Below are 72,089 nucleotides of genomic sequence, written 5' to 3'. Positions count from 1 at the left end.
CTCACCCACACATATATATAAATTTTCCATTGGATGCAAATCACATGCTGTAAATTTCATAGCCGACTCTTTATGGAATCCAATTCCATTGGAATTCTCCTTTATGAACTTTCACATTCCTAATCCAATTCAAACTTGGATTTTAGCTTTAGAAATATTTTCCTATTATAAAATTCAAATCTCATTCCAATGAGTTGATTTGCCGAACTCTTTAGGAATTCATTTCCTAATTGAATTTCACAATCTAAGTCTTTAATAAAATTTATATATATCACATCAATATTTTAACCAAAATATATAATTTAAATTTATATTTCAAATAGAAAACTTCAACTTTGGTATATGAGTACAATAAATAACTTGTCAATTACTATGATGATATCAGGTCAAAGAAAACTCTTACATCGTATTCTTCAAGAGAATATCCTATTGATAGTTTATGGTAATTCTAACCACTAGGAGTTATCCAATGAATTAGTTCAATGATCATATCTCTATATGCATCTTCTATTTATGTGATTTAGTTAATGAGATCAACTAATCTTTATCCCATAAAGACGATCACATAAATACTGATCTAACCGGATTACTAGTGTCCAAATTAATAATCCTACGATCAAGAAGAAAATTTAGACTAAATTATAAGAGACTCTATTCTCATTATCATGATCTCCATCATGATGACAAATCTCAAAATTTAATCAAGGACCATATTAAGTTAATCAAGCAATTAATAATAACTATGATAAACGAATATCAAATGCCATATATTTTTATATCAAATAACATTCACAAAAATATATTCAAATCATTAAATATGAGATTGGATCTAGGGCATATCAAATATATACCTAATAGGGAATAGGGAAGATTGTGTCTCAATATATCAGGTCATAGAAGATACTCGGTTGAGTTGGTCGAATTTCATGTGTTATGCCAGTTCAGACAATGCACAAAGTAACAATTTCTCTGCTATGTACATTGACATATAAAGATAAGTTGAAAGACGTTCGAGTATCCCTTGATAGCGCTCAAGAATTATACTGAAATCATGTCCTTCGGGCTGACCCCATTGAAGAGGGTCACCATGGGAAGCCAGTTCTCAAATGTCTTAGCCAATGCTAGTTTTGCTACAACGAGCAACTGGGATGTGGATATGTAGTTTCGGATAAATTTCATTAACAGAAAACAAGAACGCTTAAGTGAAAAATTATTTCCTACCTAGTTACATTGCCAGAAGAGATGATATCCGTCACTATTGCTAACTTAGATTCCAACTCCACTCAAATCTCAGAACCACAAAACAATATAAGCCTAGAGAAAAGACCAGAAGATGCTCTTATGGTACAAAGGGAAAGAAATTCGTCGTTGCTATTTTTCTGTGAGCTATGGTTCCCCACAAGAGGAAAAGTTATCATACTCATAAAACTATATGAGTTTTTTCTTCCTAAAGAAGCGCTTCAAATACCATACTTGCATAGCTGTAGCCAATATGCAGACGCTAAGGGACAATATACTGAACCATGCCACTTCAGCATTAGTTTTCTCACTCACTTCTCTCATTTTTTCTTCCCTGCATGGTTAAACGATGAGAAATACATTAGTTACAATGTAGTATCCATAATTTTATAAAAACTAAACATTGTTGGATAATATGCATGTTTGAATTCATGGTTATGTGAAGTGGCAATAAACAACATGACATTCTCTGTCAAGTATTCCAAATTCATAAGCCATTATTATACCAATCAAAACATGCCATTTTCTGCCAAGTACTCCAAAACCATAAGCCATTGCTATACCATGATAAGTTACTATGGACCCTATACTTGTTCCTTAAAATTTCACCATCTTTGTTTTCAATTATGTGTAGAATCCTTCCTGGATTTATTGAACTTTTTTCCTTTACATGAAACAAGATTTAGGTAAAAACTGTAAAAACACAACAAGAAGAATGAAGAAAGTAATATCTTACAAAGAAGATATTGTTTGACAATACACGTAACCTCTTTATGTTAAAGAATAAACCTACCTCACATTGGTTGTGTAAACTAATCAAAGGAGTTTATGATACCTTGGGCTACTGCCTCCATAACCTTAAAGTTTAGGTTGAATGTGTTAGTCCCGCCAATATTGCTGTATTTGTAAATAATAATTTTGAGAAATATAAGTTATCGTAGTGAAACAGTAATTAATTCGAGCCCACTGAATTCACAGTGTTTCCTTAAGGAATTTAATCCCCTCCTAGTACCCAAGGTTATGGATTATTTCCTCCCAGGATAGAACGAATCACACACTGGTGTAGCGGTACTTCAAACCCCAGTGTTTCAGCGAACACAAAGTTCGGTAGCAAATCACACTTACAGTTGCTTTGTTTGAAGTTAAAACAATGCAGAACAAAGGAGTAAAAACTCAGAAAATCGTATGGAAATGCTGAGAGGAAGGAGTGCAATGTATAGCCAAAGTTGAGCGTTTTCAGTTTGGTGTGTCTTTCTTCAACAGCTACTGCACATATTTATAGCAGTCAGCTTTGAAGATGAACGACCCTCCATGGTGGAGCATGCACTAGCTTGTTTGGTGGGAAGAGCATTAGGCGGCTACTATTGCAGCTGGTAGTCAATACACGGATTGAAACATATCCGTTACAAATGCGGATAATCTTACGTTAATATTTACTATTAACAAATAAATTTGGTCCAAAAAATTAATCAATCAATCGATCATTTGACCAAATCCAAATCCAAATCCAAATCCAAATCCGAATCCGAATCCGAAGCCGAAGCCGAGCCGAGCAGAGTGAGCGACGACGATGACGGCGCGAGGCTTACTTTCTTCTTAACTCTTTAAGAGCTACAAGAAGAGCAATTATATATATACCCACCAAAAATCTTTTCCTCTTCCGATATGGGACAATGTCTCATTGTCAAGAGGGGGAAACTTAAAATTTTACTCAAAATTTTTATTTTTTCCTCCATTTTCCATTCACCCTCATTTTAAGACTATTTCATCTTAAATAACAAAAACCTCAACAATCCCCCACATGAATGGGGAATGACTATATCACGGAAGTATGCATGGAAAAACTGTGTGATTTGCAAGCAGGGATTAATCGCATCTGGATAAGTAGGTTTCCATTTGAACTTTTCGTAGTGAACTTATGTCGGATATACTCGGTCAATCGGTAGATTTGATATCTTTGAACCGTCGATCTTTGGTGTATACCTAGACAAACATAAGTCACACAATCAACCCTTAACCGTCTTTGGTTCTCATTATTGTGTTCGTTTCAGCTATGAACACCGCCTGGTTTCATAAGCGCGTAGAGAACCGGCCTTCAAAGTTCTCCTTGAAGCGGCTAACACTTTACACTTACATAGGTGATTCCTAAATGTGCCATCCTGTAGATACACTATTTGATATACCCCGTATCAAATTTAGAAATCATTAAAAAGCCTTAATGCTTTATCCTTGGTACTGGACATTGTCTCATCACGAGAACGGACTAAAATTTTATTTGACAATGTTGAACCGTCATTAATGACTTTGTTTGATCTCCTTGAACCTAGATCTTGGGATCTCCAGTCTTCTAGGTAGAGTTACCGCCACAATGACTTGTTCTCGACCATAGCCCCATTCCCCTTGATGATTTCTCAACTACCTCTCTAGTTAGGCCTTTTGTAAGTGGATCCGACACATTGTCACTTGACTTTACATAGTCAATCGTGATAATTCCTCTAGAGAGTAATTGCCTAACGGTTTTATGTCTTCGTCGTATATGACGAGATTTACCGTTATACATAACGCTCCCAGCCCTTCCAATTGCCGCTTGACTATCACAATGTATGCATATTGGTGCCAACGGTTTGGGCCAAAATGGAATGTCTTCCAAGAAATTCCGGAGCCATTCAGCTTCTTCACCGGCTTTATCTAAGGCTATGAATTCAGCCTCCATTGTAGAGCGGGCAATACATGTTTGTTTGGATGACTTCCAAGATACCGCTCCTCCACCAATAGTGAATACATATCCAATCGTGGACTTAGAATCAGTTGAACCGGTGATCCAATTTGCATCACAGTATCCCTCAATTACTGCAGGGAATTTACTGTAGTGCAAGTCAAAGTTCTGGGTATGTTCTAAATATCCCAAAACTCGTTTCATTGCCATCCAATGAGATTGGCCTGGATTGCTCGTATATCGGCTCACTTTACTTATAGCACAAGCTATATATGGTCGTGTACAATTCATGATATACATTAAGCATCACAACACACGAGCATAATCCAATTATGATATGCTTTGGCCTTTATTCTTTGCTAATGCAAGATTCACGTCAATTGGAGTCTTTGCAACTTTTAAAGCTCAAATGCTTGAATTTTTCAAGTACTGTCTTAATATAATGAGATTGTGACAATGCCAGACCTTGAGGAGTCTTATGGATTTTAATTCCCAGAATTAAATCAGCAACTCCCAAGTCTTTCATATCAAACTTGCTATTGAGCATACGCTTAGTAGCATTTATGTTGGCAATGTCATTACTCATTATCAGCATATCATCCACATATAGGCAAACAATGACTATGTGATTTGGAACATTTTTAATGTACACACATTTATCACATTCATTTATCTTAAAACCATTTGACAACATTGTTTGGTCAAATTTCGCATGCCATTGTTTGGGTGCTTGTTTTAGTCCGTAAAGAGACTTAACAAGTCTACATACCTTCTTTTCTTTACCTGGAACCACAAACCCTTCAGGTTGTTCCATGTAAATTTCTTCCTCCAACTCTCCATTTAAGAAGGCCGTCTTAACATCCATTTGATGAATTTCAAGACCATACACTGCAGCTAATGCTACTAACATCCGTATGGACGTAATTCTTGTAACTGGAGAGTATGTATCAAAGTAGTCTAGACCTTCTCGTTGTCTATACCCTTTGACTACGAGTCTTGCCTTGAATTTATCAATAGTGCCATCATCTTTGATTTTTCTCTTAAAAATCCATTTAGAACCCAAAGGTTTATTTCCAGGAGGAAGATCAACCAATTCCCATGTATGGTTGTTCAATATGGATTCTATTTCACTATTGACTGCCTCTTTCCAAAACAATGATTCGGAAGAAGTCATAGCTTCTTTAAATGTTTGAGGCTCATTCTCCAATAAGAAAATCACAAAATCTGGTCCAAATGAAGTAGACGTTCTTTGACGTTTACTACGTCTTGGATCCTCCTGATTACATATACTTTCTTTTATTTCTTCACGAGGTCATTTAGATCCTTCACCAAGTGACTCACATTCCTTTTTATATGGATATATATTTTCAAAGAGCTCAGCATTATCTGATTCTATAACCGTATTATTATGAATGTCGGGATTTTCTGATTTATGAACCAGAAATCGATATGATTTACTATTTGTCGCATATCCTATGAAAACACAATCAACGATTTTTGGTCCTATCTTTACCCTTTTGGGTTTAGGAACTTGCACTTTTGCCAAACACCCCCACACTTTAAAATAATTCAAGTTGGGCTTCCTTTCTTTCCATTTTTCATATGGAATGGATTGTGTTTTGCTATGGGGCACTCGATTTAATATTCGATTAGCCGTAAGAATGGCTTCCCCCACAAGTTCTGTGGCAAACCAGAACTTATCAACAATGCGTTCATCATCTCCTTTAATGTGCGATTCTTTCTTTCCGCACTCCTATTAGATTGGGGCGTGTAAGGGGTTGTTGTTTGATGAATAATTCCATATTCTAAACATATTTCTTCAAAAGGAGATTCATATTCACCACCCCTATCACTTCTTATCATTTTTACTTTCTTGTTAAGTTGCGTTTCAACTTCATTTTTGTATTGCCTGAATGTGTCTATTGCTTCATCTTTACTATTCAGTAAGTAAACATAGCAATATCGAGTACCATCGTCAATAAAAATTATGAAATACTTCTTTCCACCGCGAGATGGTATTGACTTCATGTCACAAATATCTGTGTGAATTAAGTCTAAAGGATTTGAATTCCTTTCAACTGACTTATAAGGATGTTTAACATACTTAGATTCCACACATGTTTGACATTTTAATTTTTCGCATTCAAACTTAGGCAGTACTTCCAAGTTAATCATTTTTCGCAAGGTTTTATAATTGACATGACCCAAACGTACATGCCATAAATCATTTGACTCAAGTAAGTAAGAAGAAGCTGAAATATTATTATTGTTTTCCACAACCATTACATTTAGATTGAAAAGACCCTCGGTGAGGTAACCTTTTCCTACAAATATTTCATTCTTACTTATGACAACCTTGTCGGACACAAAAATGCACTTAAAACCGTGCTTAACAAGAAGTCCAGTAGAGACTAAATTCTTTCTCATTTCGGGAACATGAAGGACATTGTTCAAAGTCATGACCTTGCCAGAAGTCATTTTCAGAAATATCTTCCCATATCCTTCAACTTTTGCTGTTGAAGCATTTCCCATATAAACTGTCTCTCCGGGTCCAGCAGGAGCATAAGTAGCAAAAGCTTCTCTAACTGCACAAACATGGCGAGTGGCTCCTGAATCAAACCACCACAGTTTAGGATTTCCCACCAAGTTACATTGAGAAAGCATGGCACACAAGTTATCAACATCATCATGCTTTACTACCATGTTTGCTTGACCCCTTTTCTTGTCTTTCTTCGGAGCATGACACTCCGTAGATTTGTGTCTGATTTTCTCACAGTTGTAGCAGTTTCCACTGAATCGCTTCTTGCTTGGGTTGTATTTCGGAACAGAAGCCTTCTTCCTCTTTTTGTTATCTTCAACAATATTTGCTCCCATTATTGTTGAATTTCCATGGCCTCTCCTTTCAGCAGCTTTATTGTCCTCTTCGATTCTCAACCGAACAATGAGATCTTCAAGGGACATTTCCTTTCGTTTGTGTTTCAAATAATTTTTGAAGTCCTTCCACAACGGAGGCAACTTCTCTATCATTGCTGCTACTTGGAATGCTTCATTGATGACAAGACCTTCAGCAAGTAGATCATGAATAATCACTTGCAATTCCTGGACTTGGGTAATAACATACTTGCTATCTACCATTTTGTAGTCCAAAAATTTTGCGGCAACGAATTTCTTCATCCGGCATCTTCAGTTTTATATTTCTTTTCAAGCGCATTCCACAATTCTTTTGATGTCTCCACGCCACTGTATACATTATACAGATTATCATCCAGTCCGCTAAGAATATAATTCTTGCATAAAAATCAGAATGCTTCCACGCTTCAATCACGACAAAGCGTTCATTCTGTGGAGTTTTATCTGGCAGATCAGGAATATCTTCCTTGATGAACTTCTGTAGATATAACATAGTTAAGTAGAAGAACATCTTCTGCTGCCAGCGCTTGAAGTCAATCCCGGAAAATTTTCCGGGTTTTTCTGCCGGTGCCAACGCCGGTGTTCGGCTTATCGATGCATTGGCAGTCACCGTCGGAACAGCTTGGTTTTCGCTTTCAGTCGTCATTTTTTCTGTAAAAGAATGACACAAACAAACGTTTAATAAACGTTTTCAAACTGGAGTAAAAATCACGTAGATTTTAATCTCCAACAAAACGCCACGAAGGCTTTACTCTCCAAAACGGGAGTACACAAAACCACAAAGGTTTTAGTTTGCAGAATAATAAGAATAACACAAATACAGAAATAAATATTAAATTTCTTAAGATTGTTAGTCCCGCCAATATTGCTGTATTTGTAAATAATAATTCTGGGAAATATAAGTTATCGTAATGAAACAATAATTAATTCGAGCCCACTGAATTCACAGTGTTTCCTTAAGGAATTTAATCCCCTCCTAGTACCCAAGGTTATGGATTATTTTCTCCCAGGATAGAACGAATCACACACTGGTGTAGCGGTACTTCAAACCCCAGTGTTTCAGCGAACACAAAGTTCGGTAGCAAATCACACTTACAGTTGCTTTGTTTGAAGTTAAAACAATGCAGAACAAAGGAGTAGAAACTCAGAAAATCGTATAGAAATGCTGAGAGGAAGGAGTGTAATCTATAGCCAAAGTTGAGCGTTTTCAGTTTGGTGTGTCTTTCTTCAACAGCTGCTGCACATATTTATAGCAGTCAGCTTTGAAGATGAACGACCCTCCATGGTGGAGCATGCACTAGCTTGTTTGGTGGGAAGAGCATTAGGCGGCTGCTATTGCAGCTGGTGGTCAATACACGGATTGGAACATATCTGTTATAAATGCGGATAATCTTACGTTAATATTTACTATTAACAAATAAATTTGGTCCAAAAAATTAATCAATCAATTGACCGAATCCGAAGCCGAAGCCAAGCAGAGCGAGCGACAGCGGCGATGACGCGAGGCTTGCTTTCTTCTTAACTCTTTAAGAGCTACAAGAAGAGCAATTATATATATACCCACCAAAAATCTTTTCCTCTTCCAATATGGGACAATGTCTCATTGTCAAGAAGGGGGAACTTAAAATTTTACTCAAAAATTTTATTTTTCCCTCCTTTTCCCATTCACCCTCATTTTAAAACTATTTCATCTTAAATAACAAAAACCTCAACAGAATGCTCTAATATTTTCTCATGGTATCAGTACCAAATTTTAATGAGCATGTTTTCACAATCTTTTTTTCACTACCTATTCTATCACTCAGTTTTCTATCTTTCAACTCACCTCATTGATCCTTTGTGGACTTCTCTCTCTCAATTCAGCCACCAAGCCATTAACTCTCCTCCTGGAATAATCCAGGCCCATTTTTCAGTTACTGCAGTCTTTTCAAAGAAAAAACAGAAAAAAATGTCTCTTACACATTGAAAACTTAGAACTATGCATATGAGGAGTGTGCTAAAAAGATAAACCTACACGACATTTGTTCTGTAAAGATTTCCAAAGGAATTTATGATTTTCTGGGCTACTTTACCCATAGCCTTAAACAATTTTGGTTAGATGTTCAAACTCTTCTACACTTTTGGCCACTCAAAATGAAACATGAAGCAAGAGGAGATGGTGATTAAAAGTAATAGCAAAAATATATTATCTCGGGTTAAAAAGAAGCAAACTTCAGCAAATTCAAACCTGAAAATGACCTCTTTTTCACAGAGTAACTTTTCATGTATGGCTTGCACCCTACCTTCCAGTTTCATCAGCACAAGTTCAACGTCCTGAAAGGGAAATGAAGAGTAAAAGAATACAAAATTAAAAATTAAAGAAAGAACATAGTTGTCACGACCCGAAATTCCCATCTTCGGGACCGTGATGGCGCCTAACATTTCACTTGCTAGGCAAGCCAATGTTAGAGGATTCTTTAAACCAATTTTAGTCAATTTCAATAACATAATCAATTAAACTAAATAAAAGCTAAACTGAAATGCGGAATAATATAAAGCCCATAATATTTGATACAATTCGGATTTGAAGTCACAACAAACGAGCTTCTAAGATTTTCTACAACAGAATCTAAAAGAAATACAACCGTTTTGAATGAAAAGAAACAGTAAAATAGGGGAGATAGAAGGGGACACCAAGGTCTGCGGACACCAATAGATCTACCTTGAGTCTCTAATAAGCAAGTCCAAGCTGCTAAGCCTCACGATCAGTTAGGACCGGTACCAAAATCTGCACAAGAAGTGCAGAGTGTAGTATGAGTACAACCGACCCCATGTACTCTGTAAGTGCCGAGCCTAACCTCGACGAAGTAGTGACAAGGCTAAGGCGGGTCATTCACACTACAACTTGTACGCAATATAAATAATATAGACAGAAAAAGGGAATATATAACGAAATAAAACAGTCAATTGAAAGTAGTAGCTACAGCTTCAGGAATAAGTCAGCGACGTTCAGAATTTACCAATCCTTAAGTGCAAAAAGGAAATATCGTAAAACTATCACAGCTTAGAGGAATATAAACACATAGGTTGTTGCGGCGTGCAGCCCGATCCCACCGAACGTCACATAATCCTCCCTTATTTCCTCGTAACAATATTAACAACAGTGAGTATATATATAAGTGTTGTGTCGCGCAACCCAATCCCACCATATCACAATATCATAATCATAGTTAACCTTTATTCCACTAAAACAATCCACCCTTAATACACATGTTGCGGCGTGCAACCCGATCCCACCGTACGGTATAGATTCACCCTTATTCCACCTCATCATACCACCCTTATTTCACATGTTGCGGCGTGCAATCCGACCCCACCATATCAATATCAAATACTCAATATGCACAGTAAAACTTACAATTCAAATCACGGAAAAGCCTTTACAATCCCTAAATGCCAAACTGAAACAAATAGGAAACCTTGTACAACATGATAATCCGCAAAAGTAATACTACACAGCGAGACCAATCCAGAATTCACAACTAGAATATACAAATAAACCAACTTGAGCAAATAGTAGGATATCATGAAACTATGAAAATATATAATATCATAAACAGAATGAAACACTAACTAACAGGTAGCAATTAGGTATGAGAACACATTTAGAGCATATAACAATTAAGACATGGAAAGAGATAATTTAAGAAAAACGGGAAAACATATAATTCGGCGGCGCATAAGCACTCGTTATCTCGCATATATGCCCCTCACACGAAATCCACATAGCACATAGTCCGAGGGTTCCTAATTTCCTCAAGTCAAGGTTAGACACAATACTTACCTCGTTCCAAAGACCACTCAATGCTCAACCACATCTTTGCCTCTCAAACAAGCCTCCAAACCAATAGAATCTAGCAAATTACCAACCAAACGATTCAAATTAAGCCTTAGGAACTACCTGCGATGGCAAAGAATTCAATTTAGGCCATTTTTGAAAAGTTCAACAAAAGTCAACCCCCATGCCCGCTTGGTCCAATCCCGAAGTTCGGACCAAAACCCGATAACTCATTCACCCCCGAGTCTGATTATGTAATTTATTTTGGAATCCGACCTCAATTTGAGGTCTAAATCCCTAATTTATAAGAATTCCTATTTCTATCCAAAACTCCAAATTTTCACCATGAAAACAAAAGATTTTTGGTTGAAACCTTAGGAAATGTAGTGAAAAACTGAAAGAAGCTAGTTTAGAATCACTTACCAATGATTTGGAGAAGAAAAGTTCTTTGAAAAATTGCCTCTAGGGTTTTCTTATTTCGAAGAATAAGCAAAAATTCCGTATAAGTAAAGTTTTACCCAGCTACAGATGTCGCATTGCGAATCCCGCAAATGCGAAGAATCCATCGCAATTGCGAAGATCATTATATCTCTGCATTCATCGCATTTGCGATGAAATGTTCACAAATGCGAACACTGGTCCTTCGCAAATGCGACCATTTGATCGCATTTGCGATCACTGCCCCACATGTCCCAGTTCGCAAATGCGATGAGTAGCTCGCAAATGCGAACCCATCAGAGGTTGCAAATGCGATGCCTGCGAGATCAGAGGCCTGCACCAGAACTGAAACACCAGCAACATTTTCTAAGTCCAATTTCACTCCGTAGCCTATCCGAAACTCACTCGAGCCATGCGAGCTCTAAAACAACTATGCATACAAGTCTAAAAACATCATATGAACTTGTTCGCATGATCAAATCGCCAAAATAACACTTAGAACTACGAATTGAATACCAAATCAAATGAAATTTTCAAGAAAATTTTGAAACATCTATTTTCACAACCGGACGTCCGAATCACGCAAAACCAACTCCGTTTCTCACCAAATTTGACAGGCAAGTCATAAATATAGTATTGGACCTATACCGAGTTTCGGAACCAAAATACGGACCTGATATCCAAAAAGTCAAACATTGGTCAAACATTTTAAATTCATTAAGCCTTTAACTCTCAGATTTCTATAAAAGTACGATAACTCGGGCTAGGGACTTCCGAATTCGATTCGTGACATACGCCCAAGTCCCAAATCACGATACGGACCCACCGGGACCGTCAAAATATGAATTCGGGTCCGTTTGCTCAAAACGTTGACCGAAGTCAACTCAAATGGATTTCAAGGCAAAGTTTCATATTTTTCTTAGTTTTTAACATAAAAGCTTTCCGGAAAGACGTCCGGACTGCGCACACAAATTGAGGAAGGGTAAACTTAGGTATTTAAGGCTTCAGAATACAGAATTGGGTTCTAAAACATAAGATGACCTATCGGGTCATCACAATTGTGCTCTCCTCTTCCGTGCAACTGAATCCCAATCAAGACTGGCACCAGGATTAAAGTGATATAATTGTAAACTTACTTTGATCTTTTCTTTCTGTGCAATTGAATCCCAATCCTTACAGCAATACCAGTTTTTCAGTAAATACCAATAGTTACACCTTTACTACTTGGGGCATGGCTATTCATCCGAAACCACGCCATGTAGTTTCCAGCCTCAGTGGTTGTAAAAGCAAATTGACCATAAATGATGTTTTCTTCGTGGTGGAGATTATTTCCAAACGGTGATGTAACTTGAAAATAATGTTCAGATAATATTTATGTAGCTCATGAATAGAAAAAGTGAAAAATCTGACATTATTTTCTCATCTGAATTCAAGATCAATAAAATCAAGAAGCTTAAGAGTAATTCATGCAATTATTTGATTTAAAATGCTCCAAATGCGTTTACAACACCTACATGTTATCCAAAAACTATACCTTTGCAGATAAATTTCCATATTTGCACCATGAGTTGATCTCATAATCAATTAATCTCTCGCATAAAGGAAGATTGGAACTAGTCCCGTAATTTCAACCTTGCATTCCTAAATTGAACTCTCCGGTTTCCCCCTTCTCTAAGTTAATTTTTTTTAATCCACACATGTCCTGCAATGAGAAAAATACTACTCCTAATAGGATTATTCTCTCGGGATATGAAGCATGATACAATCCGTGCGGAAAACCCCACTGATATCTAATGACAGTCTAATCTCAGTTATATGTGACAAAAATTGATTTGATATCTTTTTTAAACACCTCCTAAATTAGGAGAATCTATATTATTTTCACACTTTTCCTCCAGCATGACTCGAACCCAGAACTAACGGTCGTGGATGAAGGTACTTTTACCAATTGAGTAAGTGTTATTTGTCTTTGACTCCTTACCCATGCACTCGAACGTGAGACTTCTGTTTAAGGATGAAGGATTATTTACCACTCCACCACAACCTTGTTGATTTGACATCAAATTCTGAATTTATTACTACTTTCTAAAATACTAGTAAACACCATATAAGGGAGGGGATTATTAATGTGAGTCTGTGAGAAAAGCTGCTTTTGTACAATCTATTACATTACTGAAGGAAGGAAATCCTTTACTAGCTCTTTTCTCATAAATATCATTTCCTAATAAGTCCTGATCAGAGTAGTAAGAGTTTTTTTTTTGTTGGATTAGTTTCAATTATGTGCTCTGAATCCGCTCCTATGAGTTGCTATAATTTGTAGAGAATGCCAAAATTCTTCTACTAAATTACTGGATTTAGTACTCCTTATGACTGCTCTTTGGTGCGTAAGTTCAATAACATGTTAACCAATAGCTTTAATTTATAAAATACTAGTAGTGTAGAAGAGTGGTGAGCCAATACAAGTTGTGACTGTAGAGTATTGTACATTAAGTTGTATTATTTGTACAGTTAGTGAATTAGTTAGACTGTTATTAGTTGTACATTAATAAAATACTGTTATTAATGTAGAGTATTGTACATTAAGTTCTATATATAGTCCTTGTACAGATACATTTTGTTCTTAAGAAGAAGATAATGGAGGTTCTTCATTTCTCTCTCCAATTCCCTCTCTGAAACTTCTCTCGTCTTCTTCCTCAAACATCCTCAATGCTGAAGCTTCCAGCTATGGATGTTATCATGGTATCAAAGTCGGCGTTGTGAATCTCTGGTCACTGAATATCTTCAACTCTCTTCAATTTTGGCATTAAATCATCTCTCTAACGTTGAGTCCAAAAATTAGGGTTCTGAAATTTGAACTAATTTGTTGCAAATCAGAGCAATTGTGCAACATTTCTGAGCTTATCTACAATCTCCATGGCAATTGGTGAGGAAACCAGTGCCACACCAGTTGGTCTAACCACAGGAACTTCTAACGAGACCGCTGCTCCCATTCGAGGCAATGTCTTCCCTACAATTGATCATAACCATCATCTATACCTACAAACAACTGACACTCCAGGTAGCACCTTAATCTCTCTTCAGGTAACTGGATCTCATAACTATGCTATTTGGAGCAAATCTATGAGAATTGGACTGTTAGGTAAAAGCAAATTAGGTTTTGTTTATGGTAGATTCCCTAAGTCTAAGTTTGAACCTAAGTTACATGATCAACAGGAGAAGTTAAACATTGTAGTTCTATCTTGGATCATGAATGTTGTAAGACCAGGACTGTTAAACAGTGTAGTGTATGCCTCAAATGCTCACAAGGTATGGGATTGCATAAAGAAATTCACTCACTTACTCAAGGCACAGTGACTGCTACAGAATATTTTTCTTAACTCAGGGACCTTTGGGATGAGTTTGATGCTCTAATGCCCTGTCTTAGTTGCCCATGTCCTGAGTCAATGAAATATCTCAAACACTTTGAGTATCAAAGGTTAATGCAGCTTTTAACTGGTTTGAATGAGTCCTACATCCAATCAAGGAGTCAGATCACAATGATGTATCCCACTCCATCAGTAAACAAGGCATACTCCATGATCATAGATCAAGAGAGCCAAAGAAACTTGGCTAATTTCACACAAACCTCACAGGTCACCGAGGTAATAGAAAGTACTGCCTTGTTCAGTAATAAGGGGGGAAACTATGTTGGTTCTAATTTCAAACCTGGACCAAAAAGAAACATACATGTGTGTGAGTACTGTCATCTGAAAAGTCATACTAAGGAAAACTGTTATAAACTAGTTGGATATCCACCAGACTTCAAGTTTAAAAGTAGAGGAGGAGCAACTTGAACTGGTAACACTTATGCAAATCAAGTTGGCTGGATGACACCTTCTACAGTAGATGTAACATGTGGAGTAAATGGTCTTGTCAACAATATTAGCAAACTTGGGCAACACCCACCTATTAGGGGAGGCTTCACCTCTATGGCATTACCAGCAGGTTAGCAACAAGCTCCCCCAACCTTCTTCACACCAGATCAGTATCAACAGATCATTCAAATGCTCAGCAGGGGACTAGATGAAGGACCCTCAACCAAGTCAGCAGCTGCAGGTATAGAAACAGATCTTGTGTCTATCTATAGTGATAGAGAATGGATTTTGGATACAGGTGCCTCTAATCATATGACCTCGAGCTTACAAATGTTGAGGGCATACAACTTAGTACCAAAATAAAACAGGAATAATGTGCATTTACCTACAAGAGGGGTAGCATCTGCTACACACACAGGATTGGCTACTGTGTTTAAGAACCAAAACATATCTAATGTGTTGTATATACCTGAGTTTAAGTTCAATCTACTCTCAGTATCCAAACTGACTAAAGAACTGAAATGCTTGGTATTGTTCTTTCTTGACTTCTGCTTCTTCCAGGATCTCTTCAATGGACAAGTGAATGGGATTGGTAGGGAGAAACATGGACTATATGTGTTACAGGAGAAGCAAGTGAAAACTTTATGTTAGGACTCCAAACAACAAGTGAATAACACAGGTTCTATAAATAAGACTAGCTACTCTTACATGTCTGTTGTCTGAGATTCTAGTAGCTTGTGGCATAAAAGGTTAGGGCATGCTCCATTAGAAGTAATAAAGAAAAGTGAGTTGCTTAAACACTTGAAATTTGACTTTCATCAACATTGTATTGTATGTCCTCTTGCAAAACAAACAAAATTTCCCTTTCAGCTGAGTAATACTATGTCTACTTCTGTTTTTGATTTACTACATCGTGATATCTGGGGTCCCTACAGTTCCAACATATGATGGCAAAAGATTTTTTGTCATAATTGTGGATGACCACACTAGATTTACCTGGATTTTTCTCTTATATTCAAAGTCTTATACTATAGTAGTGCTTAAGGAATTCTTTGCTAAAGTCAAAAATATGTTCAATGCTTTTGTTAAGATATTCATAACAGATAATGGCATTGAGTTCTTTAGCATTGACTTCAAGGAATTACTATCTACTCTTGGAGTTGAACATCAAAGTACATATGTTTATACTCAACAACAGAATGGAGTAGCAGAAAGAAAACACAGAACTATCCTTGAAATAGCCAGGGTATTAAGGTTCCAAGCAGGTATCCCTCTCAGATTTTGGGGTGAATGTGTCAACACTGCTGTCTATCTTCTGAGCAGGCTGCCATCAAGAGTCATCAACTTTAAATCTCCATTTGAGATGTTTTATTTGCATGCTCCTTCTCTAAGTCACCTGAGAGTATTTGGCTGCCTGTGCTATGCAGCTATCCCTAAATACATAGATAAGTTTGCCTCCAGAGCCATCCCAGCAGTACTTGTGGGTTACTCTTCCACACAAAAGGTGTACAAACTGTATGATCTTTAGAACAAGACCCTCTTAGTAAGGTGAAATATGGTGTTCAAAGAGGATGTTTTTCCCTTCAAACATCTGAAGTCTGTAGGTACTCCTATATTTCCAGTTCTGGACTTATTATCATTAGATGATTCCACTGCATAGGTGTCTCAAACTCTCACAAATCAGTCCACTCCTATGAATGATCCAACTGGGGGGGGGGGAGGTTTCATCATCTCCTCAGAATCCTACACAATCTAAATGCAGAAGTTCTCTCACAACCAGCTGCAGACATCAATTCTTTAACTGAACCATCCACTTCTATAGAGCTCAGAAGATCTGGCAGACCAAGCAGACCTTTATTGTGGATGCAGGATTATGTCACCAAATCAGTGGGCAATTCCTGTACATATCCTATGTCCTCTTATGTTACCTACTAACATCTGAGGCTCTTCACTCATCAATAACTGAACCTAAGACCTTCAAAGAGGTTGTGTATGCCCCTAAATGGGTGCAGGCAATGAAGCAGGAAGTTGTAGCACTTGAATACAATAGCACTTGGACCATTGTAGACTTGCCTCATGGCAAGACTCCCATTGGATGCAAATAGATTTTTAAGATCAAATATTGAGCTTCAGGGGAGGTTGAAAGATACAAAGCCACACTAATGGCCAAAGGGTATATCTAGAGAGAGGGCCTTGATTACACTAAGACCTTTTCTCCTATGGCTAAGATGGTGTATGTGACGTCTATCATTGCACTGGCTGCTGCTAAACACTGGTTAATCTTCCAAATAGATGTACACAATGCATTCCTCAATGGTGATCTCCTTGAGAAAGTGTACATGCATATTCTTGAAGGCTTTTGCAGATAGGGGGAGACAAAAAAGGTCTGCAAATTACACAAATTATTGTATGGCTTTAAGCAGGCTCCAAGGCAATGGAACTTAAAACTAACTGAAGCCCTTGTGAAGATGGGATTCAAGCAGAGTCATTTTGACTATTCTTTGTTCACTAAACAAACACATGATGACATTGTGATTGTCCTAGTGTATGTAGATGATTTACTCATCACTGGCACCAATCCTAAGCAACTAAATGAGACAAGAAGTGATCTGCAAACCAGATTCAAAATGAAAGATCTTGGTGAATTAAAGTTCTTTCTGGGGATTGAGTTTTCCAGGTCTAAGGAAGGCATAGTAATGAATTAGAGGAAGTATGCCATGAAATTGATCTCTAAATCTGACCTTGGTGGAGCAAAACCTACTGGAACTCCACTTTAAATGAATCAGAAACTAACTTCAACAGAGTATGACAACTGGATGAAAGTCAGTCCTGAGGATGAAATGTTAAAAGATCCTAGTAGCTTCCAAAGGTTAGTTGGAAGACTAATATATCTCATCATGACCAGACCTGACATGTCCTTTACAGTGCAATTTCTCAGTCAATTCATGCACTGTCCAAATGTGTCACATATGGAAGCTGCCGTTAGAGTGGTGAGATACATCAAAGCTGAACCTAGGCTTGGACTACTTATGCCTGCTAATATCACAAATAAGCTTACTGCCTATTGTGACTCTAACTGGGGAGCTTGTCTACAGAAAAAAGGTCAGTTACTGGCTACATTGTCAAGTTTGGAGATGCACTTGTATCATGGAAGTCTAAGAAATAAGACGTTGTATCAAGGAGCTCTGCAGAAGATGAATTCAGAAGTATGGCCACATGTGCAGCTGAAGTGACCTGGTTAATAGGGTTGTTTGAAGAGCTTGGTGTAAAGCTAAAGTTACCTGTTGGTCTTATGTGTGACAACAAGGCAACCATTCAGATTGCTGCAAATCCAATTTTTTATGAGAGGACTAAACATATAGACATAGACTGCCATTTTGTAAGGGAAAAAATCATGCAAGGGGTGATGAGAACTGAACATGTTTCTACCAAAGAGCAACTAGCTGATTTGTTAACCAAAAGCTTGGGTAAGGTGCAACATAACTATCTACTGGAGAAACTTGGGCTGAAGAATCTGTTCAAGCCATCAGCTTGAGGGGGAGTGTAGAAGAGTGGTGAGCCAATACAAGCTGTGGCTGTAGAATATTGTACATTAAGTTGTATTATTTGTACAGTTAGTGAATTAGTTAGATTGTTATTACTGTAGGTAGTCGGTTAGTTCTATAGTAGGTGTGTGTCTATATATAGTCCTTGTACAAATACATTTTGTTCTTAAGAAAAAGATAATAGAGGTTCTTCATTTCTCTCTCGAATTCCCTCTTTAAACCTTCTCTCGTCTTCTTCCTCAAATATCCTCATTGCTGAAGCTTCAAGATATGGATGTTATCAATATTGAATAAAGGTTTGCAAAAACTAATTCCAAAATTTATACATAAAATATATTCCAATTACAGGATGAAAGTTTGCCCAGATATGCGTTTAATTTCCTTAACGAAGATAGTGGGAAGAATATTAGCTTGAGCGTGCTCCTCGTCACCGATGACATCGTAATTAGGCAAAACAACAATGTTATTATGGATTTCCTCAAACACACACTTAATCCCTGTAGCCAGCATTTCTAGCCATATCGCTTCCGCCGCCGCCGTCACCATTGCCGCAACCAGAAGTACTTTTAATACCTCTACTAATTTTGTTTTTTCCTCCCCTGATCTCTGTGTTAATCACAAAAAATCTCTCGGACTACAGGTCCAAGATAATAGTGTATGTTTAAGTAAGTCAGGATTTTGCAGAATCTTCCAGTAGGACTGACTTTTGGTAAAAACAGTACTCTAAGGCCTCATTTATTTTTTTGAAGATTAAGATGTCCGAATCTGAATACATGTCAGAATATCAAGATGTGTATTAAGATTAAGACATCTGAATTTGAATACACATCTCAATGTTAAGATGCGTATTAAGATCTGAATACTAAATGATTAAGAGTGTTTGATTTTTAATATCTGAATGTATAAAACTTACATTTATTTGAAAATTAATAAACATAAATTCAAATAAAATACTAATTAATCTAATATTCCATCACTAAAATATATAGCTTTTTAAAATATGATAGTTGCTGGTGGTGATAGCTAACGATAGTGCTTGTGAATGTCAACTAAAAACGGTGGTTGGTGGTAGATTTGGTTGATGGTGGTAGTTTAGTATAGTAGCTAGTGGTGATTGGTAGTGGTAGCTATTATGATTGAGGATGGTGGTGGTGGGTGGTGACAGTTAATAATGGTGGATGGTGGTGGGCGGGGGCGGAAGGGTGTTCACCCGAACCCCCTCCCTTTCGCCGAAAAATTACACTGTATATGCAAGGCAAAATCTATTTTTTACCTCTATATATTAAGTTTTGAACCACCTTGACGAAGCCTAGAAGTGTAGCTTACTGGTCAAAGGGGTTCAAAACCTTTGTAAGGTCATATGTTCAATTTCCACTAGCTACAATCTTTTTTAACTTTTTTTTTGAACCCCCTTCGCGGAGATCCTGCCTCCGCCACTGGTAGTGGGTGGCATGGTGGTAGTTGATAATGGTAGGCGGTGACGACAGTTAATAATGAATATGGATGATAGAATCTTAATGAAATTAAGTCTCTGTTATAGATCTTAATGATAAAAATCTATTCAGACCCATTAAGTGGTTGTGAAGTAAAAAAAATAAACACACTTAAGGATTAAAATCAGAATAATTAAGATTCAGACTTTAAAAACAAATGCACTTAATGTCTAAGATCTGAATGATTAAGATTCAAACATCCATTAAGTGCAAACAAATAAGGCCTAAGTAGTTTGAATTTAGGCGAGACATGCACTCTTTATGCAAATAGACGGTGGTCGTTGTACGCGCTTCCTGATTGGTCTTGAAGGACAAATGGTTTAGCACGCGTGTTTACGCGAGTGGATATTGATGGGTGCGTTGTCGAGGGAGATTGAGCTTGGCGCCACGCTCTTCTTCTTCTTCTTCTTCTTCTTCTTTTTTTTTTTTAAATTTATTTTTAAAAAAGCGACGTTGATTCTTAAAGAGTGACCAATTGAAATAGGACTTGTAAGTGGGGGTGTACAAAGAAAATCAATAAACTGTATCAAACCGATAATATGAGTCAAACCGGAAAAAAATTGATTGTGGTTTGGTATTGAAAAAAAATTCGACCATAATTAGTTTGATTTGGTTTTAACTAAAAAAAGTCAAACCGAAACCAAACCAACCCGATAGTACATTTATAAAACTTTTAAAAATATTTATACATATAAATATTTATTATAGTAATTTATAAATATTTCTTAAATTTTTTCACAGTTTTATCTTTTAACGTATTATTTCAAGTTTGGACTTAACATTCTTGAATGGTAAATAATTTTTATAGCCATAAATATAGTAACTCAAACAAAGTTCAAATCAATACTAATGCTAACAAAAGAAATTCAGTTCAATATTAGGAATGATGATTGTGTCGGACATTGGTTTATAATGAAAATGCACAACTTAGTTTATCTTTTTCTTTAATACTTAATTATGTAATTAATTGTACTTATTAGCTATACTTATTTTAGAATGACGATTATGTTAATTTTTAGTATGGCTTATTAATTAGTAATTTTTGCTTTATGCAATTTTATTATTTTTGTTATTGAATATTTTAGTATAATGCTATGACTTATCTCATGTTATTATGTTATTTTCTTGGAAAATACATTATAGAGTTGTATCTTACTAGAACTAACGAAATATTTGGAGCACAAGTTACATATTTTGTGTTATAAAGACTTTATCGGAAAAAAAACCCAAAAACCCGAGAAAAACTGAGATTGAAAAACCCGATTTTATTGGTTTGGATTGGTTAATAGATTTAAAAACCCGACACCATTGATTTGGTTTGGTAATTGAAAAATTCGAACCAACCCGACCTATGTACATCCCTACTTGTAAGGATAGAGCTTTCAGTTAGGACGCAAACAACTAGATTTTTACCCAAATAGTCCTTTAAGTTTAAGGATTAGTTTAACTTTGTCTTTTAAATATAAAAAAGTTGAGCAAAGATATCTTCCAAGTCTACCATTTTCATGCATTTTTAGTCACTAAATCAGGTGAAATTTGGTAAGTTAACATAATCTGCAGATCATGAAAAATTATAATCTACAGATGACCAACACAAAAGTAAAGGGGTTTCTCTTTTGTACTGGTTATTTGCAAATTATATTAACTTACCAGATTCTCCCTGGTTTCCTCAATTGAAGTTTAAAACTTTCACATGGTTCACTTGTACTACAAATACGAATTGTTGATACAAGCTAAAATATTCCGGTGTGGTAGTCGGCTCAACCCCAAGCAAATCAAGCACTCGCTTTATTGAGGCCTCAAAAATTAGTAATGTTATATATAGAAATCAATTTTGTACAATTTCTTTTTTATTATTAATAGACTAAGCAATTTAATTTCATATTAATTGGGAGACAGTCAAACATGTGAGTTATGCAAATCGGCAAAGTCTGCAACATTTCATTATTCAATCTTTGTATTAAAAGGCAAGTTCTTTTTTACCCCCTTATCATAATCATCTATCCTGCCAAACAACAAGGGTTATTGAATAACTTAAATTATATTATTTTTCAAGCTTTCTTAGTTTTATTACAAACTCTAACTTCAAATAAAAATATAAAAAAATATTACTAAATATATTTAAGATCTCTTACTAAAGTTAAGGCTTTAAGCCATCATTTCCATTGAACCGCCATTGTCAAGTTCAAAGATCAAAATTGAACCAACCCTTAAACTTAAAAGACTATATGGGTCATATTAATGCAAAAAACTCCGTTAAGATATATTAACCCCGCCTATCCGTTATTTGAGGACTAAAAATACACCAAAATTATAAACTTTGAGAATTCTTTTGCGCAGTATTATACTTAAAGGACCAAGTTAAAGCAACCCTGGAACTTCAGGAACTATTTGGGTCAAAATGAATAAGAAACAGCAATCCAAACACAGAGGCAAGTCTTCTCAGCCGCGGTCCGCCTCCCTCTTCCATCTCTTTCTGCGGCGAAATCCAGTTGTAAGTTCCACTCTCCCTCTGCCACGCACTCCTCCTCCATCTCTCTCTATAATTATTTTGTTATGATAAACTGCCAAATGTGAATCGAAGGAAATGCTTTGCTAAAATTCAGCTCCGATTTGTATTCGTGATTTTTATCAGAATTTGCCTTTTTTAATTGCTTCCATGTAATAAAAGTGTTGTACTACTATGCCTTTGAGTGTTACTGTTTGTTTCCTAGAAACTTCTACTGTAGAGATATTTTCATCTATTGTGAGAGTACACACTCTTGTTTGCGACAAAATTGAGGTGTACGAATCTAATTTTGAAAATTTGAAATATTGTAGTTTACAAGAGAAAAAGGATAAAAGAGAATAAGACTATAAAACATGAAGCATTATCATTATACTGTGAGTTGTCAGCACCTGGCTAAGAAGCATTTATACTGCCGATCTCAATATCCCCAAAGTCGCATTTTCTCGCTGTGTGGCTACATGAAGAATGAATTCCTATCCTTCCGCAGCTAACGAATCGGATGCCATTGATTATGCTGTAATGCTAGCGAAAGGTTTTCAAAGAATCCCTGACTTAAAGGGAATCCCGGGTGCCCTTAAGGTTATTGGTAAATAATGTATCCAATAATTCTTTTGTGTTACTTGCAGAGAGTGGACCTGCATAGAAGATTTCTACAAAAGACAAAATGGGTTACACAAAGGAGCAATTGCTTACCCGTTTACAGGTTCCTTCTACATCCACAGGGTCTCATTCAAAAATAATGTTAAAGATGCTGCAAATCAATAGCTTATCTTGTCTTGTTTATCAGTGAAATTGAATATGTTTCTAGCACTCATAACATCTTTGAGGATGGAATGTCATGCTAGCGAGAATTTTACTGTAATTAATCAATATTCTGGGTTCTTTCAGGAGCTTCAAATTGATTTCACCAAACATGACCACCCTGTGGTGTTGACAGTTGAAGCACAGGTAAGTAAACTTGTCGAATCCCTGTATAATTGATCTTCCATTTATGATGACGGTCTTTATGTTCTCATTTTCATCAGGCAAAACATGTTGGGCATCTGAAGGGGGCATTGAGTAAAAACTTATTCTTGAAGGTATGACAGACTTCTTGTGGTAATATTTGTATGTTAGCTTGTTTTACCTTTCTTCAATAGAAGTTAGTAAGTCCAACTTAAATCCATTCAAGCTCATGTATTTGATATAATGGGCACACCTTACTTCTGATGCAGGATAAGAAACACAGGTTCTACGTTGTTTCTGCACTGGCGAAAACCAATGTAGATTTGAAAGGTATCCATTCTTTAGTTTCCATTACTTTGGGATAAAGGCATTTGACCGTGTATAGGGTGGTGTATGGGAACAAAATATCTATGATCACATTTTACATACCAGTAGAGACTGCTGTTGTACTACATGCCTTGTCTCCCTTTTTTGTAAATGTGAAGTATTTTGATTTTTAACGGATGCTATGCATTCTGTTGAAACTGAGCAGTTTTGTCTCAGAGGCTTGGTTTGGGAAAAGGAGGGTTAAGAATGGCTCCTGAAGAAGCACTTGCGGAAGTACTTCAGGTTTGTCAATTTATTATGTGTTATCCTTTCCTTTTCTGTTCCATGTTGTGTTGATTAAGATGATGGTATATCCTACTTTGCTGTTTCTGACTTTCTTCCCCCTCCCAGTGTTGTCTGTTTTTTCTTATATTTTGCTGTTAGTTGTTAAGCCCTAAAAATCCTTTTGTACAACTGTAACATGCCATCAATAACAAAGCACTATTAGTCTATATTAGGTTAGTTTTTGAAGTTGGAATATTTTGTCATTTTAAAGGAGTCAACTGGAACAGAATAAAAGAGAAAATAGTTCAACTAAATTTTGAAGAAGGGAGGATAAAACTTTTCTATCTTTAAACCTTTCATATTATAATCTAGACTTAGACTATCATGACACCTTTATAATTCATTGTGATACCAAGTCCCTGTGACATAGGTGGTGTAATTGAACACGACGTGCTAGATCTGAGATTTTCCAAAGATCCTCCTCGCCAAGTGCTTGAAGGTGTGCAAAGTGAAATGACATGATTATCCTTTTAGAGATTTCTATTTTTTCTGTTGGAAATAGTATTGTTCTTTCAAAACAGAAGTTGAACATGAGCTATATAACTTGATGGCTATTTAACACATATTTCTTATAAATGTTATTTCCTACTTGAAATTTTCTTGTGGTCATTCTTGAAACCATTGATGATAAGAACCTCCTTCACAAGAGATAGTTCCTTGCCTTTTTATAGCTAGTTTGATGCTGAGATTTGTTGAGGAACTTTTTTTAATCTGGTGATGCTCTGACGAGCGCAAAACACAACACGAAATTGATGCTCGCTAGCCAAAGATAGTATAGTTTAACTATCGTCTCCACGGGGATTGGATTTAAACAATGCTCAAGTAATTTCTAGCTTAACGCTATTCAGGATGATCAGAACTTGATTTGTAATGGTTATAAACTACGATTCACTACTAAAGTAAAGCAATTGACGATTGACTTCAACAAACCAGAGATTAGCAAGGTCGGTTTCTTATCAATGTGAGGAACAAGGGTTTTAACGTGATAGATGCAAGGTTTTGATTCTGGATATGATACTGTTATATTTTACTCTTGGGGTTTTATCGATTCTCACGAATTCAATAGGTGATTAGCTTATGCTTCCGATTTAGACTGCTCTCTCGATTAAATCTAAATCTTTCAAATAAACTAATGTGAAGTGCGGTGAAACTTGCAAGAATATATTGGTGAGAATGGTCTAAGAGAAACTTCTCTCGAATATTTCTCAATCTTAATTTAAGAGGTAGATCACAAAGCTCTTTCGATTACTTTAAAGAAGTACCAAAATAAATTAAGGCATGCGTTGCAACAATATTCAATATTATGCTCCTCTTCCGATTAAACAAGATAATGAATAAAATCACAACTAAAGTTAAAGCTCTTCCAATAAATTCAAGCAATTAAACAGTAATCAAATCCATAAACAATAACCAAGTCACCAAATCACGTCAAACCCTAAGGTAAACTATCACAAAAAGAGTTAAAGAATAAGAAAGCATCAATCTAACGTTACAATCCAAACTTCCGTATTGAATTGATGGGAAGATAATGAAATCTTGAGTCTTGTAGCCTCCAATGCTCTCCCAAAGCTTCCAAGGTCAAAAGTCCTCTCAAAAACGTATTTCTAATGTATTTATACCAAGTAGGAACGAACCCGGACGAAACTACCCCCTTTGAGCCGAAGTGGGAAAACCTACAAACTTCTTACACTTCATGTGTCGCACTATGCTACGCAGGGTGCGTAGCATTAGTGCAATTTGCTCGGTTGTAAACTCTCTGAACTTAGCTTGTCTGACAAAATTTTGTACTGATGATACGCACTATGCCACGCACTATGCCTAGCATTAGTGTATTTTTCTGTCAGACCCAAAAACTCCAAGTCTCTGAACTTCTCAAACTTCTGACCAAATTTTGTACTAATGCGACGCTCAATGGCACGCTTTATGCGACGCACTAGTACATTTTGTTCTAGCCCTTGCTCTTTCTTCCAACTTTTGTATGCAACGCCGGTCCACGAGCCCCGGATGCGATCCCGGTTTAATTCCTTGGCTTTTACTCTGACTTCAAAGCTCCAGATTATTATATTTAGCTCCAATTTATCTTTTTAGCTCGGAATCATTTCCTGCAAACAGTGTTTTAAAAGGCGTGGGCGTAAAGCGAGACGTTTTACATATATCTCAGCGGGGCGTAAGCCCCATAGGTATTTAGTTTTTAATATTTTATAAAATAATATAATGACAGTAAATATTTATAAACAGGTAAAATTGCATAAATATTGAAGAAAACTATATATATGTGTGCTCCATCCCCACAAAAAACTAATCAAAACAATCTATTATACGTTACTTACAAGCACAAGTAATTTGAGTCAAAGAATAAAGTTTTCTATATGAAGGAACAAAAAGGATGATTAACCTGCAATTTGAACTTTGAATTTGCTGCTATGAAGGAGAATGTAGTTCTCTTTGTATTTGTAAAAAAATTAAATATTCGTTGCTTTTGGGAGATATTAGCAGACTAGCGGATAAGATAAAAAATTGAAAAAATCATGAATTAGGGCTTAAATTAATAAAAAAGGTCTTTACTTTTAAATTTAATACTTTTGAGTTCTTTTTTAAACCTTTTGAGTAATTACCAAACTGACTTTTGAGAATTTGGGTATTATATGAAGGACTAATTCAACAAATTTTGTTTTAATTTGAAAAAGTCTCTGGGGCTTACTCCTTACTAAAAAACGCGCCCCGAACGCCCGGGCGTACGCCCCAAATTGCGGGGCGTACGCCTCTTGAGACTTTCGCCCCACACCATCGCCCCAGGGTCTTTTTGGTACGCCTCGCTCCGGGGCTCGCCCCGGAAACGCCTTTTAAAACAGAGCCTGCAAGGCATAAAACACGTAATAAGTGCAAATCACCATCATTTAAGCTCAAACACGCACAAAGTGCAGTAATTAGAGTGCAGAATGCGGCTAAAATACGTGTTCCTAGCCTACCATCATGCTCTTCTACATCAAATTTATAGATCTCTTCTTTTTCTTAATGAGTAACTTATAGAATGTTGGCTTGACTGAAATGTATGCTGTAGAGAGATCCGAATCATTTTTCTTATATCTTTTGCTGATGACTTTAATTTGCTGGAAACTCCTCTAAAATTTTCTTCTTCATTGCTATGTAAGGTGCCGCTAGGTTGTGTCACTCCTTTTGCACTTGTAAATGATTCAGCAAGGTACTCATTTCACTCTTTTAAGCTACAGTTAAATTTCTGATGTTTTCATTGATTCTCCGTGTCAATGATTCTTAAGGTGATAACCTGCTATTCCTTTTCCAAGGCATGTTTCCTTGTTGTTAGATCAGGGATTTATAAGTCAGGACTGCTGCTTCTTCCACCCACTCTCTAATGATACTACAATTGGTAAGACAGTCCGATTTGTGTAGATTTTGCTTTCATTGTCCTCATATATTCTTCCATGACTTTTTAGCTAAACGATAATTTATTCCCTCTTTCCCTAATGGTAGAGCAGATCTTTGACATTTAGTAAAGGCTCAATACATAACTTAAAAAAATCTGAAAAAACCACTTTACTCATCCTTAAGTTTCATTAGTTACAATTTAATCCCAAAATTGTTTTCTTCTTGCAAAAATACCTTCACCTTAAGAACACCATTACTGATTATCAAAATAAAAAGAAACTAGGAAATGGAATCAACAAGTGCCGTAGTGATTGCTACTTGGGAACTTATAACAACTATTCAAAAAATGAGGTTTGAAGTGTTTAATCAAGTGAAACTTGTGTGTGATAGTCAAGTCGTTCTTCACATTGCATCAAATCTAGTGTTTCATGTGAGGACCAAGCGGTCAAGCACAAATTTGTTACTTTGTCGTAGGAAAGATAATCTCAGGCAATAATTTCATAAAAATTATAAAAGATGGCCAGTTTACACACACACACACATCAAGTCTCTGGTCGGTCCCCAAGTTAGTTATGTATTTAACAAGCTCGGCACATAACTTTGTATGCACCAGCTTAAGAGGGATGTTAGATTGTGTAGAAGTGTATATAGATGTCCCACATGTAGTGATATACATTAAAAAGTGTGAATACACACAGCGCAGGCTAAGACATTTGTCTTGATGCATTTTCTCCGGTTTATCTTATTTCACACATAATTTTTGAACTTTAGTGGGGGTGATGTTCTAAGTTGTCACTATATGTTATTATGTCTACTCTGGCTAATAAATTTTGCTCAGAAGTCACAAGTGGGTGTTAAATCTTAGAACTTTTATAGGATTGCACTTTAATCTCAAATATCAAAGGGTAGCTTTTACCTTTGATCACCAAGTGAATTTTATTGTTAGACTTTTTAACCAACTATACAGTTGATGTATATTGCCTTTAATACTCTCCACGTCCTAGTTTATTTTGTTCAAGGTTGTGTATCCTTCAATTTTCTTTTCACATTTACTTGGAGAATGATACCTTTCCATCTTGCTGCATTAGTGCAAGTGGTAACCATTCTCAAAAAAAAAAAAAAAAAAAGTGCAAGTGGAAGTGGTATTTAATGAGACATAAATTTGAGTTTTTCCAGAACTAGAATATTGGGGATTACCAGTTCAAGCTTAATACAGAATTCTGCATTTAATTTCTTGAGTGTCTGGTTGTGATTATGTGACTGAGATACTTCTTGCAGCTCTTAATGCTCGTGATCTCGACAAATTCCTGAGTTCCATAGGAAAGCAACCATTCTATGTTGACCTGGAGGTGATCTCATAGCTAGTTGATTGGCTGAATTCATATGCTTGATCAATGAATTGTCTGAAAATTGATTATGCTCCTGTTTCTTACATAACCTTTTTTGTCTCACTTCTAAGGCTAATCCTCCAGTAGGAAAGGATCAACCTCCTGATCTAGCCTCTATTGTTCCGTCTGATACAATTGTCCTACCAGGACAACCAGACAAAACAGCTCCTTTGCAAGTTTCTGACACGAATCATGCCCCTGTCAGTAACAAGTCAACTGGAGTGTCAGGTACACTTTTGGAAATGTTGATGCTTTACTGATTCTGTTGTTGCATTCAACAGGAGTTGTGCATATTATAATACGTTGAAGGTCAGCAAACTATTTGTCCTTTGTGTACCCTATCTTGTGGGAATCCAATCTCCAGGAATTAGATTCACCGGAGTTTCCACATCCATCTGTGTATGTTACTAAAGATGTTAGGTACAATAATCAAAATGCTTGTGCTGCAATGAATACATAATGACACTGCAAATAAGCACTCTAAGTTTCATTACTTACAAACATGATACTATTTGATTGTCAATATTAGTGACGTCAAGTTGACATCAGAAATGTGTAGTAACTGACATTGTTCCCGTTATCTATAATGCTAATCCAATATTCTGATCTAATAAAATAACCAAAACTACTATCCATTTCGTTATTCTTTTTCATTACTTCTTTTTGAGCATAACTGTTGGTAATGACTGCAAACATTATTAAAACCAGTGTTTTAAAAGGCATGGGCGTAAGACGAGGCGTTTTACATAAGCCTCAGCGGGGCGTAAGCCCCATAGGTATTTAATTTTGAATATTTTATAAAATAATATAATGACAGTAAATATTTATAAACAGGTAAAATTGCATAAAAATTAAAAAAAACTATATATATGTGTGCTCCATCCACACAAAAAACTAATCAAAACAATCTATTATACGTTACTTACAAGCACAAGTAATTCTAGTCTAAAAGAATAAAGTTTTCTATATGGAGGAACAAAAATGATGATTAACCTGCAATTTGAACTTTGAATTTGCTGCTATGAAGAAGAATGCAGTTCTCTTTGTATTTGTAAAAAAAATTAAATATTTGTTGCTTTTGGGAGATATTAGCAGACTAGCGGACAAGATAACAAATTGGAAAAACCATGAATTAGGGCTTAAATCAATAAAAAGGTCTTTACTTTTAAATTTAATACTTTTGAGTTCCTTTTTAAACCTTTTGAGTAATTACCAAACTGACTTTTGAGAATTTGGGTATTATATGAATGACTAATTCAACAAATTTTGTTTTAATTTGAAAAAGTCTCCGGGGCTTACTCCTTACTAAAAAAACGCGCCCCGAACGCCCGGGCGTACGCCCCAAATTGCGGGGCGTACGCCTCTTGAGACTTTCGCCCCACACCATCTCCCCGGGGCGTTTTTGGTACGCCTCGCCCCGGGGCTTGCCCCAGAAACGCCTTTTAAAACAGTGATTAAAACATTGTATAAGAAATAATTCCTTTAATTACCAGAAACTTTTTATTAAGCTTTAAAGGGAGAGCTGAATTTCTTTAAAAATGACTTGTATCCACGGAGTTTGGAATCGTACGCCAGGGGGGATTTCTCGGTTATAAAAAATAATGATTTGCAGGAATAGAAACAAGAGTTGCTGAAAGAAATATTGATGTGAATCATCTAAAATACTTTATTTTCAGAGGTGTGGCAAATCTTATGACTTTGCCTCTTGTAAGAATCTAGATTCTAAAGCTTGGGGGGTGGGAATAAATTATAATAATATCAGACAAAAAAATCCGATCCCTAATTTTTCAGAATAATTTACTGAATCTACAGCCTAATTTATTGGAAAACCATTAGTAGCATTAGGCTGGTATTCTCAGCTACTAGTGGATGTCAGATTTGAAATTTGGAGCTTTTCAGCTCAAGGTTAATTTCAAAATGTGGCCCTTAATTCTACTTTCCCGGTTGATAAGAGCATTCAGGTATCCATTTAACAGTCTCCTTTCATAGGAGTTCAATTTCTTTCCTTTTTTACATGACAATGATCGGTTCTTGATAGTGTCTTCGGTTGTATACCAAAAAAATTCTGACAAACTAAAGGATCATTTGAAGTGGGGCTTAGTTTAAGTTCAACCATGAATTGGTGCCAATCCATACCATTATTTTTATTATACCTTCAGCTTATCTTGTTGGATTTCTTTTTGGAATTTGATATGGTTGTGAAGACACGATGAAGGAAACTGACCTCAATAATTCCTTCTGCTCAAATAGCTAAAGCTGTTAAGCCATCAACTGATGTGCGGAATGAGAAACTATCAAATGGAGTTGGCTCACCGACCTCCTTTGCTGATCCTGAAAAATTTGTTGAAGACTTTCTAGAGAAGACATCATCTCTAGTTCTTTCAGAGGTAAGGAAATGATGCACTTCTAACTCATAAGTACATATTTATTGTGATGATATGCGAAATGTAACATCCAGTTAAAACTTATCTCTTTTAAAAAAATATCCAGATAACAGAGGAGAATGTAAAGCAACACGGCGAGAAACTTGGTGAAGCCATATCAAATAAAATTAGGAATAAGCTTGCAACAGAGTTCAAGAGCATGGCTGTGAGTACCTATTTTCTCTTCCTGAATCGCTTTGATGATTTTACATTCATGCTGTTGTCAAAAAACTTTATACTTGAGCATCAACAAAGCAAGTATATCTCAGATGAAATGGAGCCTGTCCAAACTTAGACATAATTTATTTCACTTCTAATAGATATATTAATCAAACAAAATCATATTATTAATAGATGTAGCGAGTCTGGTTTTGGTTTTTTTGGTAGTTTTCAAACTGGGATTTTGCGGTTTACTTTTCTAAGCCAAAATTATCAAACTAATTTGTAGAACGGCATTTTTAGTTAGGATTGGTCGGGTGTTTACTGTATTTTTTGAATTCTGCTCACCTGTATTTCCCGGGGAAAATAAAAAGAGAAAGTTAAGTTCCTCTAAAGTCCCGGAAATAGCTTCTCTATCCCTTCGGGACAGGGGTAAGGTCTACGTACACTCTACCCTCCCCAGATCCCACTAGTAAGAGTCTACTGGGTGGTTGTTGTAAGTTCCTCTAACGTCTAAGCAGATTGAGTATGATATTTTCTTTTCACCTTAGCTTTGTATGTGCAGACGATGTTCAAGAACACTGCGTATTCTGAAGGTTTTCAAGCCGGTATTCGCTATCAAGCAAAACGACCGTAAAACACACTTTTGCTTTTCATTTTCACGTATTCTATGAAAAACGATGTCATTATCCCATTCAAATGACCACCATTTTACCAAAGAGCAATTTGCTCCTTGTACTCTGAACAAGTTCATAGTTTTATTAAATACTCAAAAACCATTTTGCCTGTTGTCAGTAGAGGATTATCATATGAGATTTTATAGAGAAATTCGTGTTTCTTTGAAGTATTTTTACTTGTGAAGGGAGTTTTTCGCCCCTTTGAAATTTCTCATATTACTTTCTATTAGTTCAACTAATATAGCAACATATGCCCCCACAGATCAAAAGATAAAAGCCAGCAGATGAAGTTATAGATACTCAATACATTATTTTCTGGTTGGTGTCGATAATTATTGAGAATGAAAAAAATAATATATCATATCATGTGTCTTCCATAAAGATTGAACACATTTTTTATTTAATCATGAACAGGTGTGTCTCACAAATATTAGACATGTTTTAAAGAAAAGGTTGTACCTTATCAAGAATGGATAATCACTCAAAGTAAAACCAACGTGCACAAGAATACACGTTTAGTGCATGACTACTCTGTCATTTGCATTTGATAATGATATATCATATTAGTACTTCCATGTCTTTCTTGGAGCTAGGGTCTGTTTAATTAACTGGCTAAAAAAGGGTAAAATGGATGGGTTATGGACGATTATGATTTAAGCAATCTATTTTCAAGGATTAATCATGTTATGGAAACCATCAAACCAATTGTCAAGGATTAGTCAAATCATGGAGATATATAGAGTAACATTAAATATGCAAACGATAACACTTGCAATGTATTGTTATAACGTTCCCCTTTAACAATCAGTAATAAAAGTGATGATATTTATATTGTAGATATCTTATTTTTTACTACTATAATTAACAAAGGGACAGAGAAATCCAATTGAAAGCTGCAGCCACACAAGATTACCAGATTGTACTCTTAAAATTATAACTGCAATTTGAATTGTATCCTTTGGCAAGTTGTCCTGCGAGAACAACGCATGTCTTATTTAACTAGGCACAAGTATTGATATAAAGATTAATGTTGATCTTAAATAGGTATAATTCTTAAATTAATGTAAAGACAAATTGACCCGTAAACAGTAAATGAGCACAACTTTTGCTTATTCAATATAAGTCATGAATTCCTTATTAAATAAAAATTAACAAGTTTTCATGCATTTGGCTTCATTCTTTTTGGTGGGATCACAATGTATTACTGCATTATTTAGCAATCTTACCAGTTTTTGGTTGTATTAAGTTGTTCTTGCATAAGAAGTAGGCATCTTTCCTATTACGGAACTGTACGAATGTGTGGTTGGCCAAATGGGGAAGTTTCTTTTCCTTTTTTTGGCTTTATGCATTTAGTATATGGAATCTAGGGGTGTACAAATGAAACTGACAAACCGCACCAACCTTATAATCTGAGTCAAATCGAGAAAAAAAATCCGACTATGGTTTTGTTTGATTTGATTTGGTGTTGGGAAAAAAACCCGACCATATTTGGTTTGGTTTTAGCTAAAAAAATATCAAATCGAAACCAAACCAACCCGACATTATATGTATAGAAGTTTTAAATATATTTAATTCATAAAAATATTTATGGTAGTGTAGTGTATAAATATTTTTTAAGCTTTTTCATAATTTTATCTTTTAACGTATTATTTCAAGCTTGTGCTTATAATTTTTGGATGCTCCAATAAGTTTTATAATCCATAAATGTTAGTAACTCAAATAAATCCTAAACCAAAATCAAATCAATACTAATGCTAATAAAAGACATTCAATTTAATTATACTATGAATGAAAATAGTATTGGATATCTATTTTTTAGTTTTTTCATGGTTTAGATAAAATGTATAACTTATTTTTCTTTTAGTGGTTAGTCATGTAAATAATAGTACTTATAAGGCATAATTTTAAATTATGTTTGTTTTCATTATGGCTTATTAATAATATTTATTTTACACGATTTTATTATCTTTATTGTTGAATATTTTAGTACAATGCCATGAATCATCTCATATTTATATTATTTTATTGAAAATAACTTATATAGTTCTGTCTTATTAGGATTAAAGAAATATTTGAAGCACAAATTTTACGTTTTGTGCTATGAAAACTTTATGAAAAATAACCCCGAAAATCCGAAAATTTTGAGATTAAAAAATCCGACTTTTATTGGTTTGGTTTGGTATTTAGATTTAATATCCCGATACAATTGATTTGATTTGGTAATTAGAAAGTGTGAACCAACCCGACCCATGTATATCCCTACTGAAATCTATTGGTCTGAGTAATTTGAATTTGCAATACAATACTTATAGCAAGTGATGTCTCGGTTAGGAGTTCTTTCATTTCTAAAGTTCGAATTCGAGATCTTTGATTAAGAGTTAAAGGGATCGCATTCATCTCACTACATTTGCTATTTAGTGAGACACATGAGGAAAAAGGGGTGTATTGGATTGAAAAATTAGAAAAGTAGGGGCAAAAAAGGAAGGGGAAGGGAGCTTATGGTTTGTTGAAGTAAAAGGAGAATCTATACAACATAGAGAAGAATACGAAAAGTTAGAAAAGAACACCAAAGTTTTTAACACTTTAGTCTTTAAAATAATAGGAGAAACAGAGATTGTGGATCAAGCACAAAGCATGCATGAAAAGTTAAAGATTTTCGATAAAGAACCCCACCATCCTATCATGTGCTTCCTTAAGAATAATTCCAACACCGCTTACTTAGTAGTAGATTGGATTTTACCGATCACATTTTCTAACATAGGCCATCTATAGCATGTGTGTAACATGGGCGTGTGAATTGATCACTACGAAATAATCTTGCTACACTTATAGGTAGAGCAGACAGCAAAATACATGCATATTATATCCTGCTATATTCTGTCTAGAATTTGTATATGGTTTGCTATATGATAATGTATTCTATACAATTGTTGGGCAAAAAAGAAAAAAGAAAAAATACATGAATCATTTAAATTTCAGTGTATACATGTGTTAACACGTCAGTCTAGTGTGTGTTCTTGTGCATTTGTGGAGGGTATTTCTCGGCTGGCTATACTATTTCCCTCTTATTCTTAATTTTTATTAAAATAAAGTTTTGCAGCATTATTGTGTTAAATTAAGTAATTTTTTGTTTATGTTACAAGATTTGATCTCATTGAAGAATGCCCTTTTTCAACTACCAAATTCTTCTTGCAAATTTATATCATAGTCTGAAAAAGTTACATCATTTTGACAATCTTTTTTTTTTTTTTATAATTTCTTTTGTTATTTAAAGGACGGCTAAGATTTATAAGTGGAACAATTCCAGAAATACTATAAGTTACTTTTTAGCTAGAGTTTGGTCATACATTCTCAAATTTGTTTTAAAAAATCTTTCAAAACATATTTTACTTTTTTTTTATTGAGAAAACATGAAACGTGACTTATACCCATAAGTTCTAAAAACTATCAAAAATACCCAATAATACCCAATAATAAACTTACTAAACTTGTATATGCATCGATCACATTCATTATCATGACCACAAACTAGGCCACAATCCCGAACAAGTTTGGCACAAAATTATCGTTTTTATAATGAATTACATAATACACTATCCTAAAATCATAACCTGATATTTAAATATCAACTGCTATAACACAATTAGTAGCTACTACAATTCGTCAAATTACAATAATATTACAAAATCCATCGGTCCCAAAAAAATGATAGTAACTAGCTGGTGGATTAGTTAGGTCATAATAGATGGTGGTTTTTTTTATAAAATACAAAAAGTTTAGTATAATTTTTGAAATTGTTAAGAAACCCAATAGTAATATTTTGAACCAAAAACAGGTCTTGAGCTGATTTTGGGATTTGAAAATTTTGTTTTCAAAAATTGTCAAAATATGGATAAATCGATAAACAAACAGGTTTTGCCAAAACAAAATTGAAAAAAACTTGCCAAAATCTATGACCAAACGGGCCTAGTCTTCTTGAATCTTGACTTGAGAATAATTATTCAAATCAAAGATACTATTATTATTTTACTAAATAGCAATTGCGAGTTCTGAGTGATGATGGTGTCGTGAAAAACAAGTGAGGTTTTTATAATTGCAATTCAAAGCACAATAATGAATCTTTCATATTTATCACCCACCAGAGAACATGCATTATGATCTAACCCAAGACTTCCACTCTTTATTGTTACTCTTTTGATTCTGTAAAGATATTTTATTTTAGCTGATATTGTATGGTACAATTTATAGCTTTTGATATGTCCATATTTCAAAATATACAATTAAAAAAATGTGAAATAAGATGGTCTGGCAAAATGATTATCCCATTAAAGTCAAAAATTTATAGTTTAATACTAGTGAAATTGCTGCTGTGTCGTTCAATTTCTACCTAACTCTTACCTTCTCCAACTCATATCCGAACCTCTGGCGTTCTAAAAAGAAAGTCAAAGATATTACTGTTACAATTAATAAGCAAAGTATTCAAAGTACATTAAATTATTATTTTTGTAGGATAGCCTAGTTGGCGGAATGGCGGACTGATCACTTATTGATCTTGATTTGATTTGCACATATCAACAATTTTACAAAAGGTTTTGTGGGTCTTTGCAAAAAAAAAAAAAATATATATATATATATATATGAGCTTTACTCTTACACAAATTTATTTTTTACACAAGAGATTTAAAAATGAGTCTTTCTTAATTTTAACATTGTAAATGGGCATGAAGTTCATTTCCTCGTTTGAAAAAAGACATACTCACATTTGACGTTGAATGCGATAAAAGGAAACTGACATTTTCACTTTGTTTTTTAATTTTTGGAAAAGGCTGATCCAGTGAAGCAGCTCTAAAGAATGCAGAGTCCCAAGAATCTATTATTGAGATTTGTGAACAAAAGGATAGCATTTGGTACTCTTCCTTTTCCATAAAAGTTCATTACTTAGTAAGTTGTTCTTTAATTTGAAACCAAAAAGCATAACTTTATACTCCATTGCTTTGTAATTAGAGAACCTTGACCATGAGAAGCTTCTTTTTTTCTTTTTTTTTTTGCCAAAAGCGGTCAAACAAATTTATAGCTTTTCTTAAACAGACCAGAAACAAAGATACAAAAGAAATATTTCTGGCGTTTAAATCAGCCTAAACATGTGTCTCTCATATAGTATATATTTATCACTTAAACCATTAATTTCACTTTAATTTTAAAGTGCTAATATTAAATTGTATGATTTGGTGTGAACACCGGATACTAAAGCGAAAATAGTATGATACACAAACTCTTGAAAGGAAAACAGAAGTGCAAAATTGGAAAAAAATCATCTTCGTTGATGTGCATGTAGATTGAAAGGGTGTATATACAAGTTACAATTGTGGTCAACTAAACGTTAAGGCATTAAACTCAACCTCCAGCAGGCATTTTGCCAGCCAGGGTGGCTTTGGAATATTCATTCATACTTTGCATACTAGTAGTAAATTTACATTTACCAAACTTTAATGCGCCAGTAAAGACTTAGTAGTAATTGTTAGTATCGCAAAATTTTCCATGCATCTGGTTTTGAACTGCTTTAATAGCAGCAACTCTGGCAGCAGTGGCAGCTCTGTTTGCTGCCATCACTGCCTTGTTCACTTGACCATCCGCCCTACGTATGTTAATTGCATTCTCTGCTGCCTTTCTAGCTGCCTGCAACAATAACCAGAGAGCACATGAGAAAAAATCAGAAAGAAAATAACAAGTCAATGTTTGAGCAGTTGCATAACTAGAGACTTAACTGCAAGGAGGAGGAGGGTGAGGGCATTAAATGAGAAATCAAAAATAACTCCTACAATAACACTCTATAACAGCCTCATTTGATCCGATATTTTTTTGCTGCTATAGTGAAGTATCGTTATAGAGGATACATATTATAACATAACATAAAAATCAGTTCCGAGAAAAACTTGGCTTTTATAGTGAATGGTTATTGTATAAGGATGTTGTTATAGAGAGTTATGACTATACACATTTCAATCACAAACAAATTGGGATCGGCTATATGAATCCTCAATGACCGTCTTAGACCAGAACATAAATTTTACCTGAACGGCTTGGAGGACGGCATCAGTAAGTTGGGGCAATGGAGTATTGAGATTCCCAGAGGCCCACTCTCCACACCTTGAATCACCATTTCTAAAAGTGTACATTCCGTAACCTTGCTTACGACCTTCATGCCATGACCCTTCATAGCAATGCCCATTGGCAAAGTGATACACACCAAAACCATGAATCTTGTCTCCAAAATATTCCCCCGCATATCGATCCCCATTCCTGCACCAAATTAGTGATACACAGCTCATACTCAATCCCAAATGAAGAAAGAGATTGCCAAAAAAATTATTTTAGCAGCAGCTGTCCAAGTTGCTTATGACCTACTCCCACTAAAGAATAATACTAAAACAATCAAGAACCAGACAGGACAAGAACTTCGCTCTAAATGGAAAGAATTGTTAGAAAAAATCCAAATATACATAATTAGTCCGGACTTGATTTTGATGCTAATAAATTCACAAAATGCCATCAGACAGTAAAATTGGAAGCATTCCATTTGCTAAAGAACTCCGTCGCTAATCCATCATTATGCAAGAAGAAACCACAGTCCAAAAAGAAAAGTTAATATAACATCTACAAGAATGCAACCAAGCTTGAGCTACATATCACAAGAATTATCATCTATCCTATCTGTAAATCTCACAATTAAAAAGGAATCTGACAAAATGAACTATACCTTATCACAAACAAATAAAGATTCCAGTCATATAACAACTGGAAATTTCCAGATCTGAAGAAAACTACTCCATAGCAAACAAAGTCCAAATAAAGAAAGAGTTTAAGTTTTATGCACTGCAAAAAACAATTTACATAATCACATCAATTATTAGGTACATTACATGTAGTTAACTCTCTTGATAATATGTGGTAATTAACCTTTAAACTTTACACCGTCAATGTATAAAATTTAAAATCCATAAAGAAATCACAGTAATTATTACCTGAAATGGTAACAGCCAAGGCCGTGTTTAACACCGCGTTTAAATTCACCGATGTAACAGCTCCCATCGGAGCAACTCTGAACTCCAATTCCATGACTCTGCCCATTACACCATTCCCCAGCATAAGTATCTCCAGTATAGAATTTATACACACCATAGCCATGCCTCAATCCTTGCCTATACTGCCCTCTATATTTGCTACCTCTAGCCCAGCCCTCTATCCCATACCCATCATACCTCCCATCTATCCACTCTCCTTCATATCTCCCTTTCACAAAAAACGTGTAGACACCACTCCCGTTACACTTCCCCTTATGAAATTCCCCCTCATACATGTCACCATTGCTGTAAACTTCCACTCCTTCTCTCACTATTTGCTTCTCTTTCCCATCTACTTTTCGCTCCCCAATGAACCATTGCACTTTACTCTTATTATTACTACTAGATATTAAACCGAGTTTCTTCCCGTACTCATTACACATGGTTTTCAAACCGTTAAAACATTGATGAATTGTACTCTTGTTTTTTCCGGTGAAGAACAACAAAATGGCAATGAAAATCAGTGCGATGAGGAGATTTTCCGACGTGGACATGCCATCCCTGTTGAAGAAATAGAACAGTGTGTATATAGATAGCAAGGAAATTGTTATAACAGGAGCTGCCCTGGCCGGACCGGAAGATGAAACCGTTCGAACCGGTACTGAACCGGTTTTGTGGGGCTTCTGTTCTTCAATGTCCGGTTCATCATCAGATATGCTGTGGAGGGACGAGGACCGGAGAGTAGGAGACGACCGGAGAAGTGAAGACTTAGTCCTCGTCAGCTTCGACTGACTTTTCTGAGCCTCCATTCTTAGTGGGTCCCGATGATTATCTGTAATCTCGCTCAGCCGTTGGATCTTCAATGTTCCATCCTGTATCTTGATATACTTCTTATAACGAACTCGAATAACTGCTTCATCTCTCAGGGGCGGTTGGCGCAGGTTAAGCAGTTCCAAGTGCGCAGGTTAAGCAGGTTTTTTTTTAAGTAGAAAAACGAGAAACAGAGAGAGCGTCTGCCTCTAGAGAGAGAGAGAGTGTGTGTGTGAAATTAGAGAGAGGGAAGAATAGGGAGGGGTGAAAGTGGAGCGGATTTTATGTGAATTGCGGAGCCACCTTGATTTAATTTCAGCCGTAGATCTATATTCCAACGGCTAGATTTAGAGGAAAATATTTCTAGGCGCTCGTGGTTTTCTTTGTACAGTTCCCGATTTTGACGGAAAGATTTGGTCGTGGCATTGGCATCTAGTTTTCTCACTTTATTTTGTACGTGCCATTACCAAAGTACTTAAATATCTTTGCTTTTCTAGTTTTAAGACATTCCTCCCGATCTAAATGATTATTACACAGTTAGTTTGCAAAAGAAAAATAAAAGTTACATACTTATACTTCTGTTATTTTAGCTTTTTCTTAACTAAACTAGTTTAAAGGATAAAAGTTTTATAAGAGTATGTTTTAAGTTTACTCTTTTGTAGGACTTACATTCACTAAAAGGAGAAGAAATGGAAGATGCTGCTATATTGCAATACCTGACTGAAGTTTCACATCTAAATAGCAGTAAAAACAAACAATTTACAAGAATGAAACAAATGAAATTGACAATGTATGATGCCAATGGAATTGTTGTTAATATATGAGCCACATGTTACCTTGTTTCAATTTGGAATAAAATATTTTCAAACTTGTTGAATTTTCAGCCCCTTCTTAAAGGAGACATCTTCTAATTTTATTTTTTATTTTTTATTTTATGGGCGAGAAACCTTAAGATTGTGTAAATATTAAATAAACATTAATCTAGTGTGAAATGACATTATTCCTTTCTTTTTCTTCTTTCATTAGGGAGAAAAGGAGTAACGAAGGCAACAATAAATAGCTGCCAAGAATTGATTAATTAGTCAAGCCAAAACTTTGACCTATTTAAAAGAGCGACTTAACCTCGATTCATTCACACAACGAGAGTTCACTCCAAACATCAAATAAAGCAAGAAATGAAAAAGAAAAAAGATCTTTACTACAACTACTGCAAAGCGCTGCTCCAATCGGCTCAACTAATGCACGTATTTTGTATCATCATAAGGTCCATAGTATGAATTATTATCTGAGAAAATGTAAAAAAAAAGTAAGAGTAATGTGACACCTCAAAGCAGAAAACACGATCAGTGGCGGCTCTAAGACTAGGCTCCTGAGGTCATTGTAAAAATAGTACGGACTAGCCAGTTTTCGCACTGATAATTCAAAAATAGTCACTGTTTGTAAAGTCATTAAAAAATAGACACTATTTTGCTGCAACACGGATCGGTCCAGCATAATATACTGGAGATTAGTGCACCTGTATATGAACTTCTAGCATATTGTGTTGGAACTCCAACACGCGAAAAATTCCAGCATAATATACTGGAGATTGGAGCATCTTTGTATGAACTTCCAGCATACTATGTTGGACTGGTATATTATACTGGAACTCCAGTTTATTATGCTGGAATATTTTTCGGATTTTGACCAGTGTTTTCGTTCATATTTATCTTTACATGAAAAGTGACTAAATTTCTATTACTTTTGAAAATGTGGCTATTTTTCAATTACCACTTGTAAATCTAACTATTTTTGAATTTCTCCCGAGGTCATTGCCTTAGGCCCTATTTGAAGGCCCTAAATTTACTATAAACTCTTATTATTATTATTATTATTATTATTATTATTATAAATAAAAGTGTTACTATATATTCTTTTGTTATTGGATTGAGGTTGTTTTACACCAATAAGTTCCTAAATTATAATAATTTTCTTTCCTCATTGATTATTATATTTGCTTTACTATTCAATTTTAGTTTTATCCTTTTTATATAGTAGAAATTAAGTTATATACATTGACAACATAATAATTTTCTTTTACAATTTTGTCATGAACACAAAAGCATTAATGCACCAGTTTCTTTTTAGTGTAATTCAACATATTATATTGGATTATTTATAATTTAGTTTAGATATTCACCAATGATGCTACTTAATAAAACGAGTAATAATTATCGTTTAAATTGATCAGAAGATGTAAATATTTGAATTAAACTATTATTAAAAGTCCCATAAGATCGTATTCAATCATCCAGTTACAAACAACCTTACCCTAATTTCAAGGGGTCTATCCCAACTCCATTTGCATAAGATAGTAGCCACCGGTTTTTCTCTCTGCTTAAGAAGAAAAGCAATTTTGCATGGACTCTGAAATATTTTGGAAGAACTAAAACGGTATTTATCGATCCTGTCGTTGCGTCATACCCCGAAGGTAGACGAACATCTTTATCTATATTTAGTTGTCTCGGAGATAGCGGTAAGTGGAATCTTGATTCGAGAAGAACGAGGTACGCAATTTCCTATTTATTATGTCAGTCGAACTTTAAGCGAGGTCGAAACTAGGTATCCACACTTAGAAAAATTAGCGCTTGCTTTAATAAGCGCCTATAGGAAACTAAAACTATATTTCCAGTGTCATCCGATACATGTTGTAACAACTTATCCTCTTCGAAATATTTTGCACAAACCCGAGCTTTCAGGTCGATTGGCCAAATAGGCCATAGAAATCGGTGGGTACGACATCGAGTATCGACCCTGAACCGCTATCAAATCTCAAATCTTAGCGGACTTCGTCGCTGACTTTACGTTGGCCTTCGCACCCGAGATTGAAAAGGAATTACTGATTAAATTGGGTACCTATTTGGGAGTCTGGATCCTCTTTACGGACAGTGCCTCGAACGCAAAGGGATCCGGACTGGGAATAGTACTAAAATCACTTGTAGGTAATGTAGTTAGACAGTCTATCAGAACTACAAAATTGACTAACAATGAGGCTGAGTATGAGGCCGTGATTGCAGGTCTCGAACTAGCTAGAAGCTTGGGAGCTGAGGTCGTAGAAGCCAAGTGTGATTCCATCCTAGTGGTAAACTAAGCTAATGGGACTTTTGAAGTTCGAGAAGATCGAATGCAGAGGTACTTGGATAAACTACAGGTGACTCTACATCGATTTAAGGAATGGACTTTGCAACATGTACCCTGAGAACAGAACAACGAGGTCGACGCTCTTATAAACTTAGGCTCATCGATCGAAGATGACGAACTCAACTCGGGGACTGTCGTATAACTCATAAGGTCGGTGATTAAAGAAGGACACGCCGAAATAAACTCCACAAGTTTAACCTGGGATTGGAGAAACAAATATATAGAGTACTTCAAAAATGAGAAGTTGTTATCATATCCAAAAGAATCGAGGGCTCTGCGTACAAAAGCAGCACAGTTCACCTTGTCCAAAGACGGAACGCTATTTAGGAGGGCATTCGATGGACCACTGGAAATATGTTTAGGACTAAGAGATACCGACTACATCCTACGTGAGATTCACGAGGGCACTTGTGGGAATCATTCTGGTGCCGATTCGTTGGTCAAAAAATAATCAGAGCAGGATATTATTGGATCGATATGGACAAGGATGCGAGGGAGTTCGTTCGAAAATGCGACAAGTGCCAAAGGCATGCGCCTATGATTCATCAACCCGGGGAACTTCTCCACTCGGTTCTATCTCCATGGCCTTTCATGAAATGGGGGATAGACATCGTTGGCCCTCTTCCATCGGCCCCAGGTAAGCCTCAGTGTATTTTTATTTATGACTGATTATTTCTCTAAATGAGTTGAAGCACAGGTTTTCGAGAAAGTCATAGAAAAAGAAGTGATAGACTTCGTTTGGGACCACATCATATGTCGATTCGGGATGCCATCCGAGATTGTATGTAATAATGGAAAACAATTCATCGGCAGCAAAGTAACTAAATTTCTCGAGGACCACAAAATTAAAAGGATTCTATCAACACCTTATTATCCCAGCGAGAACGGATCGGCTGAATAGACCAACAAAACCATCATCCAAAATCTTAAGAAAAGATTAACCGACTCTAAAAGAATATGGAGAGAAATACTTCCTGAAGTCATATGGGCATACCATACAACATCGAAATCTTGTACCGGAGCAACACCATTCTCGTTGGTTTATGGCGCCGAAGCTCTTATCCCGGTTGAGGTCGGAAAGCCTAGCATCAGGTTTTGATATGCGACAAATGAGTTAAATAACGAGACCATGAACACGAGCCTAGAATTATTGGACGAAAAATGAGAAGTCACTCTCGTCCGATTAGCTGCCCAAAAATAGTTGATCGAAAGGTACTATAATCGAAGAACCAATCTTCAATATTTTAAAATCAGGGACTTGGTGCTAAGAAAAGTCATCCTCAACACCCGAAATCCGAATGAAGAGAAATTGGATCCGAATTGGGAAGGACCGTATCAGGTTCTCGAAATCATCGGAAAAGGATCCTACAAGGTCAGCGTGATAAATGGCAATCAACTACTAAGCAATTGGAACGTGTCACACCTAAAACGATACTACTGCTAAGGTACGACCCTCCCATGTTCATTTATATTTCAAAACTAACCCTTGCAGGTGTTCGACCATAAACATGGATGGATTATTCAACTCGAAGCCTTTAGGACTGAAAGCAAGCGTTACACTCTTTTTCCCTTAGACCGGTTTTGTCCCAAATGGATTTTTCAGCAAGGTTTTTAATGATACAACCATTGATCGTGCTAACTTAGAACAATTCAACAGTATCCGAGGCCTCCTTACAATCAACCTCGAATGCTGGGGGCATTGCCCTCGAATAAGTCAAGTTCGATGCAAGAAAGTTACTTCATGTCAAACAGGGTCTCGATAGGAAAAAATGTAAGGGCCAAATGGTCAAACGAACCATGCCCGTGTAGTTTGCTCGAGCCCTGGCACAAAACATGAACACATGTATAATGACTTATTAAGAGAAATTTCTTCTTTACCGATATCTCATACCTCAGAAAGATCTTCCTACTTCATGTTCAAACAGGTTTAAGGGCCGACCATGACCGAAGTTTGAAAAATTACACCATAAATCGGGGACTGCCAACTAAAAAATCAACTAGATCAAGCTCCATACGGCCCACATTACTTCGAGTTCGAGTAGACGCTTACTCGACTATTAAGCCTGAGGGCTACTCATTACTTCGAGTTCGAGCAAACACTTACTCGATCATAAATCCTAAGGGTTGTTTTCATTTCGAGTTTGAGCAAACACTCACTCGATCATAAAGCCTAAGGGCTACATTACTTCGAGTTCGAGTAGACGCTCACTCAGCTATTAAGCCTAAGGGCTACTCTTAATTCGAGTTTGAGCAAATGCTCACTCGACCATAAAGCCTAAGGGCTATATTACTTCGAGTTTGAGCAGATGCTCACTCAACTATTAGGCCTAAGGGCTACTCTTAATTCGAGTTTGAGCAAACACTCACTCGACCATAAAGCCTAAGGGCTATATTACTTCGAGTTCGAGCAAATACTCCTCAACTATTAAGTCTAAGGGCTACTCTTAATTCGACTTTGAGCAAACACTCACTTGATTATAAAGCCTAATGGCTACATTACTTCGAGTTCGAGCAGACGCTCACTCAACTATTAAGCCTAAGGGCTACTCTTAATTCGAGTTCGAGAAAACACTCACTAGACCATAAAAGCCTAATGGCTACATCGCTTCGAGTTCGAGTAAGCACTCACTCGACCATAAAGCCTAAGGGCTACATTACTTCCAAGTTTGAGCAGACGCGCACTCAACTATTAAGCCCAAGGGCTACTAATTTGAGTTCGAGCAAACACTCACTCGACCATAAAGCCTAAGGGATATATTACTTCGAGTTCTAGCAGATGCTCACTCGACTATTAAGCCTCGAACTTATGAACCACATTTTAACAAAGCATGAATGAAATAAAATTTTCACAAGGCACAGAATGAAATAAAGGTAAGTCGGGAAAGAAAGAGATCTTTATATATTTGAAGATATTTACATGGTCCGATCAGGACCCTACACAAAAGATCAAAAATTAAAAATCCTAAGGTTCCTGATTTTCTCCGGGGGCAGTTTCTTCTCCATCGAGGTCCTCCCTACTCTCAGACCTGTTTTTGCTCCCGTCATCATCGTCGTCATCATCGGAGGCTAGTGCTACAGCTTCGGTTTCATGCTCTCTAGCCTTTGTTATTTAATCGGAAAGATCGAAACCTCGAGTGTGGATCTCCTCGAGGATTTCCCCTCCGAGATTGGCATTTGGCGAGTTTAGCAATCCAATATGCTCGAGTTCGAGCGGTCTCGGCTACCTCTCTTGCTTGGACTTGAGCGGCTTCAGCCACGATCGCCTCTGCCTTGGCCTTTGCCTTTTCGGCTTCAGACTTGGCCTTTGCAAGTTCGAAAGCCAACCGGGCCTCGAGTTCCTCTATTTTCTTCGCCTGAATCAAGCTTTTTTCCTTCATGCCTCGAAGCTGACTTTCGGCCGATGGCAGTTGGGATAAAGCAGTCTCTTTTTCTATAGCAAAGCGGTCATACCTTCTTTCCACCATAAGGTCTCCACCTCTATCATGTTGACCTCCTCACATAACTACCCGATCATCTCAATCTTCTACTGGAGTTATGAGATTGAAATGTTAGCCACCGTTCCCGAATCGAGCCCATGAGTTTTTAAGATTTTCTTTACCTGCTCGGTCAGGTCGGTCTGATCTTGGTGAGCCTTGGCCAACTCGGCTCGGAGGTCCTTGGTCTCCTCTTCTCTTTGCCCACAGAGAAGTCTGAGGACATTTCTCTCCTCCGTGATCCCTCGAAGGTCGACCTCATACCGACTCAGCTCAGCTCAAGACCGAGAAACTACTTCTCGATTAAATGTTGAGGCCTGGGTAGAAAGAAGAAAAAAAGTTAGACAGGAAGAGAAAAACAAACATAAGGGTAATACCAACAAGGAGAGTAAAGGCTTACCCGATTCAGAGCTTGTTGTACTTCGTTGAAAAAGCTCGAGTCCTTCCTCGAGACCTCCAAGTCACTCAGGCTGGTAGCATCTTCGACCCTAGTAAAATAATCACGGAAGGGATCTTCCTTTCCGTGGCCTCCTTCGATGGAGAGGGTCTTCAAGGCCCGAGCCTCTTGAATCATCTCCTTGGAAAATGAGGGTAGCAGCGGGGAGCCTCCACTTTCTATTGCCCTAAGTGGATAACTTGGGGAGATCTCTCCATCTCGGGGAGCCTCGAGATTAGCCCCCGTAACTGTACCCACAATTGGCTCGTTATAATGGGAGGCATCCTTAATCCTTGACGGCTCGAGGACTTCGCCCGATTCTCTTTTCGAGACCCCCTCGTCTCGAGATGGAATCTCTGCAGCCTTCATCGATTCAGTAGCCTTTGGGGCCTCGGTGCTCATTCTCACTCGGGCTACCAGCCTAGAATTGTCTTCTTCCTCTCCTTCGTCTTTATCCCTTAGACGCCGAACAGAGTATTCGGTCAGGAGGATGATGTTCTTCCTCGGCTAACGAGCTGTCCTCTTCTTAGGTTCGGGATCCTCGGAGGTTGAGATTATTTTCCTCTTTCTGTCCTTCACCGGTTTCGGTGCCGGGATCAAAGTCTCCCCCTCACCAGATAAGTGCCTCATGACAACATTTTTAACAAGGCCTGTATGAAAGGAAATTAAGTAAGAAATGCTTCAAACAAAATCGTCCAAGACGTGGAAAAGGGGCTTACCATGAGTTTTGTCCTCATATCGGTCCTTTGATAAATCGCGACACGAGCGCTCGGCATACGTAGAAGTCGAGGCCAGGTCTCGTAACCAGCCCTTAAGGTTAGGGATTGTACCGGGTATCCAAGCAATCGCTACATCACGAAAAAGGATATCGATGAGAAAGAAGCAAAGGAATAAAACAATATACAGGGGCTAACAGTGGGATTGTACTTACGCTTCATATTCTATTTCTCAAAAAATGGCATCTTCTCGGCCGGGATTACCGGCTCATCCAACCTCGGTCTTTATCCTCGTTTATACTCGAGAACAGTACTTTGGTAGCTCGGCTTTGGAGTTTTATTAACCCACCTCGATAGAGGCAGGGCTGTATAACCTGATGAGGTGGTCGAGGGTAAAAGGCATCCCCATGACTTTGCTCACGAAGAATCAGAGCAGAATAACGATCTGCCAATAGGAAGGGTGGATTTGGCTTAGGGTTATTTGATACTGGCGGCAAAAATCAATGACAACGGGGTCGAGGGGGCCCAACGTGAAAAGGGTAAGTGTAAACACTTAAAAACCCTTTCACATGGGTGGTAATATTTTCTTCGGGAGCTGGGATCACCACTTCTTTGTTCTCCCAGTTGCAATTTTTCCTTACTTGCTTAAGGTATCCCTCAGTTATCGATCATATATACCTCGATACTGGCTCGCATCGACTGGGAACCGACGTGGCTTTATCGGTCTTAAAATCAAAAGTAAGAACACACACCCCGAGAACACACTTCTCATGTCGTGGCTCTACCTGTGTTTTGTCTCCGGCAGGCCATGATGAATAAGTGTTTTCTTTTTGGGGAACAGTTTTTGACGTTTTCGCCATTTAGATTTAAAGTTGAAAATAGAGGGAGATGACGAGATTTGGTGTTCTAAGAAGATATTTGCAGTGAAAATCACAAATTTGCAGATGAAGAACTTAGAAGATGCAAAAAACAAACTTAGAAGAATTGGAGATTGGAGATCTGAAAGTAAAGAATGATGTGAGAGGAGCTATTTATAGATTTGGCAATGACAGTTCAATATCAGCAGTGGCCGACCATCATCGGACACACATTTAATGCCTTTGTAACTGAACTGACGGGACATTTATCACATACGTCATGGTTAGGATCGATGCAAATGTCAGTGTATATCTAGTCATATCATTGGAAAATCATGTCGTTTCTCACCACATTCTTCCCGAGAAACTAGGGGACTATCTGTATACGGTCAAAATGGGTTTTTACTTCGTGTAATTAGTCAAGATTGGAACATGATGAAACGAGGGTCGTCTTCATAATATCGAAATGATATCTGAAGCCAGGTTATCGAGCTCAAGATTCGGGGACCGATCAATACCGAGCTCGAAGTCAATATCGAGCTCGAGTTGATATCGAGCTATGATGTGAAGTAGTGTTATCGAGCTCAAGAGCCAGAGACCGATCAATACCGAGCCCGAATTAATATCGAACTCGAGTTAATACCGAGACCGAGTCGATATCGAGCTCGAGATCCGGAGCTCGATTAGTACCAAGACTAACCAAGATCGAGCTATGAGACAAAGAGCCGTTGTAGCCGCACTGGGGGAGAGAATCTCAGCAGGAATTAAGGAAAAACTAATTAACTAATCTATCATGGGATCTCCTATGTATTTTTAATAATATACAAAGTAGTTTCTTCCACTATATAAAGAGTGGCTATTATTTTTGTAGGGAAGATCGAACATCCAGAGAAGAAAACATTGATACACTCACATTCTAAAGATTATTAAATTGATTCGTCTTGCTTATTTATAAATCATTCTCTACTCAATTTGGTTTGTATTTCATTCCTTTATGTTATTTCACTCTGTATTACTGTAATAAATAATAAAAAATCATTAAACTTTCTGAAATAGAAATAGAAACAGAAAGTTAGTAGAACCAGTTTCACGAAATAAATTCTGAAAAAATAATATTGGAATAAATTGAGCCCACTGAATGCACAATATGTCTTTAAGAAAATTATTCCCCTCAAGTACCCGAGGTGTTGGAATATTATCTTCCTAGGATAAAACGATTTAACTCAGCAGCGTATTGGTACCAAAAAAACTCCAGTGAACTTCGAACCACTCAATGGTCGTAAAACACACTGGAAAAATATTGTGCAAAAGAAGAAGAAGATAATCAGAAAATTTAGTAAGTAAAGATTCTGGGATTCAAGGCATATTTATAGACCAATTGGCATTGTTTCTGAAAAGGTTTGCAACTTTTCAGAAACAACCATAGCTGTTGGAACAACTGGGAATATTTCTGTTGAAATATTGCGGGAAAACAGAAAAACGAATTTAAAATTATCTGGGAAAGAAAACGGGGCGGACGGGACCGGGTCGCGGGTCATGAGTTATTCCGGATTGAATTTTAGTTAATTAATTAATTAAATAATTGAAAGGAATTTTGGCCAAAAAAATTAATCAATCGATCTTTGACCAAATCCAAATCCAAATCCTAATCCGAAGCCGAGCCAAGCGAGCGACGACGACGGCGCGAGGCTTGCCTTCTTCTTAACTCTTTAAGAGCTAGAAGAAGATCAAGTTTTTCTTCCTCCAATATGGGACAATGTCCTTTTGCCAATGAGGGAAACTCAAATATTTTATTTTTTCTCCATTTCTCATTCACCCTCTTTAAGCTACATCAAGCTTAAAATTAAGCTAAACCAAGCTTAAAAGCCCAACAATCCCCCACATGAATAGGGAATGGCTATAAAATAAAGGAATGCACGGACGCATGTGTGTTTTACATGCAAGAATTAAATATAATTGGATAAGTAGGTTTTTCTTTGTATTTTCCGTAGTGAACGTATATATCGGATATACTCGGCCAATCGGTAGATTTGATATCTTTGAACCGTCGAGCTTTGTTGTATACCTAGGCAACATAAGTCACACAATTAACCCTTAACCATCTATGGTTCTCATGGTTGTGTTTGTTTCAGCCATGAACACCGCCTAGTTTCATGAGTGCTTATAGAATGAGCCTTTTTTTACTTTCATTCCCCTTGAAGCGGCTTACACTTCACACACTCATATAGATGATTTCTAAACGTGTAATCCCATAGACACACTATCTGGTCATATCCCGCCATACTTAGCAAATAATTAAAAAGCTTTAAGCTTTATTGACTCATCAAAAAGCCTTAATGCTTTACCTCAATTTCTGAACACTGTCTTCATCACGAGAATGGGTTGAGCTATTTGACAATGTTGAACCGTCATTCATAACTTGATCTCTTTGAACTAGCTATTTGGATCTCTAATCTACTAGGTAGAGTTACCGCCATGATGACTTGTCCTAGGCCTTAATCCCATTTCCTTTTATGATCTTTCAACTGCCTCTCTAGATAGGCCTTTTGTAAGTGGACCCGACACGTTATCTCTTGACTTTACGTAGTCAATCATGATAACACCACTAGAGAGTAGTTGTCTAACAGTATTGTGTCTCTATCATGTATGACGACATTTTTCGTTATACATAATGCTCCATGCCCTGCCTATTCCCGCTTGACTATCACAATGTATACAAATAGGTGCCAAAGGTTTGTGCCAAAATGGAATATCTTCCAAGAAATTTCGGAGCCATTCAACTTCTTCACTGGCCTTATATAAAGCTATGAATTCAGATTCCATTATAGAACGGGCGATGCACGTTTGTTTGGATGATTTCCAACACACTGCTCCACCCCCAATTGTGAAAATATATCCACTCGTGGATTTAACTTTATATGATCCAGTGATCCAATTTGCATCACTATATCCCTCGATCACAGAGAAATATTTGTTATAATGCAAAGCATAATTTTGGGTATGTTTGAGAAACCCCAAAACTCGTTTCATTGCCATCCAATGTATTTGATTGGGATTACTTGTAAACCGACTCAGTTTACTAATAGAACGTGCTATATCTAGTCGCGTACAATTTATGATATACATCAAACTTCCCAATACTCTTGCATAGTCCAGTTGTGAGTCACTTTCACCTTTATTCTTTTGAAGTAACTCACGTCAATTGGAGTCTTGAAAATTTTGAAATCCAAATACTTGAACTTGTCAAGTACCTTTTCAATGTAGTGAGACTGATAATGCTAGACCTTGTGGAGTCTTGTGAATTCTGATTCCTAAGATCACATCAGCAACTCCTAAGTCTTTCATGTCGAATTTGCTAGCCAACATGTGCTTAGTAGCATTTTTATCTGCCATGGTTTTGCTCATTATTAACATGTCATCAACGTATAGACAAACAATGACTTCATGTCCTGAAATATTTTTAATGTAAACACATTTGTCACACTCGTTGATTTTAAACTCACTTGCCAACATTGTTCGGTCAAATTTGGCATGCCATTGTTTGGGTGCTTGTTTAAGTCCATAAATTGACTTAACAAGTTTGCACACTTTCTTTTCTTTACCAGGAACCACAAAACCCTCAGGTTGTTCCATGTAAATCTCTTCCTCCAATTCTCCATTTAAGAAAGCTGTTTTAACATCCATTTGATGGATTTCAAGACCATACACTGTCGCTGGTGCCACTAACACCCTAATAGATGTTATCCTCGTTACTGGCGAGTAAGTATCAAAGTAATCAAGGACTTCCTTTTGTCTATAACCTTTGACAACAAATCTTGCCTTATATTTGTCAATAGTGCCATCATCTTTCATTTTTCGTTTAAAGATCCATTTCGAACCTAAAGGCTTATTTCCCAGAGGAAGATCAACCAATTCCCATGTATGGTTATACAAAATTGATTGAATCTCACTATTGACTGCCTCTTTCTAAAACGCTGAGTTAGAAGATGACATAGCTGTTTTAAAAGTTTGAGGCTCATTTTCAAGCAAGAATGTCACAAAATTTGGTCCAAATGAAGTAGATGTTCTTTGACGTTTGCTGCACCTTGGATCTTTTATACTTGGAGTATTTTCTTTTGGTTCTTTCCGAGGTCGTTTAGGTCTTTCACTTAACGACTCGCATTTAGTTTTATACGGATAGATGCTTTCAAAGAATTCAACATTATCTGATTCCATTCCCGTATTAACATGAATTTCGGGATTATCGAATTTATGAACCAGAAACCGACATGCTTTACTGTTTGTAGCATATTCAATGAAAACGCAATCTATAGTTTTTGGTCCGATTTTAACCCTTTTAGGTAAAGGAACTGTACCTTTGCTAGACACCCACACACTTTAAAATATTTCAAGTTGGGTTTTCTTTCTTTCCATTTTTCATATGGAATAGATTGTGTTTTGCTGTGGGGTACTCTGTTGATTCGGTTAGCTATAAGGATAGTTTTGTTACAACCCATATTTTCGTACATACGAGTACGTCGTAAGTCAATTGATGTAAGCTCAGAAATAAAATAATATTTGAAAAGTTTACAAAGTAAGTTAATCATATTACCTCAGAGGTTACAAATATTGAGGATCATGAACAACAAGTACAAAGAAGGTTGGAAGATTCAAAAGCTAAAGGAATTGAAAAACATAATGTTTCGTCGAAAATCGACAAATTGGGAATGTTATAGCATGTACTTTTGGAGTGAGACTAGGGTGTTTAACATGATAAGGAGGCTATGTTATGATTTATGTTATTCGTATGATAGTCGTGTGTTATATTTTGAAGTCAAGCGAGTGGTGGAACAAAAGTCGATGAAAGTCATCACAAGTTACGTTCATAAGTTTTACTGAAACTTTGGGTCCAATGTAACTGACATTTTCTCCCAATATACGTAGAGTTATGAGGTGTTCCACCCATAAAATTAAATATCTATGAGTCTATTTTCCAACGCATTAAACCGTTTGTCAATACGACATATGAGTAGAGATATATGAGAGTTTTTCCGAGACTGCGCAGACTGTCACCTACTTGCTTAAACGAAAATCCAAAAATGGGCCTCTTCGGTTCGTCCAAAAATGGGCCAGTTCGGGTCATTCAAAGAGGACTTTTTAAAGTCTTATCCCCTTCATATATTAGGCTGATAATAGAGAAAAATAACCGGACTTAATCTCTGCAAAACTCCTCCCAAAAATTTCCCCCAAACCCCAATTGATTTTCTCTCCCTTTCAAGTTCTAATTGGAGGTAAAGCCTAGAGTTTGAAGAACCAAGGTATGAGCTGAGTTATCCAACAAATAAGGTAAGTTTACTGCTCTCCTTCATACATTTTTTTCTGCTGTATATGCATAGTAAGTCATTCTATATTTGTAAGAACTCACGGGACGGTGATCGGAAGTCGTGAGTTTGAGTTATTTACTTATAGCGGACTGTTTTGTGGACTATTTTATGGACTATTTTGTGGTGCGGTTGGGAAGCGTGTTTTACTATTGTTTTGTGGAGTTTTGGAGGAGGAAGGGTGTGGAGAAACACCACATAAATGCAGGATGTTGGGCTGGTCGTTCATCGTAACAATTTCGGGTTGTTGACACTACTACAATGGTCATTTTGTGTATGAAGAGATTGGGTTGTGCTGGGCTGTTTTGTAGTATTGTGTGGTGTGCATAAGGTTGGAAACTAATGTATATATGTTGTTATTGTTGTTTTTGTGTTGTGGTGTTATCTTGAATTTGGAGGAAGTAAGGATTATAGGGGAGATGTTGTCCGTTTTAATACAAAATAAGCTTGTCGTTCGTTGTGCGTTAGTTGTACCTTTCGTAACTTAATGATAGTATTATTATCGTTGTTGTAGATTAAGTTGAGAAGAGGCGAGTTCAAGTTGGTGATTGGAAAGATTGTGATAAGGTATGTTAAGGCTAAGCCTTCCTTCATTTTGGCATGATCTCGTAGCTACATGTGTTAGTAATGAGACATAAAGAGAAGTTCGTATTCATGAATTTATTCACATTATTCTAGTTTCGTAAGTTACAATATTATTCCTTATCGAGACTCTATATTCAATTTAGTATTGTCTTCTTCCAGTCAAGAGAGCAGCAAGCCTATATATACATTATTATAGTATTTTCATTACCATCGAGCTATAATCGATGGGCAGGCCCCTATTGGGCAACCTCTGATCAGATGGTAAGTTATATACCGAGCCTACTATAGCCGAGCGCCTACGAGCGAGCCCAAAATGGCCGAGATACAGAGCCTAGTATGGCCGAGCGCCTATGAGCGAGCCTACTACGGCAGGGCAATTACACATACCGAGCCTTATAGGGCCGGACAACTATTTTACATACTATATGGAGAGAGTTGAGTCAGTATCAGCAGGTAAGCATATCTTCAAATTATTTTTGACTCCCAGTTACATTCCGTTATTATATCATCAATTCAGTTTCAGCTTTCAGTTATTTTGTTGCCTTACATACTCAGTACATTATTTGTACTGATGTACCTTTGCTGGGGACGCTGCATTTCATGCCTGCAGGTCCTGATAGACAGCTGGATAGGCCTTCCCAGAAGACAGAGCCAAATATCAGCTTGGTTGGTAAGCTCCACTTTCCCGGAGTTACCAGGTCTAGACCTTGGAGTCCGTTGATACAATTCAGCTATCTCTAGAGGCTTGTAGACAAGTCCTGTAAAGTTTGTATAACACTATATGTGTATAGCCCAGGTTGAGGGTTATTCCTCTAGAGTTCACATTTACAGAGTGGTACGCTCGGGCCGAGTATGGTACCGGGTGCCGGCCACGCCCCTTCAGGTTTGGGGCGTGACAAGTTTCCCCCACAAACTCTGCGGTAATCCGGAACTTATTAATAAAGAATTCATCATTTCTTTTAATGTCCGATTTTTTCTTTCCGCAATTCCATTGGATTGAGGTGTTTAAGGTGCAGTAGTTTGATGGATAATTCCATATTCCGAACATATTTCTGCAAACGGAGATTCATATTCTCCACCCTATCACCTCTAATCATTTTGATCTTTTTATTCAATTGATTCTTCACTTCATTCTTGTATTGCTTAAATGCTTCAATTACTTCATCCTTACTATTAAGCAAATAAACATAACAATATCGAGTGCAATTGTCAATAAAAGTAATAAAATACTTTTTCTCACCTCGAGATGGTGTCGACTTCATATCACAAATATCAGTATGAATTAAGTCTAAAGGATGTGAATTCCTTTCAATAGACTTATAAGGATATTTTACAAACTTAGATTCAACACATATTTGATATTTTAATTTATTACACTCGAATTTAGGCAATACTTCTAAATTAATTAACTTTCACACGGTTTTGTAATTGACATGTCCTAAACGAATATGCCATAAATCATTTCACTTCAGTAAATAAGAAGAAGCTGAAATTTTATTCATACTGTCAACAACCATTACATTTAGTTTGAAAAGACCCTATTTGAGGTAGCCCTTTCCAACATACATTTCATTCTTGCTTATAACAACTTTATCAGAAACAAATATACATTTGAATCCATTCTTAACAAGTAAAGAAGTAGAAACTAAATTATTCCTAATAGTAGGAACATGAAGAACATTGTTGAGCGTTAACACCTTGCCGGAAGTCATCTTCAGGAATATCTTTCCATAACCTTCAATCTTGGCTATTGTAGTATTTCTCATGGAAAGCTCTTCTTCGGGACCAACAATAGAGTAAGTCGTAAATGCTTCTTTGACAAAACAAACATGTCGAGTGGCTCCAGAGTCAATCCACTACTCCTTCGGATTTTCAACTAGGTTGCATTCCGAAAGCATTGCACACAAATCATCAATGTCATTATTCTTCTCCATTATGTTGACATGTCCCTTCTTCTTATCCTTTTTCGGGAGACGACAATCAGGGGCTTTGTGACAAGCTTTTTCAACATTGTAGGAACTGCCCTTAAATTTCTTTTTGTTCTGCTCCTTAGTCTGTCCCGAAGACCTCTTTCTCTTTTTACTTTTTGGAGCAATATCCTCAACGATATTTGCTCCCATGATCGTTAAATTTCCACGAGACTTCTTCTCGACTGTTTTGTTGTCTTCCTCAATCTTGAGACGAATCACAAGATCTTCCAACTTCATTTCTTTGCGCTTGTGCTTAAGATAGTTTTTGAAATCTCTCCACGAAGGAGGCAATTTTTCAATCATTGCAGCCTCTTGAAATGCTTCATTCACGACCATACCTTCAGCAATAAGGTCATGAAAAACAAGTTAAAGCTCCTCAACTTGGTTTCCAACAGTTTTGCTGTCTATTATTTTATAGTCTAGAAACTTGGTAACCACGAACTTCTTCAAGCATACATCTTCAGTCTTGTACTTCTTCTCAAGTCCGTCCCATAATTCTTTTGAAGTATTCATCACACTGTACACATTGTACAAGTCATCCTCTAAAACGCTTAAAATATAACCTTTGCAAAGAAAATCTGCATGTTTCCACGCCTCAACAATCATGAATTTCTCGTTGTCCGACATGTCCGCAGCAGGCACTGGAGGTTCTTCACCAGTGAATTTCTGCATACCAAGTGTAGTAAGCCAAAATAACACCCTTTGCTGCCATTCTTTGAAGTTGGCTCTAGAAAAGTTTCCCGATTTCTCGGCCGGTGGAACAACAATTCGGCTTGACGAGGCTATCGTCGTTACCGCAACAGTCACAGAAGGATTTCCGTTATCAATTATCATTTCTCACTGTCAATAACAAAAGAGTTCAATTAATGGCAGAAAACAGAATGGTAAACAATACTGTAATTTACAAAAAACAATACGTTTAATAAATAAAAACCCAAAGTTTTTATATTTGTTTCACAGAAAACGATGAAGTTTTTTATGTTCTTCAAATCGTTTCTGAATTTCAATATTCTGATGAAGTTTTTATATCTTCAAGTCAGAATAGTAAAATTCAGAAGGAGTAGAAAATAACACATGTTTTAATCTCCACAAACAGAATACAGAATACAATAATATAATTTCCTTAAGATTATTATTTCACTATGTATTACTGTAATAAACAATAAAAAAATATTAAACTTTCTGAAATAGAAACAGAAACAGAAAGTTAGTAAAACCAATTTTACGAAATAAATTCTGGAAAAATAATATTGGAATAAATCGAGCCCACTGAATGCACAGTGTGTCCTTAAAAAAATTATTCCCCTCAGAAACAGTCATAGCTGTTGGAACAGGTGGGAATATTTCTTTTAAAATATGGCGGGAAAACAGAAAAATGGATTTAAAATAATCCGGGAAAGAAAACGGGCCGGATTAATCAATCAATTGATCTTTGACCGAAACCGAACGACGATGACGGCGCGAGACTTGCCTTTTTCTTAACTCTTTAAGAGCTAGAAGAAGAGCAATTGTATATATATACCTATCAAAAGCCTTTTCTTCCTCCAATATGGGACAATGTCCCTTTAACAAGAAGGGAAACTCAAATATTTTATTTTTTCTCCATTTTCATTCACCCTCTTTAAGCTACACCAAGCTTAAAATTAAGCTAAACCAAGCTTAAAAGCCTAACAATACAGTCAATATTCGATATATTTCTACTTAATTTTTTGATTTGTATCAAGTTATATCACGTATTCTTAGAACTACGTATAAATTCAACTCTATCCGTTTTTCGGGTAAACGAGTAATAAGCAGCCAATTGCGTCGGTCTCTAAGCATAAAACATAAGGATTTCTCATATGGTATCATCTCGGGGCTCTTGCTTAATGCACTACAGTGAATGATGAAGCTGTCCAGAACAAGTTCAATTTCAAACCATGTTTACAACATAAGGACTCAAACTCTCTGAGCTTCCGGATGTTAGGACACATATTCCACACAATTTAATGCAAAGGTTGAAAGTTTAGAAGGGGAGAAGAATGTATCTTTGCACTAGAAAGTTTCTCCGCGGGTGCATTCTTTATACCTTTATGACTAATTTTTTTAGAGATTCGAAATGATAACGTGTTATGAAATATAACTCAAAGTAACAGTATAGAACAAGGAAAAACAAGTTAAGATATATAGAGAGAAAGAGATGAAAAATTCTTATTTTTTCTTCAATCGTATTTCTTTTCCTATCTATTACAAGGCCTTTATATATCCACCATAATTTAATTTTTCTTATAACATTTTCCTATTAATTATCTTCTATCTATCTATCTAGAAAAGGAGAAGCAAATCAATGTGATCATGTCAAGTATCATAACAAAATTCAACAAGTGTCAGATTTAACAACAAAATTAGTTAGGTAAGTTAATAATTAATCATTTATTTTTAATTTGACTAATTTGTCAATAACTTCAATATAGAGGTATAAAAAATGATAAGACTAATTTGTTTTTTGAGATGAGAAAGTTTTTTACTAATAATTCATATGTTCATGCTATATGCATAAGATCATGTAACTAAAAATATTATAATAGTATGTAAAACTAAAGACAAAAACATAAAAAATTTCAGGAAATAAATAAAATATATAAAGATATAATTTAACTTATTATGTAGAAATTTTAATTAAAAAAACTAAACTTTCATATTAAATATAAACGGGAAGAAGAATTCAATTTAATTTCTTATTGAAAATAATACAAAATAATAATTATTACAATTATTAGTAGATTTATGACATATAATAAAAGAACTTCTCTGTTTAACCTTGGAACTAATTCAACACCATCTATTTAGAAAAGTAATTCAAATATTTGTATTATAGATAAACACTAAATGAAAAAATTAAAATATTTTAGAACAAAAACTAATGTATAAAGAGGAGAATGATAAGATGTGATTCTATCCACACTTTAAATTGATTTGAACAGTAAAACATACAACAACAATAACAACATACCCAGCATTACCCACATCGTGGGGTTTGAGAAGGGTAGTGTGTACGCAGACCTTACCTCTACCTTGAACAGTAAGACATAAGTTTAAAAAATTAAAAAAAAATTCAGCGTAAGAAAATATATAGCTATATTATATTAAAAGAGAATTAGTATCAAAATATTAATTCAATTGACAAGTTAATAAAAAAATCATATTAGTATATGTATAGCACTAAGTAATTGGTAATTTTACACTAATAATAAAGATTTAATAGGGAACAAACAATTTATTTTATTACTATGTAATCTGTTTTCTTTGATTTTGTATAAATTTTGTTATATTTCTGTACACTACATTAAATAATAAAATAACAACTAATATTTATTAAAATAATATAATATATTAGATTATATTTTATTAAGATTAATATTCTGTTAAATTATCTGCGAATCGCGCGGATTCTAACACTAGTTATAGAATATGACTCTTTTCACCCAGCTTTAAAATTGGTGGCTAAACATTAAATAGCAGGTTAAAAATTAGCCGCCACAAGTCATTTCCGCATTCATGGCTCAGGGTAAGCTGATTTGCAGAAATAGTCTATGTTTTAGCCTTATATTTAGAAGTTGACCACTTATTTTAAGCTTTAAATTAGTGATCTAAAGTTCAAAATTTAAAATTAATATTCAAATTACGAGTCTAATTTTAATTGTAAAAAAAGCAACGAACTTCTAAGTACAAGTGTCCTCATGGTATAAATACCATAGGATGACATCAGCTAAATGTTTGTAACACCCCTATTTAATATATATCAAGTTTATAAAAATAGTTAAAATTTAATCAATTTTGACAAACTTCAAACTGAATCTGTTATTGCTTCTTATTCAGACATTATGATATGAATTTATACTTTACCAAAACCTAACTTCATACCTAAAATTTAAAGTTTTAAAAGCCAGAGTTCAAATTTGAAGTTGAGCTCTTCCAATGTCCAAACTTCGGGACCTCATGTATGAATTTAAACTTCATCCTCACTTTAAATTTGGAAACTTTAAACCCCTGATATTAACTTAAGACTAACATATTTGAAAATAATTCTGAGGCGGCTAAGCTCTAAAAACTTTGTAAATTCGGCTATTCTTTAAACAGGGGTCCTAAATCGGCTACCTCGTGCAAACCATACTTAAAATTTATTTTATTTTGGAATTGGAAAGATTATGTTGTATAGCCGTTGTAAAAATTATATAAATTTTATATATTTTTTGACTAAGAGATATAAATAATTTCTGACGGCTAAAAATTATACTTGGACATATTAGTCTTAGCGCAAGAGGTAATTAAAAACCCCGCCTCCCACAAAACCCTAAGCGGAACTTCACCGGTAATAGCAGAGTAAGGAGGAGAGAGTTTCGCCGCACTACAATGGGTATGTTAATCTAATTTTAATTCAGTTATCTCTGCATTACCCTTCTTGTTTGATATTGATTCATGTCAAAATGAGGATCGCTTTATTACTTTCCTGTCAAATATATTCGTCATTTTGCTTGAATGTTATAATAGTAGTATGTTAAATATCATATGTTTTTTTTTTACAGTTTGAAAAAAGTTCAATTGAATAACGGACCTTATTGTTTTGAAAATCTCCTATGGTATGAATTTCCTGGGAGAAAATGATATATGATTTCGTTAAAAAATGGTGCAGTAGATGGAATTCTTAGTGTTTGAAATGTAATTATTGGAATTCTGGTAATGCTGGTTTGATCATGCAAATACAGGATATGCTTATATTGGTGTTTTTGGAAAATGATTGTGGTTTGTTATGTTGGGGATATGTAGGTGCCTATACTTACGTGTCAGAGCTATGGAGGAAGAAACAGTCAGACGTGATGAGGTTTTTGCAGAGGGTGAGGTGCTGGGAGTACCGCCAGCTCCCATCCATAGTGCGTGTCACTAGACCTACTCGTCCTGACAAGGCACGCCGCCTCGGCTACAAAGCCAAGCAGGTATTTTTTCTTTTCATTATGATATTCGACGATGTTGAGTTGAGCTTAAATGGAGCGACATATTTAGTGAGGATTCATATAGTCAATCTCAAGTTGCTTGTAATTGAGGCATAGAAGTTGTATGATACTTGACAATGTTACTCCTTTGTTGGAAATTGATATTTTTGACAATGTTACTTGCTGAGAGGTTTCAGTCATGGAAATTGATATAAATAGGGTGTACTAAGTTTTCTGAATCCATAATTGTTGAATAGTTTGTTCTTGGATGCACTAAGGTGAAAATGAACATGGTCTAGTAAAACTTGAGTTTGAGTGTTCAAGTGAGATTTTATTATTGGTTTAATTCTGTTGCCTTTTGATGTTATGTATTGAATTGATCCCATGCTATTAGAATAAAAAATATTTGATTCATTGTCTGATCAAGTAAATAGGCTACTTTCTCAGTTTAGCCATAATCGTCGTCTCTTCTTATTGCCTCTGTAAATAATTGTGTGGTGCAGCATCTATAATTTCTGATAACGGGTTGCTGCTATGAGAGTTTAATGATCCTCTGTCCATTCATTGTTATCTGAAATTTCTGGATGCATGGGATTGAAACTAGTTGCAATTTTTTTTTTCTTGTAGTGATGCATGCATTTGTTGTATGACTTCTCAAACTTAGAACTAACAGTATTTTGTCAGTTCTCCATTTCCATAGTAGAAAGGGTGCCTTTGTTGTCTACTTTTGGATTTCTATCCGTGTGACTGTGTTCAACAATATTTGCAGGGCTACGTGGTTTACCGTGTGCGTGTGAAGCGTGGTGGAAGGAAGAGGCCTGTACCCAAAGGTATTGTGTATGGTAAGCCTACCAACCAGGGAGTCACCCAGTTGAAGTTTCAGCGCAGTAAGCGCTCTGTTGCTGAGGAGCGTGCTGGTAGGAAATTGGGTGGTCTTAAGGTCCTTAATTCTTACTGGATCAACGAGGTATTTGTCTGTTGACTCTCTTTTAGCAAAATTCGAATTTCTTCAAATTCCTCAAAGCAACTTATTACGTTATTGATTGCAGGATTCTACTTATAAGTACTATGAAGTGATCCTGATTGATGCAGCCCATGCTGCTGTGAGGAATGACCCAAGAATCAACTGGATCTGCAACCCGGTGCACAAGCACAGAGAGCTTCGTGGACTGACTTCAGCTGGCAAGAAAAACAGGGGTCTCCAAGGAAAAGGACACTTGCACCACAAGCAACGTCCCTCAAGAAGGGCAACTTGGAAGAGGAACCAGACTCTGTCTCTACGCCGCTACCGTTGATCTGTTTAGATTTTCTCGAAAGTGTTTCTTGTTATATTTTCACAGTTGTAGACCTTTCATCCCTCTTTGGAAATCAACTTCTGCAGAAACTTTTAGAACAGCTCAATTTGAGCGCTGGATAATATGTTATACCAGTATATTTTTCAGGTCATTTTAGATGCTATTACTTGTCGTTCATTTCTTTTATACGTCTGCCTTACACCTGTGTTATCCAGGCTCACCCGCGAGGTTTGGCCACTTTTTTTGTAACTTGATTGGGAGAGGGTTATTAGTTATTACCCTGCTTGTGACTTTGTTGCAAAGGTATAAAAGTTCAAAAGCATACTCTAATTCTTTAATACAGAAATATTCAAAAGATAAAATATTTTACTCCTATATATAGATAATTCCTGCAATGATATGCAGGCCCCTAATAGAACTCGGAATGTAATCAACGATACAAATTCTAGCTATTTACAGCATCCAATGAAACATGCCTTGCACCCCTTTCCGAAAGTCAAAACTCTAGTCTCTTATATAAGATAGAAGAAACTGCCAAGATAGCCTATTTTCTCTCACAATAGTAATTCAATTTCCATCAAAAGTAGACAGTAGGAAAGGGAGATTAGCATCTCACTAGAAACTTTTCATTGTAATAATTAGGAAAGAGGGGCCGCCCTTTGTGGAACTGGTAAAACAGAATTTTATCTGTTGTTTACGTGCATATGTGGATTCAGTTCAATCATTCTCTTCTTCCTTGGATGAAATCTTGTAAGAGAACTCCCCACGAGCTTCTTCTAACTTCACAAAAAGCTCCTTCATGAAATTAGTGTTTGTTCCATGAGTAATTCGCAGTATCTCTGCTGCCTTGGCTAGTGACCTGTAGGCTTCCTCAGTCTCACCAAGCCACCTGTAATTAACAAATTAACACCACGGGGGATATCATTAACGAAACCACCACTTTCTCTGACATTTCTTTAAGAATGTTATAAACTGTAGGTTCCAGCTTTTTCCATGTTTACAAGAGGCTCAAAATTCGCAACGAGTTGTGTAACTTGAACAAGAAATCCTACTTAATGGAAAACTGTCGCTAACTTCATTAATATCTGAAGCCACATAATTTCAGAAGTTAAAGCAAAGCTTGGATCACTGATAAAGTTGATGAATGTATCAAAAATCCTCAAAGACTTGCAAAACCGGTCAAACTCGGTCTGTTTCTCTGGATGTTTCCAAGATCAACAAAATAAAACAGAACAAGCCAGGAGGAGCAAATCTCCAGATATCTAATCAGCTAACATGAGACCGCCCATAGTTTTCTCGTCTCAACTGCTTAAATTAAGTAGACTAAAATTTCTCTGTATACAAAGACAAATGTTTAACACACATCAAAAAAGAAAAAAACAAAGACAACTGTTTAAAAATCTCTAAGCATTTTCTAGACCCTTATACAATGGAGTCCTGAAATACTGGTATGAGTTATCATGTAATGGGTGTTGGTGAGAGAGTTAAGAAAATATACAGAAGAATTGAGGATCAGTATGGGCTTGTACCAAATATACCTATCCTTTTTCGCAGTTTCGGTACTCTTTCATATGCATACATTGTACTGGACTACTAGTATATTATGCATAGACGTTTAAATGTAAGCGACCATGTACGTGTCTGGAATTGTCTGGTACAATAGTCTGCTTGGCACTTGTCCTAGAGACTGTAGAACTTAAGACAAATTAAATTCTTAGGCAATACTTTCATTTTTGAGGCACTTCAATAAGTGCATACACTCACATAAATTAGTCCATAAAGTTCTAATATACATTTATACTACTTAATTCGAGTGACTTAAATGTATTTTCCAAGTCTTATATTTCCTTATAATACTTTATTTACTTACATATATGTGCTGTTTATTATTTAACTGTCATGTCCCTATTTTTCTTAAATAAGTGTTAACGATGTAAATGGCTAGGCTACAGTTAAAGCAACTACTTGCCACCTCGAGCACCTGTTTCAAACGGTACACAAACTTCCCCATGCCTCTGGGGGAATTGCTATAACTTCACCAGAAGTTGGACGTGCAGGATACTTGTGCGATATTGCAACAGGATATACTAGATCTAAACAAATGTCTGATAATCAAGATAATGAAACATGAAATAGAAAGAGGACAACTGCCAAAAGCCAGAAATATGCAACACAATATATTGAAAAACCAAAAGCTCTCTAACCATTCAAGTTTCCCACAAGTGTAATATTGCAGTCCGAGCAAAGGATGACACTCTGGATAAACTCCTATCAAAAGAAGAAATATTACCATATGGAGAAAACATGTAGATCTAATAGGTATATATGTTCAGAAAGCAGAGCAAAACTATTGGAAAACGGAACTTTAGTGCATGACTAAGTTCAGAAAAAGTCGTTACTTCTTTATATATGCTGGTGATACGTAGGAAGCATAAGAAAGTTTCTTGGTTATACAAAGCGAAGCAACTCAAATCTATACATCTCCCGAATCACATGTTCCTTCAGAAGGAATGTTAATTATCTCCAGGTAAAACATGTATGTCTAATACCAAAAAGAACAGAAACGCAACAGAATTAGATTTAACATCCCAGGCAGAAGAGCAAAACTGCAGGGTCCGGGGCGCATGAGCAACATAAAGTCATGATGATAAGAATTTGTTATGCAGACGTACAACTGGCACCAATAAGGGATATAGCTTAAGAATGTAGAAAAACCTGCTCTCTCTCTCTCTCTCCATTATAATTTAGATTCCTTCTTTCATTTGAGCGTGATTATTATGATAAAGTAAATTTTTTTGTCATGTATAAACTTGGGTCCAAGAGCAGAGATAATTCACTTATTGAATCAAATATAAAACTGGATCTCATAGTACTTTCTTGTAGTAGAAAATTGAATAAGTATTGAAGAATATAGGGTTTTAGGAATATAGACCCAACTTCGAGACTACCTAAAACAGGAAGTGGGTAGATTAATTTGGGACAGGAAAAGTAGTTTTTAAGTCTTGAACCTGGCTTACTACTATATTATACTAAATCAACAGATAGCATTGAAATAGTGGTTGCGGAATAGAATTCTTTTGAACCGTCAGGTAGTGCCAACTTACTCTTATAAACTGGGATAGTTAATCTGCAGTACTTCAGTGCCTCTTTCCAATCTTGCAGCTCCATCAATATCTAAATGAATAAACATCCATTCTTCAGGTCCAAAAAAATATTAACTAATTAAAGATGGCTGGAACAAGATTGATGTAAGCATCTTCTTAGGGACAATAAAAAGAAGTTTCATCAATGGAGTAAACATAGATGAGAACATTCAAAAACATTCTTCTGTGAGACACTGCAGTAAAGGCGATCAAACCTTTAAAAGATTCTCCCGTGTGCGCATCAGATTGACCGAGAATTGATGGCACAGCTTCTGCTGAAGTTTCTCAATCATTTTATACATTACACTTGCATCTTTCTTATCTGTATTCTGTCAAAGCAGTCTGTTTTCCCAACAAAACCAAATAAATATAATCTAAATACTGTTTAATTTAATTAACGGAACATTTCGCCTCCTCACTTCTACACACTCAGGTGGGCTGATCAAAAGTGCCTCCTCTTATAACATAAGAATGTAGCTTGTGCCGACTTAGATAGGAGATTTTTAGCTCAAATCATCTTTAGAAGTAGCGTAAATATGATGTTTATTCTAAGTTAGTAATTAGAAGGCTAAAATCTACTCCCTCCGTTTCAATTTATGTCAACCCATTTGACTGGGCACGGAGTTTAAGAAAGGAGAGAAGACTTTTGAACTTGTGATGTAGAATGAAGCACATATAACCCTCAGGGGTTGGCCTGGTGGCAATTGACTTGAGCCTTGGGGTTTGCTCCCTTTCAAGGTCTCAAGTTCGAAACCCACAGGGTGCAAACAATTTCTGAGGGCCATCGGACTGGGTAAAACCTGAATTAACCGTGGTGCACTTGCGGGAAACTCCTTGCCGAGGGCCTGTGCACCCCCGGGATTAGTCGGGACTCAAAGAGACTTGGACACCCGGTGCAAATAAAAAAAAATGAAGCACATATATTTTGTGTGGCTATAAATCATTGCATAAAGGTAAATTGTTTCCAAATAAGGAAAGAGGTCATTCTTTTTGGCACGGACTAAAAAGGAAATAGGTTCACATAAATTGAAACAGAGGGAGTAGTGTTTATATACAGTAACATACGTTAGATATTCTCATTCACCGGCTCAAAGGATACGTCCATTGGAAAGTGAAAATGAAGCTTTTTCTGATATTGTTTCGATTTCATTAACAATAATTTTTATTTCTTCCTTGTCCCTAAAGAGTCCACATAATTGGCATCTGAATCCTTTATTACCTGCAAACACAAGAAACTGAGAAGTCACAGGCAGACCAGATCAATCATGCGGATATAAGGTGAGGTTGAGACAGGGATCATATACCAGAGTCACGAAGCAGGAAACCACTGCATCTCTTATCCTTGCATCTATAACCCTCCAGAACTGCACTTTCTTGGATATCATCGTTTTGGCCCTTACAGTGAGCGGGGTGATAAGTTTGTGATCAGAAATCTAATTATTGAGGACTAATTAGACAATACAGCGAACATACCAACTTGATGCAGCGAATGCAAGTGCAGGAGAAAAAGTACTGTTCTCTAAGAGCCTTCTGACGAGTTGCAGTGCTTCCAGCCATTTCTATATAACTTATCAATACCTTTTAGAAGCCAATCAAGTAAATCAGAAAGTTAGTGATTGCTGGATGCCAATGAAATTACTTGTGCTTTTAGATTACTGCTTAAAAACCAGTAAATAACATCCCAAATGTACTCCTTATCATCCATCAACTTCTTGTACATGCAAGAAAGCACATGCCAAAGCCCGCACATGGAGAGCAGGAGCAGTTTGTAGAGAGGTATCCCCCAGCAAAATGTCAAATTTGACAAAATTCTACAGTAATGTGTGTCAAACCTAAACTCTTCCAAATTGACCCAATTCAAACCCGTGGAAGCCTTTTGCTTTGACATACAACATCATCAAAACCCTTGGAAGCTCAACAACCAGACAATCCCCCTTCATTGATTGTGCACCACATTTTCTCTTCCACCTTTTCTACAGTCTCCTCTTGAACTCCAAACAGATGCTTAAGTACTCAAAAAAGCAAACAAGAATCTTAAAGTAGTTAACTTCCAAAAGTACATTCAACTGTTAAGGACAAAGATGTAAATGCTTGATGATCATGTACATCATCATGATGATATACATATCATTATAAGTAAACATTTCTTACTAAATTCATCAACACAATACCCTGCTCAAAATTGGAGTTACTGGTCAAATGAAAAGCATCTTCCTCAGATATCAACCTCTTATTCATTGATTTGCATCATCCAGTGGAACACTCAAATTCTTCTTCTTTTTTTTCTTTCTATAACTTATGCTTGGTTTTCAGAATGATAACCTACTTTTTCAATTAATGATGATTTATACTAATAGAGGCTGATCAAAATAATTTGGAAACAAAGTATTACCTCAGTACCTTTGGGTATATGCTGTACTGCTCGGACAACAGCCATTCGTCCTTCAAATATTAGAACCGAATTCGGCAAACAACTATAACACAAAAAGGCCATTTAGAGAAATAAATATACTAGCTAGACAGAAAGATACTACAACAATTACCTGTGGTTGATTATAGAAACCACCGGATAAAGGCCTGTCCCCAGGGGTTTCAGTTCAGCATCACAAATTGTATGTGCATTACATGAGAACTGCCCATACTCAGAAAATACAGCAGAGATACACCAGGTTAGACAATAAAGTCTGTAAGAAAAAGGATTATGCTTCCAGACAAGTGAATAAGGGAAGATTTCAGCCACATCGTCCTCAGTTTTCATGAACAAAGGCCCAGACGAACAGGGTCTATGCAACACATAATAAGGTTGCATAGGTTTTAGACACATAAAGCGAAATGTTGCATCCGGCGCACAATTTATACCTTAGAGAACTTTTCTGCAATCTCCTTTATACTGATCTCAGGCCACTGAAGAATCAGATTGACCAGGTTTGCCATCTGAGCATACAAAACTAGTTGCTTCTCATCAATATCAGTCATATCTTGGGAAACAAACTTGTTAAGAACAACACAAGGTCAAACACGTAGCAAAGATAGACCTAATGAAGCACAATTCAAAATTATATCAGAAACTCGTCAGTATAAGCTCTTTCTCAACAACAAAAAAAAAACTATCAGTATAAGCTACACAAGGATACGAGATACCAAGGATTCCACCAGACTAAAATTGTCCAGGACTGTAGCTGGAATAACCTGGTAGTGAAAGAGTAGTTAAGAGCTTCATGGCAAAACCAATACATACTATCGTAGAAAGACTATTTCACATGACAAAGTTGAAGATCGAGAACGACAAATCCAACAAGGGTAAGAAGATAAAATCAGAGTTGGTGAGGACAAAGTACTTACTCGAAATTATGACATCTGATAAACAGAAAGAAAAACAAACAATGTCTGAAGTGATTAAACCTGCTGGAACATATATTCCAGCTACTTTGGAACCTTACCTACTTTTAAATAGTACATATTGAGGTTTCCATGGTTTGGAACCCATTACTTGGGATTTCTAGCCATCAACTATTCCAAAACAATTTGATGATGTTGCCATTCTTCTAGGTATTTCCACGCACATATAAACATTTAACACTTTTTCTGGAAACTAAGGGAAGGAAAGAAGTGAGGAAAGCTAAAATAGAAGAGATGACAGAAACTGATTCTCTATCTAAAATTTTATGATTTGATTCCCTCCTAAAAGAAAGAGAGACATTAGCAGATTGAGGAGGAACATATTTTTCTCACTTCAATTTCGTCCCTCCTTTTGTCAAACCAAACCAGGAAATCGGAAACTTAGCGAAGCCACCATTCCTTTTCCTTCCCTAGTTTCCAAACAAAGGGCTACTGTTGGGATCTTTTCACTTTCTAAATGTTAAGGATGTCTGATTCCCCCTCCCCCCCCCCCAACCCCCCACCCCTCTTATGTAGACATTTCCTTGAAAATTCACTCCTATGGGAATGAAGACAACAATGTGCTTGCAGTCTTTGAATGTGATCTGTTTGCCACATCACTGTATCCATAAGGATTGTAACAGATCCCTTGGCACATTAAATTTAGTTGTAAGAATAAAAAAACTACTTCACCCTATGAGGAATAAAAGTCTAGCTGGGTTATCTTGGTATGATTGACTCAATCAAAGACACGACCGAGCTGGTACATAATTTTCATACAGAATTGAAAGAATTCAAGGAATTAGAGTTCTCAATTGACTGCAGTTGCATGTGTTATTTTCCAGAAAACCCTTCAAACCCACCCCCTTTTATTCTACCAGATAATTGACCTTGTAATGTCAGAAAGCAAAGACCTCATTTTGACTTACTGGTTCAGAATATCATCAGAACACCTCAGAACAGGAAACAAATATGTTTAAGAATCACATTTAGTGATCACAATATTATCCAAGCTATAGATATTACATATGCTCCCACTTCTTGAAAGCTGTACAGTTCTCCAGCTTTCAAATTCACTTCAGATTAGCAAACACTCACCGAATGAGAATATTAAATTCATAGCAGCTGAATTATAGAAACAGAGGACGTAGATGGAAACTGACCTTCTCATCTTGCAGTTTCTTCCGCAGATAAAGCTTGACCATCAATCTTACAGTGGGCGTAAGTGATTTTATTCTTTCCTTGTCAACCTTGGACAAAGCCTGGCATTCAACCTTATGCAACTTCCAATCTGACTTCTGCAGTTAGCTTCACCATAATTATAAATTTCTCAAACGGAAATTAAAAAAGACAAATAGCTATCCGTGGCACTACCCGTCAGTCCCTTCATTTAGACTCCCCCTCCAAAAAAAATCTGAAATCAGCAATCAGATATACTGAATTTGAAGTACAAAGCGTACCTGGCATGTATTACCACAGTAGTAAACAACATGGCAAGCAGAACATTTCTTAAGGTTAGTTGAAACGAAACACCATTCACATTTTGCTGATGATTTGTTTGGAACTGAAACATATGGCTCTTCCCATATAATTACTTCCCCTGTTATCCAAAAAAAGCCAATTTAGTCTTATTAAACCTTAGATATATTCCTAATTTGTTAACGAAAAAATGGAGGAAGACCTGGAGAGAAATCACGAGTAGTGAAAAGGCAGCGACCCTTTTCCGGCACAGGCGACAGTGTTAGCCCCTTATCACTCAACCCTTTCTGTAATTCCTCCATAACGAAGCAGAAATCTTCTTCTGCAGAGCCTTGAGACTTGAGAGCTCCACAATGTTTATGGAGTATTAGAAATGGACCTCGAAAGTTCGAGTAAATGGGGTTAACCTTACATCTTCATATGTTTTTTATCTTAAACCAATAAATCAATCAATCCTAAATAATTTCAATTTAAGAGAATATAAAACTCAAGCAAGTATAAAGCATTAATAAGTCTCTAAAAATATTTATGGCCAATTGTCAGTTTTTAAAAAATAGAAATCAAATCAAATCTAGTCAAAGATTTTACGACAGTTTAGTTTGATATATATATATATATATATATATATATATATATATTCCCCCCCCCCCTAAACTGCGATATTTGTAAACTTGTAAAATGGCCATAACAAAAAAGAGCGGGACACAAACTAAAGTTGCCCCAGAAGGCATGAAGTAAAATCATGTATCATATCTGCGGTAGATGGCATTGGACAAATCATTAGTGAATAATCTTAACCTTTGCTTCTTTTTTTAAAAAAAAAAAAAATCAAACAAAAACTTTTATTAGGCTAAATCAGCAATCAAATATACCAATAGAAAGGACTAGTATAATTCATAATTTCTAGACTATCTTGTCAAGCACGAGGGACTAGAATCACTTTTTAATCTTAATCTTGCTTTTTAATTGATTTTACCACGTACATTACAAGTGAGTAGGAAAGAATCCAAAAGAACGACATCTAATTTGGTTTTCTTTTAAAATCACTTTTTAATCTTAATCTTGCTTTTAGGCATGAGGGACTATGTTCTCACTTCTCGGTCATAGCGGCTGAAAATCACTAATTCTTTAGTTATCAACCAAATAAATAGAGTAATTTAATATAATACTAACTATCCTTCAATTTCACGTCAAATCCAAACTACTTGTATCTAAATTTGAGATA

At 36.1% G+C, this 72,089-nt stretch overlaps 4 protein-coding genes across 6 annotated transcripts; 2 read left to right on the top strand and 2 right to left on the bottom strand.

Moving 5' to 3' along the window:
* The first annotated feature begins 22,384 nt into the window (after positions 1-22,384).
* On the top strand, positions 22,385-32,318 carry LOC104103688 (uncharacterized). Of its 2 annotated transcripts, none has more exons than XM_009611610.4 (13): positions 22,385-22,506; positions 23,148-23,224; positions 23,410-23,469; positions 23,547-23,600; positions 23,736-23,796; positions 23,999-24,075; positions 27,270-27,319; positions 27,423-27,505; positions 28,783-28,853; positions 28,964-29,120; positions 31,143-31,279; positions 31,383-31,481; positions 32,040-32,318. In XM_009611610.4, the coding sequence occupies exons 2-13, from the start codon at positions 23,186-23,188 to the stop codon at positions 32,109-32,111; spliced, it is 960 nt and encodes a 319-aa protein (XP_009609905.1). In that variant the 5' UTR covers positions 22,385-22,506; positions 23,148-23,185; the 3' UTR covers positions 32,112-32,318. The 2 variants fall into 2 exon arrangements, with proteins under 2 accessions (XP_009609905.1, XP_070033782.1); XM_070177681.1 differs by lacking the exon at positions 22,385-22,506 and adding an exon at positions 22,875-23,053.
* A 5,133-nt stretch (positions 32,319-37,451) lies between these two features.
* LOC104103689 (uncharacterized) lies at positions 37,452-40,272 on the bottom strand. Its single transcript, XM_009611611.3, has 3 exons — positions 39,174-40,272; positions 38,223-38,451; positions 37,452-37,827 (listed from the first exon to the last, which is right to left on the bottom strand). Exons 1-3 carry the CDS (start codon positions 40,019-40,021, stop codon positions 37,657-37,659), a joined length of 1,248 nt encoding a protein of 415 aa, XP_009609906.1. The 5' UTR covers positions 40,022-40,272; the 3' UTR covers positions 37,452-37,656.
* A 20,533-nt stretch (positions 40,273-60,805) lies between these two features.
* LOC104110333 (large ribosomal subunit protein eL15-like) lies at positions 60,806-63,015 on the top strand. The gene is made up of 4 exons (XM_009619803.4): positions 60,806-60,995; positions 61,406-61,572; positions 62,339-62,536; positions 62,619-63,015. Exons 1-4 carry the CDS (start codon positions 60,992-60,994, stop codon positions 62,862-62,864), a joined length of 615 nt encoding a protein of 204 aa, XP_009618098.1. The 5' UTR covers positions 60,806-60,991; the 3' UTR covers positions 62,865-63,015.
* Positions 63,016-63,212: 197 nt separating this feature from the next.
* Positions 63,213-71,285, bottom strand: LOC104110343 (histone-lysine N-methyltransferase ASHR1). 2 transcript variants are annotated; one of them, XM_009619814.4, is made up of 14 exons: positions 71,067-71,284; positions 70,846-70,985; positions 70,549-70,683; positions 69,142-69,196; positions 68,867-68,985; positions 68,551-68,639; positions 68,400-68,481; positions 67,481-67,585; positions 67,312-67,402; positions 67,107-67,226; positions 66,223-66,329; positions 65,969-66,038; positions 65,069-65,132; positions 63,213-63,753 (listed from the first exon to the last, which is right to left on the bottom strand). In XM_009619814.4, exons 1-14 carry the CDS (start codon positions 71,164-71,166, stop codon positions 63,582-63,584), a joined length of 1,449 nt encoding a protein of 482 aa, XP_009618109.1. In that variant the 5' UTR covers positions 71,167-71,284; the 3' UTR covers positions 63,213-63,581. The 2 variants fall into 2 exon arrangements, with proteins under 2 accessions (XP_009618109.1, XP_009618110.1); XM_009619815.4 differs by lacking the exon at positions 65,069-65,132 and having other exon boundaries at positions 71,067-71,285.
* Positions 71,286-72,089: the final 804 nt, after the last annotated feature.

This window comes from Nicotiana tomentosiformis, chromosome 6 (assembly GCF_000390325.3).
Source record: "Nicotiana tomentosiformis chromosome 6, ASM39032v3, whole genome shotgun sequence".
Lineage (NCBI taxonomy): Eukaryota > Viridiplantae > Streptophyta > Magnoliopsida > Solanales > Solanaceae > Nicotiana > Nicotiana tomentosiformis.
Note: the sequence above shows the minus strand (reverse complement) of the source record. Positions and strands in the feature narration are given on the sequence as shown.

What these genes read in the sequence shown, in the direction of transcription:
- LOC104103688 (XM_009611610.4), top strand. Translation starts at nt 23,186, where the DNA reads ATGGGTTACACAAAGGAGCAATTGCTTACCCGTTTACAG. An exon ending in GTAAAAACTTATTCTTGAAG is followed by an intron (nt 23,601 to 23,735) that starts GTATGACAGACT and finishes CTTCTGATGCAG; the next exon opens with GATAAGAAACACAGGTTCTA. An exon ending in CATTCTATGTTGACCTGGAG is followed by an intron (nt 28,854 to 28,963) that starts GTGATCTCATAG and finishes CTCACTTCTAAG; the next exon opens with GCTAATCCTCCAGTAGGAAA.
- LOC104103689 (XM_009611611.3), bottom strand. Translation starts at nt 40,021, where the DNA reads ATGGAGGCTCAGAAAAGTCAGTCGAAGCTGACGAGGACTAAGTCTTCA. An exon ending in CTTGGCTGTTACCATTTCAG is followed by an intron (nt 38,452 to 39,173) that starts GTAATAATTACT and finishes AATTTGGTGCAG; the next exon opens with GAATGGGGATCGATATGCGG. An exon ending in CCGTCCTCCAAGCCGTTCAG is followed by an intron (nt 37,828 to 38,222) that starts GTAAAATTTATG and finishes TTATTGTTGCAG; the next exon opens with GCAGCTAGAAAGGCAGCAGA.
- LOC104110333 (XM_009619803.4), top strand. An exon ending in TCGGCTACAAAGCCAAGCAG is followed by an intron (nt 61,573 to 62,338) that starts GTATTTTTTCTT and finishes CAATATTTGCAG; the next exon opens with GGCTACGTGGTTTACCGTGT. An exon ending in ATTCTTACTGGATCAACGAG is followed by an intron (nt 62,537 to 62,618) that starts GTATTTGTCTGT and finishes TATTGATTGCAG; the next exon opens with GATTCTACTTATAAGTACTA.
- LOC104110343 (XM_009619814.4), bottom strand. Translation starts at nt 71,166, where the DNA reads ATGGAGGAATTACAGAAAGGGTTGAGTGATAAGGGGCTAACACTGTCG. An exon ending in AACTATCCCAGTTTATAAGA is followed by an intron (nt 65,133 to 65,968) that starts GTAAGTTGGCAC and finishes TTCTTTTGATAG; the next exon opens with GAGTTTATCCAGAGTGTCAT. An exon ending in ACTTGTGGGAAACTTGAATG is followed by an intron (nt 63,754 to 65,068) that starts GTTAGAGAGCTT and finishes TGTTAATTACAG; the next exon opens with GTGGCTTGGTGAGACTGAGG.